The sequence below is a fragment of the Nelumbo nucifera genome, chromosome 2, assembly GCF_055504915.1.
Source record: "Nelumbo nucifera cultivar China Antique chromosome 2, China Antique-T2T, whole genome shotgun sequence".
NCBI lineage: Eukaryota > Viridiplantae > Streptophyta > Magnoliopsida > Proteales > Nelumbonaceae > Nelumbo > Nelumbo nucifera.
The window spans coordinates 101,792,047-101,860,601 of record NC_142650.1 but is presented as its reverse complement, the minus strand read 5'-3'; the positions used below and the strand labels follow the sequence as shown (position 1 = coordinate 101,860,601).

At 35.6% G+C, this 68,555-nt stretch overlaps 3 protein-coding genes across 3 annotated transcripts; 2 read left to right on the top strand and 1 right to left on the bottom strand.

Moving 5' to 3' along the window:
* The first annotated feature begins 23,509 nt into the window (after positions 1-23,509).
* Positions 23,510-41,431, top strand: LOC104611133 (uncharacterized). The gene is made up of 20 exons (XM_010278064.3): positions 23,510-24,863; positions 25,224-25,427; positions 30,328-30,432; positions 30,597-30,662; positions 30,749-30,913; positions 30,999-31,073; positions 31,179-31,333; positions 31,970-32,105; positions 32,194-32,263; positions 32,360-32,487; positions 32,610-32,666; positions 32,832-33,017; positions 33,158-33,250; positions 34,316-34,401; positions 34,487-34,553; positions 34,648-34,714; positions 34,803-34,939; positions 38,937-39,028; positions 39,204-39,270; positions 40,768-41,431. The coding sequence occupies exons 1-20, from the start codon at positions 23,634-23,636 to the stop codon at positions 40,930-40,932; spliced, it is 3,351 nt and encodes a 1,116-aa protein (XP_010276366.2). The 5' UTR covers positions 23,510-23,633; the 3' UTR covers positions 40,933-41,431.
* A 3,027-nt stretch (positions 41,432-44,458) lies between these two features.
* On the top strand, positions 44,459-48,041 carry MSD1 (manganese superoxide dismutase 1). Its single transcript, NM_001302847.1, is given in 6 exon segments — positions 44,459-44,752; positions 45,525-45,571; positions 45,676-45,801; positions 45,944-46,000; positions 46,925-47,002; positions 47,726-48,041. Coding segments are annotated over 6 exon segments (702 nt in total). The 5' UTR covers positions 44,459-44,466; the 3' UTR covers positions 47,834-48,041.
* Positions 48,042-50,631: 2,590 nt separating this feature from the next.
* Positions 50,632-56,833, bottom strand: LOC104611135 (tubulin alpha-5 chain-like). The gene is made up of 5 exons (XM_010278066.3): positions 56,584-56,833; positions 53,123-53,337; positions 52,835-53,034; positions 52,169-52,677; positions 50,632-51,172 (listed from the first exon to the last, which is right to left on the bottom strand). The coding sequence occupies exons 1-5, from the start codon at positions 56,694-56,696 to the stop codon at positions 50,857-50,859; spliced, it is 1,353 nt and encodes a 450-aa protein (XP_010276368.1). The 5' UTR covers positions 56,697-56,833; the 3' UTR covers positions 50,632-50,856.
* Between the last annotated feature and the right edge of the window lie 11,722 nt (positions 56,834-68,555).

Genomic DNA, 68,555 nt, shown 5'->3' with positions numbered 1-68,555 from the left:
CCTATTACTACTTTATCGGATGTTTTTAGTTAAGTTGAGGCTTAGTTTCAAGGAGTAGAAATACAAAGACAAGCATAGAGTGTTAACAGTCGAAAAATTGACAATCAATCACAACAAATAAATAATAATCTAGGGCTGCAAGTGTGATGGTCTGAATCTGATCCAAACAAACTGCAAACCTGCAAGAATTTTTGCAAAATCTTCATTCTCCTTCTCGGTGCGCTCCAACAAGTCTTCCAATGTAAAAAAAAAAAAAACTAATTTTCTATTAATTACATCATAATAAATCCTAATACATTTTTTTCTAAAAAGAAAATTAATATTTACAGACCAATAATCAAATAAATAATTTCCTGGGTGCGCATATCTTGGCGTTAATAAAGAATTTGATCTCCATCACACAACAGCCCAAGAACCAAAGAAAATACAATAGAACAATTCTAAAATTATATTAGAATATAATAAAATTAATTTCAAATCAAATTGCCCAAAACCTAAGAATCGATTTCTCAAAGAACTGCAAACTGCACAAATCAACCATAACAGTTCAGCCGATTTCAGTCTTGTTTTAGATCTGATTTATTTCGGTTCAAGATTAAACCTTTGGCTTTGATACCACTGAAGGAAGGTGAAATCCATCATATGGATGTCCAAACCATGCCAGATGGTCGGGCGAAATTTCAAAAATTTCTTGCAGCCTTTCGAGAATTGTATTCCTAGTTTTAGAAAAAAAAATGGCATTTTTCAATGATCGTTCTTGCACCAAAACCGGACCAGATCTGAAACCAAAAGGAAGTGAGAAGTATACCTGATACAAATTCCACAAATGTAGCTCCCAAAGTGGTAGTTCACGCCCAAACTGAATCCCAAAACCAGCTTCCACTGAATATGGCACAGCTTGAATTGGAGCCAGTTCAGAAACGCACTTTTCAGCAAAATTGCAATCCAACACCTTGGATCGTACAAGGGAGGTGAGCATGAATTTTCTTTGTATTTTTCTTGCAAAAATCAGAGGTGGAACTGATCAAGATCAATCCAACAAGGGGAGATCGAATTAGGGTTTATGGGGCGGCAATAACAGAGAGAATGGTAAATTTGAGCAAATTCAATATCCTCTTTTCTTAGCCTTAATGATCACCACTCCTAACCAAATTGGAGGTTCATAATCCAAATCTTTATTTGGATTTTGACTCTCTAAGTGGATAAGACTTATCCTCTCATCCTAATGGTTGTTCTAGACCCATATCCAAACCATATTTGCCCAAATCACATGACTCCTTAAGTTGTCATGTGACACCCTAATTAATTCAATTAATCTTGGGCTTTATGCCCAATAAGCAAGTGACTCACGTCCCTAGGTAGTTACTGGCCCATTTAGGTTCATTTTGTATGGCGTGGGACCCCAATAATGACATCACATAAGCCCACATGGGTTCGGCTCCAGCCTATGTGAAAAGGCTTGGCCGAATTCATTATCAAGCACAATGAACCCCTGAGTACATTAATATGGGCTCTTAATGGGTCCAACATTTACAGTAAATGATCATTGAGTCCAGCCATCATATAAAAGCCCAAGGAGAATAGACTTAAGTGAGATATAGCCCATCAGGTAAAACAACCCTTAATGGTCTCTTACACTTAACCTCTCAACCTATATGACCAAACATTGCCCGACAGGGAATGACCTCTCCCCTAGCTGCAAGGTGCAATGTTGCACTCTTTACTCAAATAGGTCCCGGGAATTAAAACCTTTTCGCAAACACTTTTCTTAAAATATCATATACATACACATACACACACACACACACACACACACACACACACACACACACACACATATATATATATAATCATATAGATATGTTTTGCAAATTAAATCTCAAACACGGTTGAAATCGATTGCTAGCAGTTTTGGTTTTCAGTTGTTATTGGTGACATAAGTTTCCTTACTCTTCTTCCTTTTATTCCTCATTTCCTATGTTTGTGCTTGTATCACATGGTGTGAAGTCCTTGAATTTGTCCAATTCATTTCTTCATCATCACCCTTGTAGTGTTTTGTTCATTATTCTTCTTCACCATCATGCTCGTACTTTTTCGCTCATTTATGATAATGTTGTAGTAGTTGAAGTAGTGCTTATTCTTTCTTATAAATAACTAAGTAATATAAAAAATATAAAGTTTGCAAAAAAAAAACATTTAGGCACATGTATAATATCATATATTTATCATATTAAACAACATGTAATTGTAACATATTAGAATTACTTCTAGACACAAAAATACAAAAGAAAATATAAAAAAAAAATTGAACAAACACATCTATAATTCTATACATATACTACTATTAAAAATATGGTTTATATTGTGGAACTTTCTTTTCACTAAAATACACATTTTGAATTTAGTCCCTACCTAATTGTAAGGTTTAAATTGTAAATTGAATTACTACTTTTCACTTCATTCAATTCCCTCTATTTAAATCTTCCATTTTTTAATAAATGAAGAAAAGAAAAAACGATACACCAAAAAATAAAAATCCCTACAAAAAGAAGTTTGCCAAGCAGGAAGGCCTGCCAATGATACTTAAAACTTTATAGCTCAACCCAATTATCACATATTTGCATGAAGTGTTTTTTGTAATCAAATTTAGATTTTGCAATTTGCATCTGATTAATAATAAAAACAAAAAAATAAAAAATACATAAAGTTTATAAAAAAGTTTAGATGTATTATTATCATCATCTAGAACTACCACGTACAAAGCAATTGTGAAAATAAGTTTATTTCCTATATTTATTATGATAGGTTTTTGGGACAATGGTGAAAGTAAGGAAACTATAGGGGAGTTTATTTATTTATTTTTAAAATAAAACCTTAGGGGAGGTTTTATGATAAATAGAACTGTAAACCCAATCAATGAAATAGGAGGACACAGAGAAAGATTGAACAAATTGAACTTTAGTTGCAAAGTGGCAAGGAAAAAACATTAACAAGATATGAGTCAAAAAGCGTTTGAAAAATTAGAAATATAGTGAGATGGTTTCGAGAGTTAGACAACTATTATAATAAAAACTCTATTTGGGTTATCAAAAAACAAAAGTAAAAAACTTTAATCAGAAGAGAAAATGACCATGATATTATCTAGGCATCACGAAATATACCTCATCTCTCTAATAAATAAAATAAAGAAAAGTGAAAAGATGGAGAAAACAAAAAATTTTCACCATAAATGGATTTGTTTATTAAAAGCAAGACAGATGAAGATCAATTCTACTTGCAGATGCCTATTGGTTTTCTTAGATTGGAACTAGATGCACTTAACAATGGAATTGGAGAAGATGGTGAAGTAGAGAATAAAGAATAAAATAGTACCAACATCGCAACATCTACCACCACAACATCGTTAGAAACGAATGAAAAAACTACGAGCATGACGATGATGAAGAAGAATAAGCAATAAAACCGGATGCATTTATTAATGGAATTGGAAAAGATGGTGAGATAGAGAGGAAAAAATAAAATAGTATTAGCATTGTGACCTCTACCACCACAACGTTGTTAGAAAGGAATGAAAAACTACGAGCATGATGATGAGGAGGAAGAAGAAGCAACAAAATGCTACAAGGATGATGATGATTATGAACTAGACAGATTTAGGGACTTCACAGTATGAGGACATAAGCACGAATATACGAAAGGAGGAATGAAAAGAAGGAGAGTAATGAAACTTATGTCGCAAATAGCAATGAGAAGGAAGACCTCCACAATTTAAATGCTTTGATCATAAGAATTAGGTTTATTAGAACATTAGGATATTACTTATTTATAGTGGAAAACCCTTGGTCTAAATTCATTATACATTGTTTTTTATTTTCTGAGTTCCTTATTAAGGTTTTATAGGTTTGCAATGCAAATCTGAACTGGATACACATATTTTGCACCTGGTCCAATTTTGCACCAGTGTGTTTGTGATCATGATTTTCACTTTTATCTAATATAAAACCCATAATTTTTCTCATTTTTATATTTTTTAACATTGCAAAATTTGTTCCATGCTCAATTTGAAAGGAGTAAAAATACAAATATGTAGAGCATAAAACCTTATATTTTGTATGTATTTGTATTTGTACCGTTTTCAAATTGGAAGAGTTCAAATGCAAATACTTGCACCATAACCCACCTACCTCAAATCTCTCTCATATAAAGTAGGAAATCACATTATCTCCTACCTTACATTCTCTTACATATAGAGTGTCGACAAAGGTAATGTTTGGAATTGATGTTGTTTCTCCAATGCTAAGCTATTTTATGAGAAAACAATGTTGCATTGGTATGTTGTTTTTCAAAAAATGGCATTTTTTCTTTGTTTGGGATTGTTGTTGGGTCATAGATGTTTTTCAATGTCACGTCAACAACCTACTATTGTTAGCACTCGTAAAAAACGAGAAAGGGCATTTTCTCACACCACACCTTTCTTCATTTATAAGGTAGGCATAGTCTAAAAATAATGTTTTATTGTTTTTTGAAAAACACACAATCAAATAGTGCACATTTCTTCAAAAAATAGATTTAATACGTGGTACTTTTATTCAAAACAATACCAATTTGTCTTAATTTTGTTTTCACTTCTCATAACCAAATAAAACAAAATCAAATTTAAATCAATATACTATAAATTACAGTATGCCTACTTATACTCCCATAAATTTACACTAATGCAAAAAAAATTTGCATTGCACTACAACCAAGTTGAGGCTAAGGTGAAATTATCATGCATGGGCCTTTCCTTGCCCACCCATAAAAGTAAAAGTAGTCACGCCCTACCTTGTTACCTATAGATTATTTGAACATAGGAGGTTTCAATTTTCAAACATGCTTGCTTTATTAGTAATGTAGTAATGTTTGATCCTGATATATCCTTTTGTTATAGGTTTTGTTAGATCCAAGGTCCCAACCCATGAACAATAGTTACAACCGGCTCCTAAATCAATTAATTAATGAAAAAATGAAATCTCTTTTAAATCTAGTCATTTTTTTTTAAATTCACGCTAGGTTCTATTTATTTATAATGCAGTGCGAAGCTTTTTTGGACTAAAATCACCTTTTATTTCTTTGATTGAGAAAGGATATAAAAGTTATTTTATTAGCTTTAAATTTAACACTAGCTTTTATTGCTACTAAAATGCCCTTATTTGTGTATTTAATAAATACCTAATTGTAAGGGTTGAAAATTCAACTTCAATTATTACTTTCCACCTCATTTAATCCCCCTAATTAAATCATATAGTTAAGGTATTAAATCCCATTTTCTCTTATTAAATCATGTATTTTTAAGTTATTTTCACTAATAAATGCTACTAATTATATCTATTTCAATATTTTTAAAAATATAACCCCATGTATTTTAAAATTGGCTCAAAAAACAAACCATTCTTTATTCCAGTGGTGACTAATCAATTCAACCATCCAAAACAAATTAATCAACCTATGAACATGGTTTAAAGTATCAATACGATACGCCCCGTATCGGGTGTATCGTATCATATCTTTTGAAAAAGATACGATCCGAAATGCCTGTTTCTAGGTGTTTCGGACCCCAACTTTTTTTAATAATAAAAAACATGTTTTAAGTTTCCCAAAAAACCAAAATTGAAAAAAAAATATGTGTTTTGGCCGTTTCTAAGTACCGATACGATACGATCGTATCGTATCGATACTTTGAACCTTGCCTATGAAGTCATAGTTAGGTAATAAAAATGTGTTATAAGCAATAATTATTTTTATTGATAGTGAAAATGAAATACATAATTTAAAACTGGCTAAAATTAAAAATCAATAATAAATAGTTCAACTTTTTGGATAAATGTTTTAACCTTTAATATCATAAATAAATAATAAAAATGGGCAAATTTCTTAAACTACCCTTAAGGTTTAGGAAATTGACTAACTATACCATCTGTTTCAATATTGCCTTAAAGTACCCCTACTATTTTTGACAATTGACTAAATCTTTCCTACTGTCAGTGTCTAGTAATGGAAGAATTAAAAAGACTATTTTGCCCATCATTATTCTTTAAATTTTCAAAATGAAACTTTTGACACTTTTCTTAGATTGTTGAGGATTATCTTCCCCATTGTCAGTGTTTTAAAGTACACCTTTACTTCTTCTTCGTCTTGGTTTGTCTTTGCCGCCCAAGTCCAAATTTGGGTTCCTTAATCTGAGATGAGGTGGGTAGCTATGGAGGAGCTTTGAACAGATACATATGCAAATGTGTGTGGATGGCTACCCTGTATCTATACTAGCTTCAACTTTCAAAGCCAACACAACACTGGTCTCTCTCTCTCCCTCTTGCCCCTATTTCATCACCACTAGTGTTGCAAGTGGCAGACCCCTCCACATCCGGTCTCTCTCTCTCTCTCTCCCCCCCCCCCTTCATTACCTCTCCCTCTCGTCCCTGTTTCATCACCACCATTGCAATTTCCAACAACGGTGGACCCCTCTACATCCTCCATCTCTCTCTCTCTCTCTCTCCCCCCTTCATTACCTCTCCCTCTCGTCCCTGTTTCATCACCACCATTGCAATTTTCAACAACGGTGGACCCCTCTACATCCTCCATCTCTCTCTCTCTCTCTCTCCCCCCCATTCATTACCTCGCCCTCTCGTCCCTATTTCATAATCACCATTGCAATTTCCAACAACGGTGGACCCCTCTACATCCTCCATCTCTCTCTCTCTCCCCCCCGTCCCCTTGACTCTCTCTCCCTACCACCCCTATTTCATCACCACAACTACAACTCAGCTCCATGTTCATCGAAAAATTATGGTGCTTTGAGATATTAGACAGACTTTGCGTGATCTTCTTCAATTGGAAAACTATGACGCGTTCCACCATACATGAAACACCCATTAAAGGAGTTCCCATATTGATCTTCCCCCATGTCGCGTTCCACCAGATCCATTTCCCCTCTTCAGGCTAACGTTCTTCTCAAAGTAGAAGCACAACCACCGCCATGTGTGAAAGGTGGAGCTCTACAAAAGCAAAATTGCAACTGCCATCTCAAACTTTGAAATTATTCAAGCCCAAACTACTTGTACTGGTTATTGGTATTTTAATGGGTAACTTTCTCTACCTTACAAAATCCAGAAAAAATAATGAATTAAAAAAAACAACCGTGAGGATTCTCTTGCTTCCAGGAAAATCTTGTTTTTTAGTTTATCATATTTATTTTGGTTTTGGGTTTTCATTTCCTTTTAAAGTTCTAATAAATTTGCAACCTAAAAGATCCTAATCAATGATGGAAAATTGGATTTGAGCTGCAAAATTCAGTCAAGTATGTGGCACAACAAGAAGTATCATTGCTTACCAGTGTGAGTTCTCAGTAGGTGCTGCAGATTTCAAAAGCCCTTGGCAATAGCTTGGCTGCATTAAGGGACATGGAGTAGGTGTTACGAATTTCTCACTTTCTCCTACATGAAACTCGTCCCATATTCCTAGATGGATTTAGTGCAGTCTGCCATTAAGGTATAAAGAAAAGGGTAATGTTGGGTTTTGAAAAAAACTTATAGGTCACGTGGAGTCACATGTGCACAAATTGTTACAGAGCATTAACAGATGCTAATGGTAGGGGTAGAGCTAGTCAATTGTCAAAAATAGTAGGGGTACTTTAAGACAATACTAAAACAATAGGGGTATAGTTAGTCAATTTCCTAAACCTTAGGGGTAGTTTAAGAAATTGTAAGAAAAAAATGAAACAATACATAAAATTTGCAAAAAAGACATTCACGTGCACATATAATATCATATACTTATCATATTAAACAAGAAATATGTGTAACATATCATAATTATTTTTACATACAAAAATAACAAAAAAACATAGAAAATTTTGAACACATCTATAATTTTATATTTACACTACTATTAAAAATATGAATAAGATTGTAAAACTTTCTTTTGACTAAAATACACATTTTTGAACTACTACTTTTCACCTCATTCAATTCCCTTTGTTTAAATCTTACATTTTTTGATAAATGAACAAACGAAGAGTTGAACCAAGTTTGTAGGGCTATCAACGATACTTGAAACTTCACATTTGGATCTAATTATCACATATTTGGATGAGATGTTTATGTAATTAGATTTAGATTTTTCCATATGCATTCAATTAATAATAAAAATATAAATAAAAATGCATAAAATTTATAGAAAATTTTGGATGTATTATTACTATCATTATCATCATATAGAATTGTCACATGCAAATAATGTGCACCATTACCAGTGATCTAAAAGAAGCAATGTACTAATTTTTTACTTTAAATTAATATTAGTTATGTTTTGATGATAACAAAGCACTTTTTTAATCATTTTGTTAAGTCTTCCGATTGAACAACATCGGTAAGTTGCAATTGCATCACACGTACCATCATCATCGACCTTATCCCATTCGAGTTATTAGCAGGATTCCTGTTCGTCCACTACCGTGCTCAATCTAGAACTGATCATCTGTCGAAACCCAATGAAGGGAGAGCTAGTGAGGAGCTTGGGTGAGGACATAAGCAACATGAAACGAAGGCTTCAAAATTCTCCTATGATAGGAGGTCGTCTCAAGTGAGAGAAATTCTTCTCCCGTGAGAAGAGGGGTGTTTTTTTCTCACTATCTTCATCATCAAACACGTATTTGAATCTACCATCGTTAGGAGATTTTTGCTTAGCTCACAATGGAGGAAGGAGTAAATGCGTCGCTGGGTGAGTCATTGAATAAGTTGCTAATTAAAAATGGTAAGAAAGCTTGGGGGCTGTATGCAAAGGTTCTCTTTGATAAGCCCCTTAGTGTTTTGGGGGTCAAAGCTCATATTCAAGGTATGTGGTGGTGGATTAAAGGAGAGATGCAAATCTTGATGGTGAGTGAAGAAATTGTTTGGATCTCCCTCTCAAGAGAAAAAAGATACATTGAAAATCCTTAGCGGTGAACCAAGGGCAGTTATGTAGTATCCTTTGATATTGGTAAAGTGTCCAAACTTAGTGATGGTTAAAGACATGGGACTAAACACCATAGATATGTGGATTTGCATTCTAAATGTCCCAATGACATATAGAACAAGAGAGATGTTGGTTAGAGAAACGAGTAAAGTCATGGATTGGAATATGGAGGAAGAGAAAAAAAAAAGAGGAAAAACAGGAATGAGATAAAGGAATTAGAGTTAGAGTTAGAGTGGACATAAGAAAACCCTTGCAAAGGACTCGAGTGGTGTGCTTAAGGATGGAAGGGATGGCTGGATCCCCTTTCGATATGAGAATATGCCAATATTCAGGTATAGATATGGTTATTTGGGTCACACCGAGAAATTTTACAAGAGGGAAATGCACCTGAAGGATAGAGGTGTCGAGGGGTTAGTTAACAAACTACATAACTATACAATGGCAGACCACGAAGAAGAAGTGGACTATGGATTGTGGATGTGGGTAGAAATTGGAGATACAAGGGATAAATTCATTAATGTAAAGCACAACTTGAAAGAGACTAAGAGAGGAGGCCATGTGAACCAATCAGAGACTGAACCTGTTATAGAAACCAGTGAAGTAGATGATTCGGTGAACAACATTGTAGTGTTGAAAAACCAGAATGAGGTGAAACAATATGTTGTAGTGAAGGTATCATGAGATGAGAATTATTTCCTATGGATGCAAAGAGTGAAGATCATAGTGGGGGACAAGGAAGTTTTCCCGGAAACATCAAGGTTATTCTATCGCCCGTAAACTTTTTTCTGACATAGGGCAACAACAATGGTTGAAGAATGCTAGCTTTAGGGAAGCATTAATGACGAGGGGTATATTTCATTTTTTTGGCATGAAATGTTAGAGGAGGACGGTCCGATTTTCCTTTTTTCCACCAAAAAATGGAGCAAGTCGATACTTGTTATTGAAGACATGCCAGAAGTAGATAGTGAAGCTGACAGACCTCTGTATCTAAAAGACAAAGATATATATACCTTGGAGAATGTATCTAATGAAGATGCAAAGTCTTCGATTGGCAAGGACAAGGGTAACAAATTGAAGGGTTTTCCTCTTGATATGGCCCATAACTTGAACCCAGATAAATTTAACATTCTACCACAAAACCCAAAAGTGAACCAACCTATTGTGAACCAAAATCCGATTATGAGCTAGAGTATTTTCTTATTGGGAACTAAGTTCTTAATCCTAACTTGTGGAGGGGCAATAGTGGAAGGAAGAGGGAAAGATATGAGTTCACAGGCTCAGTTGAAACTTCGGTATTTGAAGAGGTGTCTCAGAATAAAAAGATAGTTGTGGTTCGAATCGATGAAGAGGGCCTAGAGATTGAACAAGAGGTCTTAAAGCTTTTTAATAATGAGTTGGGATTAAGCGAAATCAATGTACAATCCTATGAAACTCCCTTTCTACTGTCAAAAGGTATTTAGTAACTCTCATTTTTCTTGCATTTATCCTGATCTAAAGGTTATGAATACTGTGAATGTGTTGTTTAATTTCTCAAGTCCATTTAATGATACATTTATTCAAGATTTTGGACACAATACTAGGATGCCTCAATTTCTGGTCAAGGAAAACAATCGAAAAAAATAAAAAAGGGTGGCCAAAGTAAATCCTAGCAGCCCTAGGAAGATGGAAGAAAAGAAAAAGAAGAAAAATTGGGTTTGTGCCTTGGGATCTCTTTAGTCATCATTCAAATTTTGATTATAGACCAATGAATTCCCGAAAAACAACCCTTGGTTCTTGAAGTTGTCCAAAGTCAAAAGTAAAAGAAGATGGGGTAACCCTAGCACTAGGAATCAAGGTTTTGAGCAAGGATTTTTGTTCATAAATGCAAATCAAGGAGCAATGATGGGCATGGTTCCTAAGGCTCTCCATCCTTCCCCTAACAAAAGTTACTTGCAAATGCTACTGTCTTTTGACCGGTGTCCTCCAATGTTCTCCTATTACTCTTTGAGCAGTAGAAAACTTGTATACCTTATACATTCGGGCTTGCGAAAGTTGTCCCTGAACAACTCCCACTATGTCAATGAAGATAATGTGTTGGAACTGCTAGGCGTTGGGATCCCCTTGACAGTTGATTTGTTGTAGGAAAATTTGTCTTCTTCAGTGAAATTTTTTTCCTCAGTGAAACAAAGAGCAACTTTATTAGTTGCAGGAAAATTTTCAAAAATTTAAGGATATGGAATTGTTTGGGAGTGGACTCGATTAGTCTTTAGAGAGGGCTCTATCAATAGAGAAATGAATGCCACCTACATAACTTTGATTCCAAAGGTTAGAAATCCAGAGACCCCATCTCACTTCTTGCCAATTAGTCTTTGCAATACTGTTTACTAAATAATAGCTAAAATTCTAGCCAATTGACTGAAGCCTCTCTTTAATTGGATAATTTCCAATAACCAAAGTGCTTTTATCCTTAGAAGATTCATCTTAGGTAACATTCTTATTGCACATGAATTGATGCACTTTATGAGACACACAAAAGCCAAGTCTGGTTGCATGGCAGTCAAGCTAGAAATGATAAAGCCTATGACAAGCTTGAATGGAAGTTCATAAAAAAAAAAAAAAAAACTATGCAGAAGATGGGATTTGGGTGTAAGAGGATTGAATGGGTTGTGTCTTGTGTGTCTTCTGTTTCCTATCAAATATTGGTCAATGAATCTCCGACCAGAAAATCTTTCCCACTAGGGGATTACGACAGGGAGACCCCCTCTCCTCACACCTATTCCTTCTCTGTTTGGATGTTTTCTCTACTATTATGAATCACAAAGTCGAAAAGGAATGAATTTTCTGATAATAAAATTTGTAGACAATCTCAAATAATCTCTCACCTGTTTTTTTTTGCAAATGATAGCTTTATTTTATCTAAAGCTGACCTTAGAGAGGCCGGTTCGCTTCGGGAAGCCATCCCTCTCTATGAAAATGCCTCATGCCAATAGGTGAATTATGATAAATTTGAAGTTTTCTTTAGTTATAATTTACACCCAAGGCTGGAAAAGCTGGTCTCTACTTGTCTGCACATTAGAATAGTAGAAAAACCTTATATCTATCTAGGAGTCCATCCTCTTATCGGAATATGGAAAGATCAGGTTTTTTACTATTTGGATGAAAGGATGGAGAGCAAGGCAAATGGGTGGAGCGGTTCTCTCTTATCTCAAACTAGGAAAGAAGTATTAATTAAATTTGTCCTCATAGCTTTACCGGCCTATGAAACTTGTGATTCTATGACAAAATTTCAAAAAAGCTTTTGGTGGGGGTGAGAGTGTGGAAAATAAAAAATTAAGAAGGGTTAATTGGAATTAGTAGAGGGTTTCAAGCCTATGGGCCCCCATTTTGCAAATCATGTAAACTTGGTAGTGGTTGATCTAATTGATCGGGACCGTAGGTGCTGGGATAGTAGGAAGATTAGTTCCATTTCCACCCTCCCCTTTTGGCTCAAAAAATTTTGGAAACTGACCTACCTATTAACAAATGGGATGATAAAATCATTTGGACAAGTAGCATGAATGGAAGGTTTTCAGTTTGGTCAACTTATTTCTATGCCAAAAAGCTCAACGAGGAGAATCAAAATAGCTCTCAGGAGAAGACGGGAACTTGGAAAATAATTAGGAAGCTCCCGGTGGAACCCATAATTAAGCATTTCATATGGAGATGCTGTGTGTGTGTAGGGGGGGTAGTTGTAATGAAATCTTTATGTGGGAGGCATGGTTTAAAGTATCGTATTGTATCTTTTGAAGAAGATATGGTCTGAAATGCCTGTTTCCAGGTGTTTCGGACCCCCAACTTTTTTTAATAATAAAAAACATGTTTTAAGATTCCCAAAAAAAAACTAAAAAAAAAGGTGTTTCAGCCGTTTCTAAGTACCGATACGCTAATATGCGTATCGTATCAATACTTTGAACCTTGGTGGGAGGGGTATCAATGATTCATATATTTTTGATAGATGTAACAATAACCCGAGTTAGTTCTTCACACTCTTCTGTTGTGTAGTAAATCCATATGTATTTGGCTTGGGTCGGGTACAAGAATTAGTCCTAGCTCATAGCTTCATTTCAGTCCTTTCAAGATTGGTTTACTAAATCCATTATAGTCAATGGCAAGGAAAACTTTGATTTAATTGCTAATATTTGTATAGTGTTTGGGACTTTGGAAATATAGGAATGCATTCAGTTTTGAGAATACTAATCAAAGCCCCTTTATTGTTTTGAGTCACATTCGCAGGTCAATAGTGGAGAAATATCTTCTCTTGCAATAGAGATTGGTAGATTCTTCAAAGGTTAAAAAAGTCAGCCCTTAATCTTTCTGGATCCTCTCGAGTATGACTCGTGTGAAATAAATGTATATGCAAGCTTTGTGTTGCAGAATAGGGTGCCTTTTGGCTTCATTTTGAGAGACTATAAAGGTTTGGTTTGGGGAGCAAGCTTTGGTCAATCCTGCTCCTCTCCTCTTATTGTAGAAGCAAAAGCCTTATTGAAAGTTGTGATTTTTGTTGTTTCTTACCATCTGAACAATGTTTGTTTTGAATCTGACTCTGAAGTGTTGATAAAATATTTAACTGAAGATTTAGTAGATGACCATCCTGAAATCGTGTTTTTGTGCAAGGATATCAAAGCCATGTCATCTGGCAGTTCCTTTAAATTTTTCCTCTTATCCAAGGGAAGCTAACAGAGTAGCTCATGCTGAGGAAAAGTGTGGCTGGAATTAGACCTATTCATGTATCAAGCTCGGGCTTGGCTTTTTCCAAAATTTCAATGAGCCTAACCTGAAGCCCAGCCCGTGAACCGGTATAGATGGAATAAGTCTTTTAAATACTTGAATGAAATCCCAATATGTATTACTAGCGCATCAGCCAAAGACTTCCTCCTTTGTAGTTAGTGGTTTTAGGTGTTCAATTTTATTTTTTCATGTGTGTCATTTGTGTTTGTGTTTTTTTTTTTGTTCCTTCTTTTGTCCTCCATTGTTCTCTTGTTTTTGTAATGGAAATACCTTTTTACCAGAAAAATGCATAGCATGTAAAGGTAAGAGTAGCTCATTGTTGAAACTTAAGCCTTAAAGTATAATTCACACATGGCATATTCTACTTCACTAAAGGCTAAAGATGAGATGATTGAATAAGGATTAATTCAAATAATTTGGTAGTATAAGCTTTAGTTCCAGGATATTTGTGTAAATAGTTCATTCACATTTACTTAGGTACAATTTAGCAAAAATATTTGAAAAAAATAATTAATCATAATTAAAAGTGTTTTAAAATAGTTAAAGTTTTGTCATTTATATCTATTGCAAATTAAAAATACTTTTAAAATTTATCTGGGATAATTGCAATATTAGAAAATGTGGAAAATGGTATTATGTCCTATTAGGGGGCATCACTAGAGATATCCCCAAATATTAAATTAAGATGGAGTAGTTTGAAGATATCCCCTCAGTGACCTTTGTTTTTTATTGGTCTTATTTTAACCACTTTTAAATAGTCTGGAAGGAGTTTATTCTAGATTCTTTAACCTTATAATAATGGTTTTATTTAGAATTTTGAAACATGAAAAACTTTGAGGGGAAGAAAAAGAAAGAAGACATTTGAAAAAAAAAGTGTTAAAACATTTTTTTGTTTGAAGCTTTTCAAGAAAATAAAAGAAATAATTGTGAAAGGAAAGCATGCCATTTTAAGTTGACTCACTAGTGGGTTTTTTCTACCATACTCCCATCCACAATTTGTGGGCATGGAATGTCATTTTTCTACTACTACCCAATTCTCATAATCTAAAGAGATGATTAAACTTTCATTATAGCCTTTCAATAGTTGTAGTTAATTCTATTGAAAAAAAAAACGAGGTATGGAGATAAGCTAGCCTTCGAAGTAAGGAGTTGAAACTTAAGAGTTATCATTGTCTTTGTCTCAGATTTATTGAGCTAATGTTTGAAGAATTTGCTTTGATACCACTTGTTGTTTGATTTATTTAACTCAAGAGGGGAGTGAATTGGGTTAAACATTTGCTGTTTTTTTTTTCCTCAAGCTTTAGCCCACAATGTTACAAGTCATTTCTTTTGAGCTACCTAGTCCCTAGGGTGATGTCCCTTGTAACCATACATTAATTAATGAAGTGGATGCCCCCCTTGTTACATCCATACACTATAATTTTGAATGTAGATTTAATGATACAAGTATTTATCCAACATATCAATATATTAATACAATAGTTTTTGTACAAACGTAATGGACAAGTTAATGAATCCACAACACACTAAAATTATTTAAGTGATTATGCACTTCAATAAATAATAACAACTCTCAATATTCAATTTGTGTTGAACTAGCTAATTATAAAATTAATCTAAGTGTCAAGTGTGTTTCCAACGAGTATATTCAAGTAAAAATACGATAAATAAAGATAGAAAGAATAGAGCACACAATACATCATCATTTATAGTAGTTTGGCTACATCCGCTCTACAAGCAAAAGCTTATAAATTTTAATCTAATAACCCAACTAAATTAAGGGCCCGATTGGTGCATCTTTTCGTGTGGTCGTTCGATTGTTTATAAGCTGGGAAGACCGATTTTCAGTCTATTCCCATTTGACTCGCGGAAGATCTAGCTGCCAAAAGACGGAGCACCGAAAAGACGCAAAAAGCCCATTTTGGGCTGATTTCGGGAAACTTCAAATGAAGCTTTCCACATCTCTTGCATTTTATTCTCGTGCGGAAAGACGTGCATCTACCAAACGTGCTTCGGGCTGCTCAAACCTTCATGCAAAAGCTCAATGCGTCTTTTGCATGTCAGAGCTACCAAAATATCTTCCCAAAAAGATGCACCAAACGGGCCCTAAATGTTCCAATCCAACCCTTATAATGATTAGTTGTTATAGTGCTAGTTACACTCATCTAGTTGAAGCAATGCCAACCACACTCTCACGAATTGATACAATGTCAGTCACATCTAACAAGTTGATATGGTGTTAACCACACCCCATTTGGTTAATACGGTGCTAGACACACCCCTAGTTGGTTGATATAGTGCTAATCACATATAGGCTAGTTGATGTTGTGCCAAGCCATCGAGTGAGCTAACAACTCAAGGGTTAGAGGATTAGTTCCAAATATGAACGCTTACAACAAATTTGTTAATACAAACACAAACCAAAACAATTTTTTTTCACAAGAACAAGGCTTCGACAAAATTAACCAATATGGTTTCATTATTGTCATGGTTTAAAGTATTGATACTTTGACCCTTGCTTAAAACATGTTTTTTATTATTAAAAAAAGTTGGGGGTCCGAAACACCTGGAAACAGGCATCTCAGACCGTATATTTTTCAAAAGATACGATACGCCCGATATGAGACATATCACATCGATACTTTAAACCATGATTTTAAGATTCCCAAAAAACCAAAATTTGAAAAAAACAACTAAAAAAAAGGTGTTACGACCATTTCTAAGTACCGATACGATACAACCGATATGCGTATCATATCGATACTTTGAACCTTGATTATTGTATTATGATTTGTTTCAAACTTTGAGGGAACATATTATAATTAAATTGCAATTTTAAGAACAATACTTCAAGGTTCACTTAGGTCTTTTTAAAATAAATTACCAATATGATGCATGAAATATTTTTAAATTGAGATTTTTTTCACTATTCTCCAATGAAAAGTTCAAAAGTAATTTTTGTAAAATATTTCAACAAAGTTCAATAAACTTTTCAAGGATTTTACCAATAAAGCTCAACAATGATTATTTTTTTTTTACAAAGCTCATTTGAAAAATGTTACAAAGATTATGCAAATCTAAGCTCTGCAATTTTTCTCAAGACTTAAAAGCTTTCTTAGGCAACAAATAAATAAATAAAAAATAGGACCAAATAGATACAACCTAGAAAAAAGTTCTAAATTTATTAAAAATAAAATTGCATTTAATTATACATTGAAACCCATTCAAAATGTATTTATAATGAAGAGATAAGTAAATAATTTATAAAAAATATAATATTTAGGACCTCTCAAAAAAAAGTAAAGCTTGAGTTGGACTTGGACTAGCAAGAATGTTAAAAGGGTTCTTTCTACTACATTTTGTTTAACAAATCTCATGCAATGAATATGCCCCAACCAATTCAAACAACAAAAAAGCAAAATTTTAAAAACAAGAATAAATCAAAATTTGCACTTGATTTATTTACACTCTTAGTCTCCCGCACGTTTAATACTTTTATATAAGCATTAAGGTTTAATAATTTTAGTCATTTACTTCTATTTTATTTTTCTCATAGTTTATAGAAAGAGAAACTATAATTTCTTTTACTTTAATTAAAAATATATATATTGGTTTCATTCATGGATAATTTTGGGGTTTTCGAAACATGTTGCAAAAATTAAATAAAAAGAAAATATGTCACAAATGACTGGCAGGATGCTAACTGTTGGCCTTGAATATATATATATATATATATATGAGCATCAGGGAAAATTACACATAGGTACCTGAACTTTTGAGTGCTAATACTTAACTACCTGAAATTTTAGGACGACATTGTAGCACTTGAACTGTACAACAATGTCGTCCTAAAATTTCAGGTTTAGCACTCAAAAGTTCAGGTACCTATGTGTAATTTTCCCTGATGCTCATTTTGAAAGGAGTACAAATACAAATATGTACAATGTGCACACAAAATACAAGACTTTACACTCTACGTATTTGTATTTGTACTCCTTAAAACCGAGTCTAAATAAAAATCTATGATAAAAGCATCACCCGTTCACCACATTCTTCGTAAAATTTTCCTACAGCAATAACTCTCACTCCATTGTTGTTCCAACCAAACACCAATGTGTATTTATTCTTGTTCCTCGCTGGCGTAGCAGACCGACTAACCAACACAACTGCAACTAGCGAAGCTATGTTCTTTTCATTTCCTTTTTAATTATTTTCTTCACATGGAAAACTATTATAGAAGATTTTGCAACAAAGCTCAACTATGATTTCTTAAAAGGCTCAGTTTGGAAGCAGTACAAATGCAAATATGTACAACGTAAATACATACAAAATAAAACAAAATATAAGGTTTTGCACTCTACATATTTGCATTTGTACTCCTTCCAAACTCAGCCTAAAATACTTTTTTTTTTTTTACAAGGCTTGTTTGAAAAACTTTTCAAACATTTTGCAAATCTAAGCTCAACAACTTTTCTCGTGACTTGAAAGCCTTGTTAAGCAACAAATAAATAAATAAATATTAGGACCAAATAGATGCAACATATAATTAAAAAAAGTTTTAAATTTACTAAAAAAATTAGAATTGCATTTAATTGTATCTTGAAATCCATTCAAAGTCTATTTAGAATGAATAAGTAAAGAATATATAAAAATATAATATTAAGATGCATTACTATAAAAATCTTATTAGGAACTCTCAAAAAAGAGTAATGCTTGAGTAGTTGGACTTAGACTAGCAAGAATGTTAAAATGCCTCTTTCTGCCAAGGTTTTAAAAATTGGATTGAACACTTAACCGTTTTGGGGGCCGGTCAAATGGACAACCCATTAGGATTAAAAATAAATAATTAAAAAATGATCGAAAACCATTGTCTACGTTGACTGTTTGACCACTCAGGTTAACAATTCGTTGACCAAATCAATGTTTTTTTACCAAATAGCGGTTTTAGGGTGAAACAGAACCAATTTACTTGACTAGTTCATGGGTCAATCGGTCCAACAGTCTAATCCGGTCTGATTTTCAAAACCATGCTTTCTGCTACACTTTTTTAACAAATCTCGTGTGATGGATGGGGCCTAACCACTACAAATAATAAAAAACAAAAACAAATCAGACTTTTCACTTTATTCATTTACTCCCACACGTCTGCACCAAAGCAAATAAAATTGCATTGCAAACAAGTTAAGCTTTTTAAGGTTTAATACTTTTAGTCACTTACTTCTATCTTAATTTTTTCATAAGTTTCCAACAGGCAAAATTTCTTTTACTTTAATTAGAAAATATGTTTGGGTTTCATTCATGGGTGCTTTTAGGGTTTTGAAAATATGTTGTGGATCTACAAATAAAAATGAAATGAAAAGAAAATATGTCACGGGTATTGAGCGCGACAGCCTCGACAAGAGACCCCAACTCGGACTTACTACGAGAAGAGGAAGCAGAGGAAGAAGCGGAAGGAGAAGAAGAATAGGAAGAGTCAGAGGACGAGGAAGACATCTTACCGAACTCCGAAGTTTTTGACCACGGAATTGAAGCAACATCGAGCCGAAGACTACCTCTTGCCAAGCTCTAAGCGCGCTTCCTTCGCAAATGACAAAGTAAGAATGCTCTACACCCCCTTTTATAGGGCTCCCAGTGATCCAAATCAACGACATAGATCAAACGCCGCCTTTTAACAGTTCGGGAATATGAAATGATGCCACTGCCCTTCACACGTGTGTAGCCTTGGGAAGCGAAGCGACGCTTCTACTGACCCGTATCGAAAATGGTACGAGCCTCGAGCCGACCTGTTCGCCCAGTAAACCAGTTCAACCTTGAGTCGATTAGTCCATACAGTGCGCTCAACTAGACTTGATATTCAAGTTCCTCAGCCGAGAACCAAAGAGCTCTTCCACGCCACATCGCAACCAAGCACTACACTCCTCAACTTTGCAAAAGGGGGAGTGGTGTTCAGGTTATGGTTGAGCTGGCCCCGGGTGCCACGTGTTACCTCTATGGCCATCTCATTTCTTCGGCCACATCGGCACCACATCAGATGGATAAGTGGGATCAAGAGGACAGCTTCGCTAGTGATTAGGTCTTATCCCAAAGACCTTGATGGACAACCTCGGAAGCCTCATCCGAACAGGATACGAATATTCGACTATAAATAGGTAACCTCTGCTCAAGGTAAGGGACTTTGGACTCCCTAGCATTCGTACTGCTACTCTGCTCGGACCAACACTATTCTTTCAACTACTCGACCCGACCACCCATTCTCTTCATTGACTTGATTGTCGGAGTACCTACCAGGGGAATAACTCCTAAGGCCTCTGACTCTGTTCTTGGTTTCAAAACTTTTTGCGCGGCTTTATCCTTCCACCTCGGCTCCGCTCAGTTGGCAAGATTGTCTGACTGTGACCTCGATTCAAGAAACACCTCGGATCAAACAACATCAATCATTATTAAAACGAGTGTTTATTTAATAAGCCAACAACTTGATCATATTTTTAAACACTTATTCAATAAGCACCTATTTTATTTCCAATTATATTACTCCCCCACATCATTTTGAAAGTGCATATACTACCTTTGTTTGAAGTAGGTGATTTTTCACCCAACACTCACGATAAACACATATTTTTAAGCACTTACACAACAAGCATTTGTTTATCAAATAATCACTCCCATACATTGGCTTGGGTGAATTTTGAGTTTTTACCATCCAATCTAAAATGAACACAATTCAAGTAAATCATCATCATCATTTTAATTGTAAAGACAAAATATGATAATATGATGTACTAGAATTACCAGATAAGATTAGCTGAATGTAATGGCTATTTAACATGATGTGGAACTAGTGACAACACCCACACTAGTTGAGCTCAACAAAGGCCATGTTTGGTAGTGCTTATATTAAAAATAAGTACTTATTGAATGAATAAGCACTTATTTGCATTTTGCATCCTACTTTTTTCAAGTACTTAATTTAAAAAATAAACACTTGTTTCATATTGGGTGTTTGTTAGTCTTTTTCTTCAATAAGCACTTAAATAAGCATTTGTGACTATTTTGTCTTTCATTTTCTTTAAAATTTTTCAAAAGCACTCTTATGAAAGCACTTTTAAGATTACTTTTACGAAAGCACTTTAATAAAAGCACTTTTATAAAAGTACTTTTCCGAAAACACTTTAATAAAAGCATTTTTACAAAAATACTTTTATAAAAACACTTTATGGAAGTATTTTTATGAAAGAACTTTTATAAAATTAAACTACAGATAGTTTTATAAGTGGTATCTTAAAATTCAACTAGGGATCATTTTGGAAGGAAAAAAAATTGAATAAGTGTTTATTGCATGTATAAGCACTTAAAAAAAGCTTGAAATTTGAACTTAAAAAATAAGTCATTATTTTTAAAATAAACACTTATTTTGGGCTTATTTCCTAAACACCGATAAGTGCTTAATGGTGTGGTCCCGACCCAAATAAGCACTCCCAAAGATGGCCTAACTTGAAATATAAAATGAGAGAGACACGATATCGATGATAATCAACTATTCTACTTGGAGTAGCGTTGGGCTAAAATCATGAAATCATGGCCTTTGATGCATTATCGTGGCCCAATTTCACCTTACTTAATTTGATTCAGCATGGGGCCATGGATTTTAACCCAATGTACTCCACGGGAGCAGTTGATTTTTAAGCTACTATGGTGGTGTTTGGGACTAGGGGTGGCCACGAGCCGAGCTATTCGCAAGTTGCTCAAGCTTGACTCGGTTTCAACCAAGCTTTGAGCCTAATAGAGCTCAGCTTGTGAGACTTGCGAGTCGAGCTCGAATATATATATAACAAAATTATAGAAAATAATATATATAATAGAAATATTATAATTCTTAATTTTTTAAATATCAAATAATTTTTTTATATATATTTTTATAAAACATTTTTTTCTAAAATCGAGCTCGAGTTGAGCCGAGCTCATGAGTTTTTGACTCGAGCCGAGCTCAAGCTCAATGTTCTGGCTTGAATCGAGATTGAGCCTCATACTATTCGGCTCGACTCTGCTTGAATCTACTCCTATTTGAGACCATTGTCATTTTTTTTGAGAAAACGTGCTAGATGAGAGCCACACCAGATTTTGAGAAATCGACCAAAAAATGCATTGACATATGTTGTTTGGTTAGCAATGTCCCCAAAATAGTAAAAAAACATTTTATCATTTTTTCCCAAAAAAGTAGTCATCTTAGAAAACACCATTTATCTTGGTTGACATTGCTATTTTCTCACAAAACTACAATGGAACCAAACAACACCATGAAAAAAACCTTTTCCTCAAGAATCACAAAAACAACAATGAAAGAAATGAAATGGTCCCAAACACCCCTACATTGATATCCTACACATATACAACTTTTAGTATATATTTGGTATAACTTCCATTTATTCACTAAACTTTTGCACTTGATTTGTTTGCAAAATCGAGAAAATTAATAATGAAACCGTTCATTGACAACTGGGCGCAATTAGGCACCATGTATGCATAATAGTGAATAAACATCAAACTGTTGCGGGAAGCATTAAAATGAAGCTTCCCCCAAAGGTAGGTGTGCACATAAATCAATACCAGTTTTTATGAGTCTCTATGCATATGGATCAGCATGATGGGCTAAATGCTGAAGTGGCGTCTATATGGCAGTGTTTATTAAAAAATGACCCATTGCTCCAAACACCACCTTAGTTTTGTGCATGATTGATCTACAATATCAACCATTGGACGGTGGTCCTGATGATCGATCCCAAAGACCTGAGTGGCAAGTTATGACTTATTGACTGTCATGTTATCATCCATGAATACACCCTGCTTTTTATTTTTGACAGATTGTAAGAGCGAGCCCAGATCTGTTCCTTACATAGCGTGTCTCACACCGATCTCACAGGCACATCCAACCGTGCAGTGAGAACTTCTCCCATGAATAATAACATGGGATGTGCCTGTGAGGGTTGTGTGAGGCGTGCTGTGTGGAGCAGATCCGGCCTCGATTGTGAGGTGAAATCTCAGGCCAGACAGAGAGGTTTGTCTGTCGCTGCTGGAACATTGTATAAATATGCATCCAGCTCAGCCACCAATCAAGCCAGGTGTAAAAAGTGGCTCACTTTACTAAGACCAAAGTACTCTCTCTATCTCTCCCATTATCTCTCTCCTTTCCCTTTTTTTTTTCCTGTTTCAAAACCAATACAGTACATAACTCCTCTGGGCAGACAATCATGGTCCACATGCAAATCAGAAGAGATCACATAATTGCAACATCACGGTCAATCAATCCAACGGACGATAGTACAGCAGCATTTAGCAGAGCCATCACGTAGTAACTCATATTTTCAGAACCTGTGCGACCGTCACGTGCACACGAAAGGACCCTCACGTGTTCCCATCAGGGGGCATATTCCACTGGTGACAGAACTCGCGGGGCGGGGGGTCGTCATTCGTCGTTCGTCCCGTCTCCGTTTCCCTCCAAAATAGAAAAGTGAGTCACACAGGAGCGGAGGGTCATTTTCGGCTTATCCAAACTCTTAACCACCCAACATATGATCTGATACCGCATATCTCGTACATGGCGAGTCCCGGTTTTATGAGTTTCACGGTGTGAGATTATGTTGGGAGGGTATTGGGATGTATTCGATTTGAAGGTGATCCCAATTATTGCTAATTACCTCGGTCTGATGTGTTTTACCATAATTATCCTCCACAGAATTCCATCTTAATCAAATTTCGTTTCAATCTAAAAAGAGAAACCCTTTTTCTCTTATTCGGGGCACAGAGAGAGGGAGAGAGAGAGAAGAGAGAAAGAGCGCCTCCATCAATTGTCTTCAGTCTATCTCTCTTAGTTCTCCAGCAAGAGCAAACCCTAGCTCACTCTCATGGATTCCGAGTCGGCTCAATTCCAACAAGCCCAACTGGCGGCAATCCTCGGCCCTGACCCCGCTCCCTTCGAAATCCTAGTTTCTCATCTAATGTCGTCGGGGAATGAACAGCGATCCCAGGCCGAAACGATTTTCAACCTCTGCAAGCAAAACCATCCCGATGCGTTGTCTTTGAAGCTTGCTCAACTTCTTCAATCTTCGCCTCACGTTGAGGTCCGGGCGATGTCTGCGATTCTCCTCCGAAAGCAGCTTACCCGCGATGACTCTTATATCTGGCCTCGCCTATCTGCGTCGACGCAATCTGCGCTTAAGTCTCATCTTCTCGCCTGCGTGCAACGAGAAGAAGCCAAGTCGATATCGAAGAAACTTTGCGATACTGTATCGGAGCTAGCTTCCGGGATTCTTCCCGATGGTGGATGGCCGGAGCTTCTGCCTTTTATGTTCCAGTGTGTTACTTCCGAATCGCCCCGGTTGCAAGAATCTGCTCTGTTGATTTTTGCTCAGTTGTCGCAATACATCGGGGAAACCCTAATTCCTCACCTCAATAACCTCCACACGTTGTTCTTACGGTGCTTGGCTTCGTCGTCTAACTCCGATGTCCGAATCGCTGCACTTGGGGCTGCAATCAATTTTATCCAGTGTCTTTCTAGTCCTTCGGACCGGGATCGGTTCCAAGACCTTTTACCGGCAATGATGCAGACTTTGACCGAGGCACTGAACTGTGGCCAAGAGGCGACTGCTCAAGAAGCGCTTGAACTGCTGATTGAGTTGGCTGGGACGGAGCCCAAATTTTTGAGGCGACAGTTGGTGGATGTCGTTGGTGCAATGCTTCAGATTGCTGAGGCTGATTCACTAGAGGAGGGTACACGCCATCTTGCTATAGAGTTTGTCATAACACTTGCCGAGGCAAGGGAGAGAGCGCCTGGGATGATGAGAAAATTGCCTCAGTTCATACATAGATTGTTTGGAATCCTGATGAAGATGCTTCTGGACATTGAAGACGATCCTGCATGGCACAATGCAGAGAGTGAAGACGAGGATGCTGGAGAGACTAGTAACTATAGCGTGGGCCAAGAATGCTTGGATCGACTATCAATTTCTCTGGGGGGGAATACCATTGTTCCTGTTGCGTCGGAACTGTTGCCTGTATTCCTGGCTGCTCCAGAGTGGCAGAAGCATCATGCAGCTCTCATCGCCCTTGCTCAGATTGCAGAGGGATGCTCAAAGGTATTAACGTTATGCTTTCTCATTTTGTTTGATATACTTGATCTTTAACCGGTTTTCTGTGAGACCTTCAATTACTTGTTTTCTGCCTTTGAGTTTTCTTTAGTATAATTTCTACCTGTTATATTATGGATATTATCATTTGTGCGTGTGTGCGTGGTGGGGTTGGTTGCGTGGTTTGAACTTAGTTTTGAAACTTGAAAGTCACCCATAACTAATCACTGGTCTGATTGTTCTTGCTTGTTATTGTGATGCTACAATCTGTCTGTTTATTGTTGTATTGTTGCCATTACAAGTTTTTGTGTGCCTTTTTGGTTGATAAAGTTGCTATTTTCTTTATTCTTGTTCATTGTCTTGTTGCAGGTAATGATAAATAATCTGGAACAAATCGTGTCAATGGTTTTGAACTCATTCCAAGATCCACATCGTCGTGTTCGCTGGGCAGCTATTAATGCAATTGGGCAATTGTCAACAGATTTGGGTCCGGAGTTGCAGGTTCAATACCATCAACGGGTTTTACCTGCTCTAGCTGCCGCCATGGATGATTTCCAGAATCCCCGGGTGCAGGTTAGTGGATTTGTGGGGCTTATATGCAATGAATTTTGGTTAGCAATTTACTTTCAGCTATTATCGTTTTCCATTAAAATATGATGGGATGCTAAACCTTTATAACCAACCATAGTGTGATTTCTCATGAAACTATACTGGTTTTTTCTTTTATTGAGCTATATTACTTGTGGATAAAATTTGGCATTTGCTTTACATGTAATTTCAGGTCTTGATGATTTCAAGAGATAAAACCATAAAAATATCTCTATCATTTTAAATCTAATTCAATCATAAAATGAGCTTGTAATGTATTCAGCTTGAAAAATATGAAATAAATAGTCTTAGCAGGATATTCAAGACGTTGTTCGATAACTTTATAGCATTTCCTTGTTCACAATATGCCATGAATAATAGTATCAATATTTTCTTACCTCTTGTGCTTAGTTGAATCTATTATTTGTTTGGGTAAAAATATTTCAGGAGGGGAGGGCCTGAGATGTGCTATAGTGATTATAAACTATACAAGGTGAATTCATCTAGTTGGGATGCTATTATGACTCTGCATCTGATGATGATAAAATCAGTATGGTTTTGGTTGTCGTTGTTCAGAGTAAACATTTTTAGTGCCTCTTAATTGAATGATTAGGTATTGATTCAACCTCATGGTTGGTGCCGTTAGGTATTGATTCAACCTCATGGATAACAGGATAAGTTAACGTAGACTGCCAATATGCAATACAAGAATGATATAGATCATTTAGTTGAAAATCTTTGTTTAGAGAATATAGAAAAGGAAGGATGGATGGGCTAGGATAGGGAATTACAGTGTTTGTTTTTTGAGAGAAAAGAGTGCAACCTTGACTATTTAGTATGTCTGTTTGTCTTTGGCAATTCCATACCAGCACACAACCAATTAAAAAAAATCTTAGGCCCAGTTTGGAAGGAGTACAAATGCAAATATGTAGAGTGCAAAACCTTGTATTTTGTAATTCTTTGTATGTATTCATACTGTACACTCTTTCCAAACAGAGCCTTAGGGACCGTTTGATAATATCTGAAGATGCTGTACTGAAGATTTATTGCTTTGTCTTTTAGTAAACAAAATAATTAAATAATAAATTAGTCAAGGGTATAATAATCTACTTAATTTCCACCACAGCCATTAAGGAGCCCACAACTTTCTTAAAAACTTATTCACTAAATAGGCTTTTCGGTTCAGCCACTTCAACTGTGAATGGAAAACCCCACTGTTTTCTTTTATTATACAACGTATTTCTATTTGTATTCTATCAACAAACAATCTACCATCTTAGGCACTAAAGAGGGAGAAAGTGTAATTTAAAAACTAACAAAGATGAGAGAAAGGAAAGGTAGAGATTTAAACCATGCCAGGTGCATTAAAGAGGAAGATCAAAGAGTCTTGGTAAAAGATGATGAAGTTGGGGTAAAATGAAAAACTATTTAGTGAACAACATGTAGAGGGTGCTAATGGAGGTGAATTAGCAACTCTAATAATGTTAAAAATAGCATGTACCCTCATTAAATTAGAATCACTGAAGAGTGAAGGAGGTGCTAAATAAGATGAAGAAGGGAAAGGCATGGGGACCTGATGGTATGCCAATAGAAGTGTCGAAAGGTATGGGAGAAGTAGGCTTATTATTTTATGACCAACTAAACTATTTAATTAGATAATAAGAAGATGCCTGAAGAATGGAGAAAGAGCAGTATGGTAAAGTTGTAATAAGCATCGCGTGTATGTGTGTGTATTTGAGACAATTGATAGGAAAGTTTAGATAGAAGAAGAGAGATCGTCATATGTTGTTCATTGATCTAGAGTAAGCATATGATAGTCTTAGAGAGATAATATAGTGGGTCTTGGAAAAGAAAAGGGTTCTAAATGGGTATATAGAAAAGACTGTATACCATTGTCATTTTGATCAATAATTTTTTTTGATCAATATATTTTAGATTCATACATCTTCACTGCTTCAGAGAGATCATCATTTGTTGATGCAACCAAAGCTTGCTGATGCAAAACCTGGTTCTCAGATTCCAAGTTGGACAAGTTCGTTTGTGATTGTCAAAATGTCAATTGACTAGAGACTTAGTAGTATTTAGTTTTTTTACATTTCAATTGTCTCTTGCAACCGGGATACTATTGATTGTGATTCTTCTGCCTCTTTAAGCCTTGATTCACTTTCTCTTTGGACCTCAGGATATCTTCTTTCAAATTCGTCAACTCTCTTCTTTAACTCACTTAACTCATCCTGGTCAGTCATAAACTCATAATTCACGCTTGGTCATCACTCTCATCCAAGTCTTTTCCCAACTATGTAGTATTTTTTTTTTGGTTTTGTTTTGATCAGCAAAGGTCCCAACTATGTATAGGATTTGCTAAGTGAATCCTGTTTTCCATTCCATTCTGTTGATGCGATTTCCATTGTTAAACTTTGAGCCCCTAAAACATCTCTTGCATGTATACATCCTTGTCACAGCTCCTCTACTCTTTGACTCCAAATTTTGTTATCTTTTTGAATTTATGATAGTAGAAGACATTAAGCATGGGGCCATTTAAACTCTCTATAACTGATTAAATTTTCTTTTTATTAGGAAACTTAATCTAATTACTCTTCAGAATATGGAGCATCTTTAACAGTAAAGGGTCTCTTCTGGTATTTAGTGATACACCTATTACCTATAAAAGGTATTCATTGACAAGAATGATGTATGCATCATATGAGCTGTTGAAGTATATGTCTATATGATGCGTGTGGGCTTGATGGAAATGGAGAGAAATCAGGGCATATTTATTTTCACCATCCCTTCTTTACAATTACATATGAATTTGATAATCCTAATTGATTTGCTCGATTGGTAATCAAGGTGCAGGCAGTGATTTAAAAGGTGCACCTAGGCGCATAGGCGAGGTGCATTTTAGGGTATGTGCCTGGCCTAGGCACTAGGTGCAGCCCTTTCATGCTTCATATGTTTGATTTTACATGCTTGGAAATGCTTTATATGTTTGGTTTTGTTTTTAAAGTTTCATTTGAATATGTTTTACATGTTATGTTTAAGTATTCTAATTTTAGATGATAGTTTTTTTTTAAACATTTATTTTAAAATTTAAGTTTATATTTTTTATTAATGTTATGTTTAATTTTTTTTTGATTTTTTTACCTTTTTTGAAGTTTGTGACATTTTTTTGATTTTTTAAGCATTTTTTACTTTTGCGCCTTGCTTCAAAAAGGCACACACCCGCCTTGCGCCTTGGGCGCAAATTGCCTCTTACGCTTTTAAAACACTGGGTGCAGGGTGCAATAGGAAATGGGTTGTCTGGAGTGGATATGTGATGTCAATTACATGACACATTTGGTATTTGACTTGCTGTCTCTACTAGCTAACTATACCCACCAAACTCTATTTTCTCATTGTTTGGTTAATTAATTAACCATGCGATGTTTTGTTATACTATAGATTCTTATGGGCTTTTAGTTTTCTTTGATTGCAATAACTGCTCCTGGTGGTAATTAACAAAATGCTGGTGGTGTATTATTTAATTCAAAATCTCATTTTGTGGAGGTACAATGGCCTATGTAGTGCTTGCCCTAGTTGTTACTATTATTTATCCAAACACCGGCTTTGGTCCTTTTAGTCAATAAGTGGTTGTTTTAGTCAACTCACTTGTGTTCAGTCAAGTCAAAGTATTGCATTATCAATGATTTTGGGCAGTTTTGCTTAAAAACCACATTGTCTAAGGCAAAATACCCTAGGAAACAATGGAAGAAAGGCACAGACCCAGGATGTCTAGGCAATGACAGCCACCATGAGCTACCATTGCAATAACACCGTCTGTTCTTGCAATGTTTTACCCTTATCTTTTGTGAACCATGTACTGCTTTGGCTTGTATGTGAAGGGAAGATGCCTGAGAGGGTCTAGATTTAGCATAAGAATAAACCAGCACAACACTATGGTGCTAAAAGGAGATTGGTACTGAGCTTGGCAAATTACATCAACGGAAGCCTTGGCCCAGGGGCATGTATAATTCCTTAATTTATAATGTCTTATATGTATGTTTATCCATAATATGTGCATATACGTCTGCTTGTTTGTTTGTCTATATAGCATGATTAAGTGTTTTGCATCTTTTATTATATGTTTCATTTGTTTTTCCCTGTTTTTGCCTAGATGACATTCTGTGTTGTTGCTTAATGTATTGGGTTCTTTTGTGTTTTTAATGCTTAGGCCTGAGAAAGCAGTCCCATCAAAGTTCTCAGACTTGGAATGAAATGTAAACTGTTTTGGTCACTAGGTCATGGGTTGAATGGTTCGATCATCTGACTTGATAAAAAAAAGCATAGATGGAAAATAAAAGAAATATAGAAAATGGATTCAGATCAACTTTTAAAGCTATTTTACAGTTTTTACTTGAGAATAATACTAAAGCAATAAATTTTATTGATAAAAAAGTAAACGTTTAAGTTACAATTTACAAAACCTATTTTCCAAGAATTGGATGATCTGAAAACTATTTTGTCTGCTGGTTACCAGTTAGAATGGCCTGGCTGTTTGGTCTGCTTCAAGCCTGGCAACACTAGTTCACGTGCCATTGGTATTGTCTATTTACTTTGACTCTGGACTGAATTGTATAATTGCTTCAAGTTATACATATTATTTGCAGAAGTATTTTAGTCTCTGCTATATGTTCACATTTTATTTTTAAATTTTGGGCTGTAAATCACTTTTTACCCAGATATGTTTCTCACTTTGTTGTTTAACGTGTTCTTGTTTTCACCTGAACTTGAGGTGTGACTTAACATTCTTTGGTGTAATTATTTTTTCCAATATATCATTTAATTGCTAGTTCTTTTGGGAACCTGTGGCAATTACTCAGTCTTTTGTTGGGTGTCTCTTTTATAGGCACATGCTGCTTCAGCAGTCCTCAACTTCAGTGAGAATTGCACTCCTGAGATTCTGACGCCTTACCTAGATGGGATAGTTAGCAAACTGCTTGTACTTCTACAGGTATATGATTACCAGAACCAATCATTTTCATGTGACTACTTCTTATATATTTTATATACATGTGTGTGTATCTGTTTCCTTATTTTCATTTATATATGAAAGAAGGTTATGTTCTTTGGTTTTGTAGATGTTTGATTGTTTGATGAATGTTTTGTGTCATCCAGAATGGGAAGCAAATGGTGCAAGAGGGGGCTTTGACAGCTTTGGCATCTGTTGCAGATTCGTCACAGGTACTACTTTTTTGATCCTTAAATGTGCTTAGTTTTTAATTTTTTTTTGACTTGGTTTTGATCCGACAAGTGATTTTTATCTGTAGGAGCGCTTCCAAAAATATTATGATGCTGTTATGCCATACCTGAAAGCTATCTTGATTAATGCAACTGACAAGTCTAATCGAATGCTTCGTGCAAAATCCATGGAGTGCATTAGTTTGGTTGGTATGGCTGTTGGAAAAGAGAAGTTTAGGGATGATGCTAAGCAGGTGATGGTTAAATTTGATGATCATAACCAGATAATTTCACTATTATTTATCGTCTGGGGCCTCATCCTTTATTGTTTTGTAAAAGGTTATGGAAGTTCTTATGACATTGCAAGGATCCCAGATGGAAACAGATGATCCAACCACAAGTTACATGCTTCAGGTGCTTTTTATTATACCAGTTATATCTTATCTGTATTTATCATGGACCATGAATACATGGCATTTATTGTTATGGATATCGATAAATGGTTAATTTATGTTGCAGGCATGGGCTAGACTCTGCAAGTGCCTAGGGCAGGATTTCCTCCCCTACATGAGTGTTGTTATGCCCCCATTGCTTCAATCTGCACAACTTAAACCTGATGTAACCATTACATCTGCAGATTCAGATGATGATATAGATGAATCCGATGATGACAGGTTTGTCTTTAGTCTTCTGGTTGATTAGATTGTTAAAATTTTCCAAGGGAATGGTCCATTTCCTTGTGCATTATTGTTTCACCATTTAAAGCAATGATAGACTGGCTTCCAGTAGGTATTTCCTGTTCCTTTATTTTCCTGTAATGGCTGTTTCCTTGGTTGTGGCGTTTAATTAACCATATTCTGTATTGCTTCTTAGAAATTTGCTTAGTCTAAAATCTAAAATTTACAACAGTAGAGGGGTATTTGATGAACAATAATTGATGGAGGTTAAGGTTTTACCTGGTGCTCAAGTGTTTTGTCCATTTACACATGAATATCCTTCCAAAAGTTAAGTGTAGTTTTTGGGGGGTGGGTGGGTGAGTGAGTTTAAAGCAATTAATCAAAGATGCAGTTAAGTGTAGTTTCACCATTAATCTAGAAATACTTTGTTTGCTTAGGATACTAATTAAATCTTATAATCAACTTTGATTTGGGAAAAACAACCACTTTATTTGGTCCATGTATTGGCAACATTATGGTCTTGTTCTCTCTCTCTCCCTCTCTCCCTCCCTCCCTTACTAATTTTAGGTATTATTAGAAGTTTCTTTTTTTTGATTGTACTGCTGCTTTTTAATTCCTATATATCTGTTTCAGCATTGAAACTATTACTCTTGGTGATAAAAGGATTGGGATCAAGACTAGTGTCCTGGAGGAGAAGGCGACAGCTTGTAACATGCTATGTTGCTATGCTGATGAACTGAAAGAGGGGTTCTTTCCATGGATTGATCAGGTTTGTTGTATTTACTGGGTATGGATTCTCCACATTAGGTCATCAACAAGATAGTGCCACTAATTGATGTCATACATATGAAGCGCAGGTTGCGCCTACTCTGGTTCCGCTTCTCAAATTTTATTTTCATGAAGAAGTTAGGAAAGCTGCTGTTTCAGGTGTTAGCTTGACTCTAATTTGAAATCACTTCATCCATTTTCTATTTGAGTTCCCATAAAGATTCTTGATGTTGGGAATGTAATATGTGCTTTCAGCTATGCCGGAGCTACTGCGTTCAGCCAAATTAGCTATTGAGAAGGGGCAAGCTCAGGGTCGTAATGAGTCTTACATCAAGCAATTGTCTGACTACATAATACCTGCTTTGGTGGAAGCTTTGCATAAGGTCATCCTTCTGTGTGATTAGATGTTTTTAGTTAGTACTCAGTCTTACAACATATTTAATGTTGGTAGATGGTTTTGACTATTTGGGTATTGAAGTATTCTTTAAATTGCATTGCCTTTCAGGAGCCTGAGACAGAAATTTGTGCAAGCATGTTGGATGCTTTGAATGAATGCATACAGGTTTGTCCTGCCCTTTGGTGTGTCTTTTATTTGGGGAGGGAGAGATGTGTAGGGTATGTCCATTTTGATTAGTATTGGAAGCAGTTTATAGTTGGCTACTTTTCTACGTCTTTGTGAGGGAGCCTGTGATGTTACCTTACAAGCATTTTTTTATTTCTATTTTAGATTTCTGGGCCACTTCTGGATAAAGGTCAGGTGAGGTCCATTGTGGATGAGATAAAACAAGTAATTACAGCAAGTTCAACCAGAAAAAGAGAAAGAGCAGAGAGGGCCAAAGCAGAGGATTTTGATGCAGAGGAAGGCGAGTTGCTTAGAGAAGAAAACGAGCAGGAAGAAGAAATTTTTGACCAAGTGTGTCTTCAAAATCCTTTCTTCTTGGATGTTAATGTTAATTGTTATTTCATATTGGTATTCTACTATTATTTTTGATATTCTAGGCAATATGTACTGCTTTTACATCTCTAGCCTTATGATTCTTTGTCTGCATCTAGGTTGGTGACTGTTTAGGCACTTTGATCAAGACATTCAAGGCGTCTTTCTTACCTTTCTTTGATGAGCTCTCTTCATATATAACACCCATGTGGGTAAGTTCATTATCAAAGAGTGTACCTACCATCTATCATCTTTTTTGGCCTTGCTTCTACATGATGTTACATTTCATGAATGATTTATAGTTCCAAGCAAAAAATGTATGGATAATACTAATGAACACAAACATATGTCTGTAACTTCATTGGCATTTCATACATGCAAATCTTTACGTAAATATCTGTACATATATTTGCATTTACATATGCCTGTATGCACAGACATGGAACATTGTTGGTGCAATATCTCAAGATATATTGCATTTGTGTGGTCTTGGTTGATGCTATAATGGTGATGATGGTATCATAAATGTATATATGTAAACAGAAATAGACTTTGAGTGGTTGTTTCTTTAAAGCAGATAAAGATCATATAATTCTAAATAAGGAGGATACACATTGGAGGGGTTTGGCAGGCTTATAGATAAACTTTATTGTAGTTGGAAAATTTTATCAGGTTTCTTACTAGCCAGTTACTTCTTTCACTATTCATTTGTTATTTGAAATAAGTAATTATTGGGGTGGGTGGAGGGGAGCCTATCTCCTTCACATTTCTCTATTTCCAATGAATTTTTATATGGTTGAGTGACAAAATTTTATTAGTTCCATAAAAAAGGTACAAATAATAGTCTTGCAGCTCAAGGAGGTGGTTGGCCTCACATAATGCTCTTTAGAATACAGAAAGCATAACCTTTTTACATTACTTGGCTGCAAAACATGCTGTCCCCCATTGCCTTTATCCACCAAAACACCCACTAAGTTTTTGCCCTGGTAACTGTTTTGAGATTTCATTCACATGGATTTGTGATTAGTGAGTGCTGTAGGCTAGCTATTTGAAGGTAGTTTTGAGGAATCTGCATTGAATTTGGCTAAAGTTGATAAAACATCTCTCTAGAACTGTGTGGAGTTTGTTTTCATGCCAAAGTACTAATTTAATGATTTTGTTACCTTTTTCTTTTGAACTTGATAAATGTTGAATGTTGATAATACTTGTTAATTTTAAGGGTTGTATTTGAATTATTTAATTATTCTTTTGGTCTTACAAGGCTTTTGTTAATATAGGGTAAGGATAAAACGGCTGAAGAAAGAAGGATTGCTATTTGCATTTTTGATGACATTGCAGAGCAATGCCGGGAGGCTGCTCTCAAGTAAGTGCTAACCCTTAGCTGATGATGTTTAATCATATCATTAAAATTGAGTGCATTGTGTTGAACATTCTAAATGGTGGACCAGATATTATGATACATATCTTCCCTTCCTGTTGGAGGCTTGCAATGATGAGAATCCAGATGTTCGACAGGTTTGAACGACAATATCCTGACTCATGAAGTGGTTTTCTTTGTCTGAACTCATTTTACTTTTCTTTTATTCATTTTGACCCACAATATTTGCAGGCTGCCGTTTATGGAGTTGGTGTTTGTGCCGAATTTGGTAGCTCTCTGTTTAAACCTCTTGTTGGAGGTATGTTGCTTATTCTGCTTGTGTATCTTCAAAGAATTATGGATTTTTTTGTTATGTTTCGAGCTATTTTATTTTCTGCTTCTTGCAGAGGCTCTTTCAAGGTTAAATGTTGTGATAAGGCATCCTAATGCACTTCATACGGATAATGTAATGGCCTACGACAATGCTGTTTCAACTCTTGGAAAGATATGCCAATTCCACCGTGACAGTATTGATGCAACTCAGGTGTTTAGCTCTTCTTCTACAATACTTTAAGATTTACGTTTTTTATGTATTTGCTTTTTATTTTTCTGAATTTTGTAGAGATTTGTGTCTTGCTTTAGAAAGGGGTGTGTGGTGTGCCTCGCCTTGCCCCTTGCTTGTGCTTTTCTTGCACCTTGTCCTTTTTAAACACTGATCCCTAATTACCAATTACTGGCAAACTTCTAACTTGGTTTTTTTCATCCTTCTTGTTAGTTCTATCTTCGAACCTGCTCTCTTTGTTTTCTTCAACAAAATGATTGTACATGCTTCTGCTTCCTTGGTCTTATTGAATTTATTTGTTGAAGTTAGAAATGAAGGGATGGGATATCCATCACATGGACGCCCAAGTCTTGCGGAATGGATAGGGCGAATTTCAAAAATTTCTCCCATCTTTGCAGGGAATCGAATTCCCTATATTTGAAAAACATGTTTTTCAAGGATCAATCTTGAATCAAGAACCAAACCAGATCTGAACCAAAAGGAGTAGGAGGGAGGATGTACTTGATACAGAGAAGCAATATCTCCCAATGGAGGTATTCACACCCAAGGAAGGATCCAAAATCTGCTCCCACTGAAGATGGCACAGTGCAGGATGGAGCAGAATCAACGATGTTCTTTCAAAAGAACTTGACCCTTCACAAGAATTAACTGGACGGCTTGTGAGTACAGCTCCAACCAATCTTTTCCCAAAAGATTGGAATCAAGATCAGATCTTGATTTCTCCCAAGAACTGGAGATCGAACTGAAGGTGATGGCGGCGGTAGGAAGGAGGCGGCAAGAGAGAATTCGCAGGGTGCAGAAATCTCTCTTCTTGTGATCTTTAGCTCTGAAGAGAATTGAACATCAATCACTAACTCTGTATCGCCCCTTTCTTTCATTCATAATCTTAAAGGGATCAACTCCTAATCCCATTAGGAGTTGCTAATCCAAATGATATTTGGATTAGAAGTCCCTTTAAGTGATAAGGGATAACCCTTATCTTATCTGCAGATCAGATCAGCCATCTCCTAATCTAATTAGGATGCTTCCAGATCTAAATCTCATTTAGATCTTGGACTCTCTAAGTGGATAGGGTCTAGGCCCAATCCTATCAGCTGATCCATCTCAGAATTTGCCCCTTTAAGTGACTGATCAAATCAGCCCAGTTCGAAATGGGCTTAAGGCCCATTTAAGGTTATGTACTCACTTAGCCTTCCAAAATGCTGCCCAGTTGGGCTTCCTTGCATGGCGTGTGACCCAAACATTGATCTACACATTAGCCACATGGGTTCAGCCCAGCCTTTGTTACAAGGCCTGGCCGAATACACTGTAATGGATAGTGCACCCCCTGAAACCCATCTTGTGGGCTCTATGGGCCCAACACTTACCTTAAGTGGTCCCTGGGCCAAGCCACCTTGTAACACCCAGGAACTGTGGGCAGATGCAAGATTAGCCCATCAGGTATTATCCTCAATGGTCTTACACTTAACCTCTCAGTCCATAATGATCAAACACTGCCCGACAAGGGAGGACCTCTCCCTCGACTGCAAGGAACAATGTTGCACTCTTTGCTTACATGGATCCCGGGAATTAAAACGTTTTGCAAATCATTTCGAAACCATAACATATATATATCTTTATATATAAATATATTTTGCAAAACAAAATCTCAACAATTGAAATCTGCTGCCGACAGTCTTGGTTTCCATTAGAGAGAGTGCATCCCCGATCATTTCATTTGTTCGACAAAGGGGCTGATCCTGTCACTCTGATCACCCACTTAGATGAATTCTCGGACTGTCCCAATATACCCAGGTTTTGACCCCCGCTAAGGATCTCACTGATTGGTACATCAAAGACGGCCCAATCCAACACCTAGTGCAGTATCATAATCGAGTCTAGGGGTCAGGTGTAACTTTCTAGTTTTGCCCATCTATCTCCAAGGTCTAGGGCAATACTGGAAATCTGGTCCGGTTAGAGGTTCTATTAATCTTACACTGCATGTGCTTTGGGTCTCACCCTGGTAGCTGAGACAAGCCACCCCAACAGTTGGCCGCACATCAGTGTCAGCCTTTGCAGGATAAATCTCCCCAGACTTACCCAATGGCTGTGAACATTCTAAACTAATACAAGTCTCATTAAGTGTCCAATTTAAGGGTATTACACATAAACACACTACAGGAACATGAATCAAATGTGTACTTTATTCATTTACAATAAATTCATAATGTACATAATTCTGATTGAAGCTATGGGCATACAACTGTCTAACAAGATCAACATATTTATGGTTTGTCACAAAAGTTTCTTTTGATGTTTTGGATGGCATGTAACATATTGCCTACTTGGTGTGTTTTATGTTATGCCCACTTATGACATGATTGTTGAGTTACATGATTTTTTTAAACATGTTATGACCTTGATGACATATTTTCCATGGCACTTAGCAAGCAAGGTGATGGGAGCGCATTGTTGCGCTGGGCATCGTTTCTTCATAAAGAATAGTCTTTGGTAATATGGAGATACCACAAAATGCCATGTCTTCATGGATCAGAATGGCAAAACAGAATTCATGTAGCTGACCCCCTATGGTTTATATTACATATATGATGCCATAATGAGTCATTGTCCTTTACATTGAAATAAATAGTAAAACACCGATTGTAGGTTCATATCAAAGCACTATTGCTGCCAGGCAATGATGCTTTCAGTCATTATACTCAATATATTTGCAGAATTTTTATAGAAAAAGAGATTATACTTGAAAAAATAAAGGGATAGAACCATGTTCACTAAGTGACAGAAAGGGAGAAGAAATATTTTTGATTGATGAAGGATAATGAAACATAAGAAAATTAAAATAATAATAACAAAGGCAGGGACCTGGTCCTGTCTTAGATTTTTTTAAAGCTGCAACAGTACATAAATTGGTTGGTTGGGTGTGTCAACACTGATGCTATTAAATTACAACTATGAGGATAATCAAGGCACTGGCAGGAGAAGTAGAGGTTTCTTTCAGATGGATTAGCAGATTGGCAAATGAATCACTTGCTAAACAAGGGGTTTGTAGGGGCCATTTGGGCTACTTTGTAAGACTAAGATGTAAGGGGCTCTGGCTTGTTGGGAGTTGAAAACCTGTGCCTTAAGATACAGTTCTATTAAATTTCATTTGGTTGTACCAAATGAAAGAGCAGAAAAGGAAATTAACAGAAAAGAATGGGAGAATATCAGAGAAACATGTAGTCAGAGATGGGTTCAAAAATTTCCTAAATCATATTGTCAGAGAAACATTATTAGGTACCTCACAATTCTATTAATGTATTGTATATAAATGTCTATTTACTCATTTGACTGTTCTATATTGAATGAGAGTATGAGACACAATTGTTTATGTGATACATAAACTTTGATATTAATTAAAATATGCTCTTTTAAGAATCTTTTCATTTCCTAAAATTAAAATTTCATAGTTGTAGCTGCAGGAGCCTTTTTATCTTGATGAAGTTATCAAGGCCAATAAATCCATAAAATTTCTGACTTAAGTATTTGAAGCATGGATCTTTTGCCCTTGAAAATCTAATGTTCCATTCATTGGAACAGCACCATAACTGTTAGCTTGATGTTGATTGCAAACTGAAGGGGCACACTGCACAAAGTATTGCTGTATAAAAGGTTGCAAAGAATTATTCTTAGTTAAAATTAAAATATAAAGAATGGTTCGACCTTTTGTGGTCAAATGAATGAACATTTAAAGTTAGTTCAACAGCATTCTTGTTATCTGGGGGCAGGTGATTCATTCCGATACATAGGTGAATAATGGGTGCTCAATGTGGTCTCTAGATATTTGGCAGAAGAAGGGGTTATGCAACAACAAGATCATCTTATTGATTTTTCTTGCTTATTAACTTCCTGCAAGTAGGCTGTTTTGTAGTTTTTTCGTTCACAAGAAGTTTGTGACATGCACTGTTCCATTTTGTAACTTGGCTATGTTTTGTGACAGGTTGTTCCAGCCTGGTTAAGCTGCTTGCCCATAAAAGGTGATCTTATTGAAGCCAAAGTAGTGCATGATCAACTGTGTTCTATGGTAGAAAGGCAAGCATTTGATTTCTTATTGCGATGGATGGATGGTCTAAAATAACTTTTAGCCTTTGTTCTTTTACGCTTGTTGCACCACTTATTTTTTCCGTTTAGGTTTGCAGTATATTGATTGTTAAATTTCACCCATTAATTATCTATCAAAAAAGTTTTATCTATTATTTTTTTTCAGGTCTGATAGAGAGCTTTTGGGACCTAACAACCAATATCTTCCTAAAATTGTTGCGGTATTTGCTGAGGTAAGCACATCTTTTTATGGCTGTCTCATGTTTACTTGGGTGGTTCTAACCCTTAGTCCCGGGCTTGGTATATTATAGCTATAATGTTATTGATCTTGCCCATCTAATGTTACTATTTTTAAATGTATTTCTGTACTTTGAGCATTGATCCCCTACTGGGGGTGCAACTTGGGGTAGGTTAGACTGAACCCAACCTGAAATGGTTGGGTTGGGTTGACTATCAGGTTAAGGTTAAGGCTGAGTTTTGCCAACCTGACTTCACTTCAGGTTGGTTAGGGTTGACCCCTTTGAGCAGCCAGACCCAATCCAAACTGGCTCTACTTTTGCTCTAATGCTATTGTGTGTGTGTGTGTGTGTGTGTACACATATTCCTGATCAGCAACTAAAAAGAGATTTCATTAAGAAAAAGGAGTGGAGAGCAATACAATCTAGCCTCAGCTAGCCAACCCACTACATACATGGATGCATGGAATTACAAATGATTAGCGAGCCCGGAAATTTCTCATTTCTTTTAACCCCCTTTTTGGCTAGGTTGTCTGCCAAACATTTGCAGATCTAGGAACCCAGATACATAAGCAATTCAGTTCAGCCATTAGGACTTCTCGGAGTTTGTATCTGAATCTCCACAATCCTGTTTTCTCATCCTTTAATCAATCTTTAACTACCATGGAGTCCCCTTCTATTAGTATAGTGTTGAACTTTGCTGCTTTAGCCATCCTTAATCCTGTAGACTGACATCACCTCGGCTGTGATCGAGTCTGCCTCTCCTTGAGGATCTGAGCCCATTGTTAGCATAGTCCCTTGATTCCCTTCATTTCTGAAAACTCCCCCAACACCTGAGGTGCCGGATTTGAATGTTTCTATTTCAAGTATGAAAAATGTGAATATCAATTACATTGAGGCTCTAAGAGCATAATTAGTATTTTGAACCGTGGAGTGGATGCAATTTTGATGGTTTGTAGACATTAACGATAGCATCTATTTAAATAAAATTGCAAAGAATATTATCTACAAATACACAGCACCTCTAGATGGTGGCATTCTTTTTTTAAATGATTGTAACATAATAGAAAAGGATAATGGCAATGGAGCATTTGATGGAGCACAATGGCAGGATAAGATTCCTGTTGTAGCCAACCTCAAATAATTGGTGTTAAGTTGGCGTATACATTTCTTAATACGCCACTTGGGATATACTTGCTCAGACGAGCACATACCAATGTTCTTTTATTCCAAAGGTAAAGGTGTGAAATGACCAATTTATCCAAAAAAGCGACGTTATTGAAGGGACAATACTCATCACATATTAGCCTAGTAGAGTATTACTTTCCCAGGTAAATGAGTCGCTCAGGAATTGTTCTTTTCTGTGGGATTTGTATGGGGGGCTATTACATGTTGATTACAACAAATGGAAATCAGTGTTTACTAGAATTTTATGATCGGATTGTTTCATTCCTTAATTTCTTGAATTTTAATCTTTTGCCTTATTGGGTGTAGGTTCTATGTGCGGGGAAAGATCTAGCAACAGAGCAAACTGCCAGCCGGATGATTAATTTGTTGAGGCAGCTTCAGCAAACATTACCACCTTCTACCCTGGCATCAACCTGGTCATCGTTGCAGCCTCAACAACAGCTTGCATTGCAATCCATTCTCTCATCTTAGTTCGCTGGCATGAAAGGGGCATATTGTTATACCCCCCTTGGAGAAATTGCTGTCCCGTCGGTTTGTGTCAATCATATATGTTCATTACTCATTCTTTTTCCATAAATGTGTCCCCATCATTCCCTTGGTGTGGATTTTTCTGGCAATCCGGTGTCATTTCGATGGTTGATTGAGGGTGAAAGTTTGTGCAGGTGAAGGAAAAGTTTTGGTTTAGTATGTGTATATTACAAGAAATTCATAGTCCAGGTTTTTTTCCAGAGCAGGAAAAAAAGTAAAGAAAAAAGATGGCAGTTGTGGCTTTAAGAGAGGTCCTTGTTGGTCAGTGCGCGAGGTTGAGAATTGTGGTTTAGGCAATTCTTGTATCAGTTTTGGTGTTTATTTTTCTTCTCATTTTTTTTGTCCCTTCGGAATGTGAGGATCTTGCAAATTATGGAGTTTAAATTATATATTCCTTTCAATATTCATTCATATATTATTTCTTTAGAGAAAGTTTAGTCCATTGTCAACTCTTTCCTTGTGATGTCAAAATTTAAATTCGTGTGTAGCCCCACGGGCATTGTTGTGATTCCATACATAAAGTCATTGCTCTTGCACTCTGGTATCGGTTCTGTTCAGTGGACTGGAGATAGCAGCATTAAGTTTGATTGTAAATTGGTGATTTCTGGGCGGTGGGCTGAGTTGCATTAATACTTGGGAAACCGTAGCCGCTTGGATCTAACAAGCTCAGTCCAGATTCCAGTACAGACCTCCAAATATTGATATTGATTCTACTTTTTAGTGGATGTGATACAGAGGTCTTTGGATCTCATAAGAGATCAAGGTTCAAAGTATAGGAAATGTAAGGTTTAGACCTGGCAATTGGGTTGGTTGGGTAGGTTGGGTTTGGGTTGCGTGAAGGTACTTCGGGTTGATTTTGGGTTGGGTTGAATTTCGGGTTGGGTTATCAAATGCTAGACCCTAACCCTAAATGTTCGGGTTAGGGTTGACTCATGGATCAATTCGGGTCATCCCTTAAGAAAATAAAGAAAAATTACATGGAAAATGTCAAAATTAAAAGAATTAACCTTAAAATTCTAAATATAAAATAAAAAGTTTGAACATTTAACAATTTAATGAGTAAACAATAAAAAGTAAAGACTAAATAGAAAATAAATTAAAAAGTGGAAACGTCTAACAATGCACAAATAATCTCAATTAGACTTGACAATTCGGTTAGCGGGTTGACCCATGACCCAACCAGTTCAACCCATTTTTTTGGGTTGTGTCGGGTTGGGTCATTTTCACATTCAGGTAGCTAAATATGAGACCCTAACCTTGTTTTTTCGGGTTGGGTTGAGTCAACTTTTTGCTAGGTCTAGTAAGGTGTATTGAAAAGATGATTTTAAGAGATGTATTAGAATAGCTTTTAGTTGTGTCCAACATGGACTAAGAGTCCCATATTGGCAACAGCCACATAAACCTCCAATGTCATGGCAGGGGTTTTTATAATTTGAAATGTAGAGCTGGTTGTCAAAGTTTTATTGGTTTCTGAACCAACCTGCAATCTAATTTTAAATGTAAAACCAACTTTGATTATAATTTTTTCTTTAAATTATATATTTCATTTATGTTATATAAAATATTTTTTACTTATCACTTGATTTTTGTTTGTCTATAGTATTATTTGACTCAAACCACTAACCTACCATCTAAAAATAAAAATTGTTTATTTTCTAGGTTAACATTAAATTTTGTATTACATTTTTATCATTGATAAAGTCATTTCTTATGTATAAAATTTTATTTTGTTCAATATAATGAATAGGCAATATTAGAGATGTACCCAATATTTTATTTTTTATAAATATATAACAATAGATATGTGTCCAAAATTTTGTCTATCTTTTTTTTTTATTTTTGTGATTCTTTGTATTTTTTATTATTAAAAGTTTTATTATTTTATTATGACATCATTTCATTTCTAGGTAGATTTATAATTTGGTGTTCCATTTTCATCATTTATAAAAATGCTTTTTACATTTCATAGTTATTTATATTAATGCTTATCATTTAATTATGACATTATTTATTAATCCATTTGACCCCCAAATGGTCGAATTGCTTACCCACCACCGAGAGGGAAGAAAATGGTTTTGTTTTTAAATTAATTTTTCAAAATATTTATTGTTATACACTTATTCTATTAAAATTAATATTGTGAATTTAATTACAAGAATTTAATGATGAGAAAAGTGTATCTTAAATATATGATTTAATAAGAGAGAATAGGAAAATATTTTTATTTCTAACTGGTTTTAAATTTTACATTCCATTTCCATCATTAATAAAAAAGTTTCTTATTTATCATAGCTATTGTTGTTTAATATGTATGTTAAAAATGTTCTCGATTTTTTTAATTTCTATTTTTTTCTTTTAACTTTTTTTTAATTTTATATTTAATCGTGGTAACATGGATTAACCTATTTGACCCAAAATGATTTAATTTTTTACCACCACGTAGATGAAAACACTATTTTTGCTAGGTAGATTTTAAAAGTATAAACTTTTATGTTATTTGAATTATTAATTTATTAAGTATGGATTTAATTAATAGAACTTAATGATGAGAAGAAACAAAAATGACTTAAATATATAATTCAATGAACAAATATGCAAGTTAATAACTTAAATATTGAATTTAATGAGAGAGAATTAAATGCATTGAATATATTTAAATTACCTCTTTTCAACTCATTTAATATGAAGAACCGATTACCCTATTTGCCCTCATTTTTTTATCAATAAATTTAAATATATAGGGGTAAATTGTGTCTTTAGAAAATTCCAGAAATACTCTTAAGATCATTTGTGCTTTTTAAAGTAGTATAGATTTATTATCAGTTTTCTTTCATATTAATCGGCGCTTGAATCTCCTATAGGGTCCTTACTTTTTTGGGTCATTTACTAAAACACCCCTATAATTTCAACGATTTATTAAAATCTACTTTATAGATTGTATTTTACTAATACACTTCTTATAATTTGCAATTAATTTACTTAATTGATATTCCATTAAATGATAATATAAATGAAAATTTTGACCCTAACGAGCCAATTGAAATACAGAAAAATACGGACAGATCCAATGCAAATTTTTAAATTTTACTATAAATCTATAAATATTCAAAATGTCAAAAACGCCGACTCTATACATGCCCGCCCATAAAGTGTTAAAAATTCTGTCCCTGCTGAACCGTTTTTCTCCCTGAATTTAATGTAAAGAAAGTAAAAAAAATGAAATTACACGAGCAGTCTCTAGTAGTCTAGTCTAGTCTAGTTGGTCAATCTTTTTTTTTTTTTTACAATGAAATATTAGAGATGATTTTATAATAATAAAATATGGGGTAATTACACGATAGTAAATTAGTAATGTATAATTTACCGAAAAAAGGTACGCCGATGTATAGAATCACAACCGTCCAACTTGATATAAAAGCCCAAACTTGACGTTTGTCTTCTTTGCGCTGATCAAATTGGAAGGGTTCAGGAGCAGCCATGGCCTTGCGATCTGTCATCAGTCGGAAAACCCTCGGAAGTCTAGGGTTAGGGTTTAGTCATGCTCGGGGGTTGCAGACCTTCACGCTTCCTGATCTTCCTTACGATTACAGTGCTCTTGAACCCGCCATAAGTGTGGAAATTATGCGGCTCCATCACCAGAAGCACCATCAGACTTACATTACCAACTACAATAAGGCTCTTGAGCAGCTCGAGGAAGCCATGGCCAAGGGCGATTCGTCCGCAGTGGTTAAATTGCAGGCCGCCATCAAATTTAACGGGGGAGGTAATTGCTTTTTTTTTTCATTCACTTCGATATATGCTCTCATTTCTGTTCATTTATTGATTACTGTTCTTATAGGGGATTTATTATTAAATCTACTAAATGTGACAGCACACTTTCCTGTGATTCGTCTTTTTTCAGTCTTTCTCTTCCAATCCACTGTATTTTGTTGCTTGATAACGTGGTATGCCGAGGACTATGACCTTTTTCTGCATTTGCAAGTGCCCTTTCCTTTCTTTACACCTTTATCTACTGATCGGTGCTTGAGTAATGCATTTGTGACAAAATTGAGTAGTAAAGCGCCTGGTAAAGGAATTCCAGAAGGGTTTCTTAGCTTCTTGGCGTTTCATCAGTTGTTGAAGATACATGAAATTCTCCTCTGAACAGAGGAGACTGTATACAGTGTCTGATAACATTTGAGATAGAACCAAAGAGATGAGTTTTAGACAACTATTAGCTCTTTGGAGAGAACATTTTTTTAGGGAGAACGCTTCTCCAAAGAACGTTATGCATGCTTTCTTCTTTAACAGGGAAAATGCATCGTATATTGCCTTCTAGCATATTTACTATTTAGGAGGACTTCTGCTTTCTTTGTTAGCCATTTTTTTAAGGCACATGTTGCCATAATTTACAGATGTTTCTTATGTCAATTCCTGCATTATTTAACAGACTTGTCCACTTGGTATTGTCACCAACATCATCATTATCATTTGTTGTTATTGGTCGTATTTACTCTCTATTTAGTCTAATGAATAATAGTAAATTTTTATTGCAGGGCATATCAATCACTCTATTTTCTGGAAAAATCTCATTCCTACTAGTGTAAGTGAATTCTTATACCTCATAAGTTTATCTTTATTGTTTGTTTGTTTGTTTGCTGTTAAAGTTAAGAATTCTAAGCATGTTTTACCAAAACATTCTTGCAGGAAGGAGGTGGAGAGCCCCCCCATGGTGCCCTTGGTTGGGCTATTGACACACATTTTGGTTCATTTGAAGCATTGGTGAAAAAGGTAAATGCAGAAGGTGCTGCTCTGCAAGGTTCTGGTTGGGTGGTAAGTTTGGCTCCATGTTAAAGTTCTGTTGTTTCATTTCATTTTATTTTCTTTTCTTTGAGACTTTGACTAGGTGGTTCAAATTTCAACCTGTTAATTATCTTTCTTGCCTTTTCTTCCTTCTCGTGTTTTAAACTGGCAGTGGCTAGGCGTGGATAAAGAATCACAAAAACTTGTGGTTGAAACAACAGCAAATCAGGTGAAGTTACACAGTTCTGAAATCATACTGGTATTTTGTGTGTTCCGATGCATATCATGTTTTCTGGTAATGATTTGGTATACAGATTAAGTTATTGAATTTTTAGTGCCTCAGAGGACATTGTTTCAGGGTGGATGGATGACCTTTTTTTTCAGCATAAGAGTACTCTGAATCTTAGTTTGTTATCAAGCTTGGAGACCCAAGTAAATGTCACAAACTAATCATCCCATTATCAAAAGAGTTCTGCAAGACCAATATTTCTATGGTTTTAGGCAATTTATTGATAAATGAAGAAGAATAAATATATGTAACTCTCAAATTTATCTAAAAGAAAACATGTGTTACTCCTATAAGACTAATGTTTCTGCTTTCTGTAAGGGATGGCAATTGACACCAATTATTTAGGAAATTTGTAATGCTTGATTTTGCAGGTAAAAGTAGTCTATCTATCACAAAGTTTAGGGAACATCTCCCCTCCCAATTTAATGCATTGGTTTCTGTGCTGTCTTTTAATCAACCACTGTCTGGAGTATTAGCTTCTGCTGAAAGCTTCCATTGCTAGGTTTTGAATAAATTAATGTTCTTAGAACCCTATCTTATGTAAAACTGCAAGCTTACTGGTTACAGGCGTACCAGTTTAATCAGCAGTTAAATTGTTCGGCCTGTAAAAATATCATTAAATACCAGGACCCAGAAAGTTCACTTGATCACTGGTCTTGGTCTCTGATAATACTGGAGAAAATTTTGAAAGCTTTAACTTGGGATTAGTTTAGCATCTTTCCTTGCTTATATATGCATTTTCTTTGTTTATTGTGTGAGAGCTGTCTTGTTCTATGGTTATTCTTTTTCTTGTAGAGGATATAATTATAGTGCATCATCATATCGTATGCGTGTATCATTTTAACTTGATTTAGCTTGTTACAGGATCCATTGGTTACCAAGGGGCCAAATTTAGTTCCTTTGCTTGGGATAGATGTGTGGGAGCATGCATACTACTTGCAGGTGAGTTCTGTCTTTGAGATCATTCATACAAGAGATACTCAAATCTGCCATTATTCATGTTCTTCAGCAATTCACCTGCCAAGCTCCCTTTTCCATTTCTTTTTCTTCACTCTATCATTATCCTTAGGCAGTGGTAAAATCAGGCCTTGTGAAAAATTTCAATTTGGGGGGCATGTATTTCATTTGATCATCGTTTTCCATGTCAAACTGGAAATTATAAGACAGTTTGAAGATGCCTTGTTTATGCAGTCAAAAGGACAAACAGGCGTGCACGTATGCACACGCATTCATGCATACAATAAGTGGGTCCTGTTCATGATAATTGATAAACCAGGAGTTGGCAATGAAGATGTGGCTTGTCCAGGAGGACTAATTTTCTCCTTTATAGTCAGGATTGGTGTGTTCATTTTTCCAAATGGCTGAATAGGAGAAAACATTCAGCAGAATGATCTAATTATTCTAATCTTACTGGATCATTATGCACTTCTGTTACAACATTTGATCGGCTTGTCAGAATTGTGAATATCACAGAACGGGAATTCTTAATGCAAGTGTCTGGATGTGCATTCATTCTAGCATATGCGACGCATTTAACTGAATGATTTTATTTTAATCCTTTATTCTCAGCTGTATATTTTCTTGTTAGTCTAATATGCTTGGCTAAGTTCAACTAGCTGGTGCTTCCTATTCTTTGTTGTTGACTTTTGGTTTGTCATGATGCAGTACAAGAATGTCAGACCTGACTATCTCAATAATATATGGAAGGTTATTAACTGGAAATATGCTGGTGAAGTATATGACAAAGAATGCCCGCACCCCGAATCAAGGTAAAAACTTTGTGGTTCTCCCGCATGGATCAGGAGAGATGCCGGTTTAGAGTTGGGCAGGCAGTCTTCACGAAGGGAACAATAATAATTTGTTGTGTGGATGATTAAGTTTTCTGTTTCTGCCATGGTGTACTTATCTTGGACTAGTGTACTGTTGTTAGAGATGTTTTTCCCTGCTCCAATGAATAACACAACATGTTGCTTGTTTTATATATTGTGACTACCTTATTGTCAAACTGGATAGGTGTATTATGTTGCAATATCGCATGCGGTGTCATATGAGGATTGAGGAGGTAATCAGGTAATGGTGTTGCTTTGGATGCTCAAAATGATTGGAAAAGCTGGGGGACATGTGTTTTAGGTAGCAAGCTTTATGAATGCATTGCAGCATCCGGGTTCCTTCTGCTTTAGAAAGGCATCCGGAAATAATAAGCCCACAGGCCCAATGTTAACCAACAATGGCATAGTTTCTGTCTTGGCAATTAGCCTGGGGACTGATTCCGAATTTGATCTGTTCGGTTCGGTTTCAGTGAGAGTCGCAATGGTTTTATCTTTATGGGTGTGTACATCTCGATTGTGGGGGTGGGTCGGTAAGTGTTTAATTGTAGGAGCTCCACTGTAGGGGTGAATTGAATTCTGAGGGGGCTGCAATTCAGATTTCTGAGGGGGATTGTAGTCCAAAAATCCCTTAATTTAATTTAATTGTAATGTATCAAACTGGGCACAAGGGAATTCTTTGCGACTGTGTGAGAGTGACTGAGTGAGGCCGAGTATGCCTATTGACTGATGAGGAGTTTGACACCACCGTGTATAGGGTTAGATAGATGGGCCAAAGTCGTGAATCATGAGGGCTTCCAGACTTTCAATGCCTATAAATTTTTGTCCTGTGTCTTTCAGAAAAAGGTTTCAATGTTGAAAGCAAGGTTCAAAGTATCAATATACGTATCGTATGGGAAGATTGCCAATATGTTCCTATAAGAGGTCTATGAGGGTTTTGACCAGTTCAGGGGGTGAGTAAATCTTAAACCGGCCCTTTCAACCGAATTTAAAAAAAAAAAAAAACTATCAATACAGCTCGATATGCCTCAACTCTTGTCAATATTTTGAAGATTGAAAGGATTCAATGTCCATGCGTGCTAATGTTTTTACCTTTAATACAAGGTAAAAGTATTGTGAGAATGCCGTTGTGGAGTTCCGATCTGCTCACACAGAGCACGCCTCAAACCATCCTTGCAGTGCATCGCAGCTGTGCATTGGGAACACTTTACATGGATGATGACATGGTAGTGTTTGGCAAGTCTTTTTAGAAAGATCTTTTAGTAGCTCAGATAATCAAAAGATATATTGAGTTTTTGGGGTTGTCTTTAAAACATGGTTTTTAAAACTGACCCGGTCAAGGGTCTGATTATTGGGTCGAACGGTAGACCGTTCGAACCAAACACTCAGCCCGTTCTGACAAAAAAATAAAAAATGGTCAAAACTGTTTGAATGATTAACTGCCAGGTTCAGCGGTTCACTGACCAAAATCAATGGTTTTGAGGGGAAATCCGGTTTTGGGGAAAACAGAACAGGCCATCTGACCAGTTCCCGGTTTTTCCGGTCCGGTCCGGTCCGATTTTGAAAACCATACTTTAAAGACAGATTGTTTGGTAAGAGGCTCAGTGCCTCAGTCTATTGAGCTTTTAAAAACACATTCAGAGGCATCTTTTCATCTTTTCAACTTTTGGTTATCAATGAAAAAAAGATCAATTTTCGGTCTTTCGAGCTTTTTGAAGCCCAGAAGACTATGGAAAGACTTGCCAAATCCTGGCGATCTTGTACAGAAAATGTTTCCAATACATGCCTGCGATGCTCTATGAGGTTGGTGTGAGACGCACTCCATAAAGAGCAGATCCGATTTTGCCATTGCGGGGGGCCAAATCACAGAGGGTCTCATACTCTTATCTGTGACGGGATCTGCTCCTCACAAATGAGTGCCTCACAAGCACATCCACCGTGCATTGAGAACATCTACCGTGAATAATAACTAATAAGTATGGGAGCAATGCATAACAGGATGTGTGAGACGCCAGATGTGAGGAGCAGATCCGGTCTCCTCTTACCAGTACACGGGGCTGACCACCTGCCCCATTTGTCAAGAATCTGGACTGGCCGTTGAATAGATCCCATTTGATGTTTGGAAAAAACAGCCAGCTTGGGCTGTTTTGAAAGCCTCTGCACGACACCATAATTAATTCAGGTATTCATTCGTCTTTTCAATTAAAAGAACGTTGAGTGTAAACAATGTTTTACCCACACTCATGATTAGATGTTATTCAGTCCTTTAGCCACATCCATGTCCACATATTACAAACACCCTTTGAAACCTTGCTTATCAGTAGGGAATGCAATAAATTAGACTAATTTTATTTTTTAAGCCACTAAACTAGACTAATATGGTCTGGTCTGGGCTTAGCTCGGCATTGGACTATTTTTTTTTTTTTTTCTGGTAAGAAATTTCTAACCTTCACTGTCAGATTTGGAATTAGAATTTGAATCAGAATCAAAATCCCACATGATCGAAAGTGGTATCTGTTTGGTTCAGACAAGAATCTGAATCAGAATTGGAATTGGCTGGAATGAGAAGGAAGAAGAGGGAAATAGAAAAATGCCATTGCATCGGGAATGATAATGGGTTTCGATTCTGACCAATCAAACAGTTGAAATTGGAATGATCCATTTCAATTCCGATTCCAAACCTCTGTTCCCGCAAACTAAACGGGCCCTAAATAACATACAACAGCTTAAGTGATAGACGCGGGGGGATCAAGTGTCATATCAAATTTATCAATACAGGAAACAGGAGTGCCAGGCTTATCTGAATCCGACTAAATAAGTTGGGATATTTTATCACCGATACAATGGTATCCTGGGAAATAATACAACCACCAAAGAAAGGCCAGAGTAGCAATGAGAAGAGATGACCGACCAAATTGTAACAAGTCACTGCACCCGCAAACAAACCACTACTACTACGTTGCAAACTACTCAATAATCCTCACCTTCTTCATCTTCATCATCAACACCATCTGCCGCAACTTCCTCATAGTCCTTTTCAAGGGCAGCCAAATCTTCACGGGCTTCCGAGAACTCCCCTTCTTCCATGCCCTCACCCACATACCAGTGAACGAATGCTCGTTTGGCATACATGAGATCGAATTTGTGATCAATGCGTGAGAACACCTCCGCTACTGCTGTGTTGTTGCTGATCATGCATACAGCACGTTGCACCCTCGCCAGATCGCCCCCAGGGACCACAGTTGGAGGTTGATAGTTGATTCCACACTTGAACCCTGTTGGACACCTGTAGTTCACCAACCGAGGTCTATCAGTTGAGACTTGAGAGAAAGCAGCACTAAAACAAGATTGACCATTGCCACTATATTCCACCAAATTAACAAAAGCTCCTCTATACATGCAGTGAATATATGGCAAAGTCAGCAATAGGTGGCAATTTCTGACCCAACCACCTGACCTATCCAATCCATTCACTTATAACTCTGGGTTTGCGCACCCCCATCGGTCAAATAAAAAGGGTTGGGTTATGGGCATCCGTTTCGGTTAGCACACAAAAGAAGTTTTTTTTTTTGGTACCACAAGACAACTCTCCCCAACTTTTGTTTTCTCACCTCTCTCTTCCTCCAATTTTCTCTACTTTCTTTTATCTGTTTATACTCTTTCTTCTCTCCTATCTCTCTCTCCCTCTCTCTCCCCCATCCATTCCTTCTCCCTGCTCTCCCTCTTTTGTCTCTCTCTTCCATTTCTTTCTTTCTTTCTCTCTCCACTCAATACTCTTATCTCCTTGAGATTTTCTCTTCTATTGGTTATGTCTTATGTGGCTTCTCCCTCTCATCTCTCCTTTCTCTCCAACTTTTTTTAATAAAGTCCAATTTTTATTTTTGGGTTGAACAAAAAGGCAAGGACATGTGGCATTATAGAGAAACCCAAAGATATTTTTTTTCTCAATATAATGGTTTACATAGTTTTATATTAGAAATATGTTTTACTGATAGACGTCAGTGGTTGGTGGACGACTTGGCCTTCGACCTGCATCCAACCCACCCAACCCAAACTATCCATTTTCCACCCCCACTCAGCATTTCCTTTCGCCATCCAACACAAAGAAATGAAAAATGGACGGCATGCTGAGAGCCTGAGAGTCATCCATTCACATCCATTTAGGCGCTGGTAATGTTCTCAAATGGATGGTCCATCAGATCGCATGTCCCATCTATAATACTATGCATGTGTGTACACGAGTATGAGTTTGTGATAAGTAATTAGATGCGTGCTTGCTCACCAGTCAACAAATTGAACAGTTCTCTTGGTCTTGATGGTTGCAACTGCGGCATTAACATCCTTGGGAACAACATCTCCACGGTACATCAAGCAGCAGGCCATGTACTTCCCGTGCCTTGGGTCACACTTTGCCATCATGCTTGATGGCTCAAAGACTGCGTTTGTGATTTCAGGAACTGATAGTTGCTCATGATATGCCTTCTCAGATGAGATGACAGGGGAATATGAGGAGAGCATGAAATGGATGCGGGGATATGGTACAAGGTTTGTCTGGAACTCTGTAATGTCAACATTGATGGCTCCATCAAACCTCAAGGAAGTAGTCAAAGAGGAGATGATTTGGGATATCAAGCGGTTTAAGTTTGTGTATGTTGGCCTCTCAATATCTAGGGCTCTCCTGCAAATGTCATATATAGCTTCATTATCTAAGAGCACAGCCACATCTGTATGTTCAAGGAGAGAGTGGGTGGAAAGAACACTGTTATAAGGCTCCACAACTGCAGTAGAAACCTGCAATTTAGGACAATAAGACCCAACCTGAGTTGAATGCTCGTAGCTAAAGCAAATGATACAGGCTACAGGCTACATGTCAAGTGTATGATAGCATTACCTTTTATGTGACTTAAATCTATTACAAGATAACTTTCGGAATATGTGATACAAGTACCTGAGGTGAAGGATAGATGGTAAACCCAAGCTTTGACTTTTTCCCATAATCCACAGACAGGCGTTCTAACAACAGAGAACCCAAACCAGAACCAGTGCCACCACCAACGGCATTAAATACCAGAAACCCTTGCAAACCAGTGCAGTTATCAGCTAATTTCCTCACTCGATCAAGGCATAGATCTACAATTTCCTTCCCCACTGCAAGACAATGTCAAACCAAGTTAATCACTCATAAGAACATGATGAAATGTGCCAAAAATTTAATTCTAAAAGGCATGTTATTCACCAGTGTAATGTCCTCTTGCAAAGTTATTAGCAGCATCTTCCTTTCCAGAAATAAGTTGCTCTGGATGAAAAAGTTGTCGGTATGTCCCAGTTCTGACTTCATCAATGACAGTTGATTCCAAATCAACAAATACAGCTCTAGGTACATGCTTTCCAGTACCAGTCTCACTGAAGAAGGTGTTAAAAGCATCATGTGCAACACCTACTGAAGTGTCACTGCAAATTCAATATAATTTGTTAGACATCAATTGTGAAACTGCCCTTCTCAACCAACCTGAAAGGAACTTAAGGATATCTCTGGGATAGGCGAATACCCTCCAGGATAACTTTGGACATTTTTACAGATGAAATTTCTTCAATCAAGCTGCAACTCAACTTGTTGCTGGATGATAAAGAAAGAAAGAAAATTTGTTGATCTCAGGCATGCCAAAATATATCGCCAAATAAAACAATTTTGTACAGGCACAACGTTGGAAAAAAGGGGAAAATGTAGATATTCTGATGCAGGACCATGTAAACAACAGCTATTTGGGTGGCTGAAATGGGCTCTAAGCAAGCTGGAAACATGCCACAAAGCCCTTGGCTTGTTAGTTTACTTAGTCTTGATTTTCCCAACAAAGAGATTAAGTAATCAATTGAATAAGTAAAAATAGAGTTGATGAGTGGGTGAAGATAAGCTCAAGAAGGGTTTACAGGTTTGTTAAGTAAATAGAAAGAGCTGGTGAGGGTGGCAGCTGTCCTAGAGGATTGCAAAAATTTAGAAATAAAAAATATAAAGGGAAAGAAAAGAAAATGATATAAAAGTAAGAAGAGGAATGAAGAAGTTGGGGAGATATTTGAAAAAATGATATAAGAATAATAAGAAAAGCAAACCCAAAATAATAAGACAGAGATTCAACAGAAGAAAGGATTAAACTACCTGCAATAAATAAGGATAGGTCCTAATGGAGTCAGCACCAATCCATAAAATTGCAAGGGCAATTCAAATTCATTCATCCATTTAAAAGAGTTTTTACAATGAAATATATAGATGAATATCAAATCTTTTTTTATGATTTACAAGATAAGTGTCTTTTTAACAAATGTAACTGAACAAAGAAATGCTTGCTAACAAAAGGAAGACATTGAAATCTGAATCTATGTAAAAGATTTTCTCAATTTTCATTTGATTTGATGTCAAATCAAATCTTTGATTGAGAGAATCTCCATGGCCTCAACTCAACTTGAGTTGGCCAAAAAGCTGGAATGAGCCCAGTGCATGGGTTGTCTTGTTTGTGGGCTCCAAGTATGGCTGTAAGGAACATGGGCTTAGGATTGGGCCTTATTTTGGTTCCTTTCTTGTCTATCATAATCTTAGCAAAGGATTTATAAACAAGATGAATAAGAAAGATAGGGAAAAGAGAAAAAATTTCAATGTCCAAATTCTTTCCACCTTTGATTAGATCATCTGGAATTGGGGGTGGAATATAATTGAATTCCACTCCAGACTGAGTGGAATCATAGATTGAAAATCAGAGTGTAAGAGCATAGATATTTGAACCACCACAGACCTGGTCTAGTCCATCTTGAATCAGAACTTAATTAACCTTTACCAATGACCAACCTGGATCATCAAGCAATAATTAAGAGCGAATTATAATTATAATGGCTGACATCTGGTCACCTTGGATGATGTGGCATGGACAGTTCCATAAACACCTCCACTTAATAAATAGAAAATATAAATAATAGATATTTAGAAATTAAGAGGGAGCTCACTCACTCCATTGGCATTTTTTCCTCCCAAGTCCTTCCTGCACCAACATTCTCTTGGAAACCCTTCCCATTCCTCTCAGCCTCTCTCTCTCTCTCTCTCTCTCCCCCTAACAGGCACAAGTTTCTCTCTCTTCTCTCAGATCACTGACATTCCGCAAGGAACTATGGCAGCCTGATCCCTCTTTGGAGGGTATTAGTGCAGTCACTCCAAGGAGGGGGAGGGTTTGGATGTGGGTAAGGTTGGGGAGGGTTTTGCACTTTATGCGCAGGGAGGGTTTGGGTTCTGAAAATCAAACCCGTACGGGTTTTAGGGAGGGTGCAGGTTGAGAGGCCTAGGGAGGTGTGTGGGTAGGGTCTAGAATTTGCAAAACCCTCCCCGAATCCGCCCCGTTTCCATCCCTACTCCTCAGGCTTTTGGAGTAAACTGCCATTGCCATATCCATGGGCTTATACAGAGAATTATATTTCATACCTTCATGGTTCAAAATGCTAAAACTAGAACAACTAAAAGTAGGAAAATTTTTAAGCACATTTCATTTGGTAGAAAATTCCACTCCTAGAAATAAAAAAGCAAAAAGTCATTACAAAGATATTTCCAAATAGAACAATCAAAACATCTAACCACAATGTATCTCCTCTATTGTCTTGAAATAAGTCCAATACTTGATATGGCATTATAGAAATTTAAAAATGGAAATTATGTGTATGTTTTCTTCCAAAAGGAGTGAGTTGAGAAAAAAAGGAGGGAAATTAACGGTTTTGGTTTACTTGGTGCTTAAAGGAGATTGTGTTTCACCATTTTCAGCATTTGAATGCCATTTCTGACCATGTAGCAGCTCCGGGTTCTGGTGTAGTTGGCTTCTTTCTCGTGAAGGTTCTTGTGGTGAGCGCTTGTGTTGTTGTAATACATCAAAGAGGTAACCCTATATTTTTCTCCATTTCGTTGTAATACCTCAGGTTTTGGGGAGCTTGAGAAACCATCAAAATTGTATTACTTCTATTTGGATTATAGTGCAAATTTTCTAGATTTGCCCTATAGTTTTTTTCCTTCTCACTGATGGGTTTTCCATGTAAACTATGGTGTTTCCCATGCTGCTTGTTTGGTGTTTGCTCATTTGTCTGTGTACTAGTGTTTCCTCTTTTTATCGGTTGGCATGTATCTTCAATTTTGTAACCTTGCTTTGAGAATATTTTCTGCTACCCATAGACATACGGATACGGGAGATGTGGTTCTTTCCCAAGACAACTTAGGCAGCTAACCGTCTAAAACTCGCCTAATGTACTTCGCCCATCAGGTTGGAACGAATTTCCTCTAAATTCGCAAATGGATTCCAAATTTGAGAACATAAACCACACAGATTCATGAAAATAACAGATCGAATGGTGCATAAAGTATAATGTAGATCAAACAACATGCTTTTCAATTAATCCAACAAATCCATAACCAGAAAAGAAATCTAATGAATTCACTTACAGAAATCCAACAAAAATCACAAGAAACGGAGAAACAAACATATACATACTTAGGCATGATTTTGATCCAATTGACTTACATTTTCTAATATAATATTGAAGACCAGAATGTACTCAAACAAGAAAAACCATAAAATGCAACAAAAATTACAATGACGAACCTAATAAATCCAATTCAGGAACAAAACTCATAAAAGAAGAAAGTTTCCAAAATAAATCACATAACGTACAAACCTAGGCATCATCCCATCTGGTTGAATTTCATGCTCGAGGCAATACAATTCCCAGCAAGAATTCCCGACCTGAATCCCTGCTTGTCCTATATGAATGCTTATGATCTCCCTCATCTCTTCCCTCTCTCTCTCGATCGAACTCTCTAATCTCTACTATTTCCGTCGCTCAAGTGAAATTCCCTTCTCTCTCTCTCTCTCTCACCCAAGAAACAGACAAGAGAAAAATCACATAATGAGACTGGTCCCCTCCCTTCCAGCCAATCCCTCCGTCTGCATTTGGCGCCAAAAGATGGTGGGCCCTACACATGTGCATGCAGAATGACAGAACTACCCTTCTCCACTTCTCTGAATCCCCCTCCTCTAGCCACTAGTAAAATTGAAATATTGTATGTTTCTGGGGTGATATGAGTAATCACAAATAACTGCCAGGAGCACCACGTTCATTGGGGTAGGACACGTGTACTTGTAGCGCTGTGTAAATGCTTAGCTTAGCTGTTCGGTCTTCGGTGTTGTTGAAATGCAGCATCTTAGCTCTTAAGTTACAAGAAACCACTTTTATACACCCGTAATTATGAAAAATAGCAGGGGCATTTTATAACAACATTGAGAAATCACGTGAGGGCGGGGATTTATCGAATGGAATGCTCGCACCGATCGTGATGCCACTAGGGCGGCAGTTGGGCGTAATTACCATGTTTTGGGCTTGGCCCAATTATAACTATATACAAAAGCATTGGGAATATGTATGTACGATGGCATTTGAAAGTTTAGACGTGATTTTCTTTTGACAAGTATGCTTTAAATTATTGACAGAGTTTCTCCTTCCTCTCTCCTTTGCTCCCTTTCTTTTTTTCTTTATCAGAGTTCCACCTCTTTTTACTTTTAAATTCGAAAATTATAAGAATTTCACATATACGATAAACCTCCCTCCTTATATAATATTTGAAAATTATAAAAATATCATATATAAGATGAATGCACCTTATTTACTTTTCCATGCAATTGTCTCTATGATATTAAAAAATTATAGGAGTACCATATATAAGTGGGAATGGCAATGGGTAGGGTATCTATGCAAATTGCCCAATCTATTCTTAAACCTACTTATGTATTCCTGATTTCAAACTTGTCTCAGATCTGCTTAACTTTTCCTCTTAATTTCCTAAACCCATTTCGTCCTAAACCTGCTAAACCCGTCCCACCTATTAAACCCTTTGATCAAATGTTTTCTACTTAAAAAAATTTCTTAATGCTTATAGTGTCACTTAAACCCGGATCAAATAATGATAGCGTCAAATCTCTTAACACTACTTTAAGCCACTAAGCCATCTCGCCTTTTGTGTTATTTAATGAAATAAAATAGATTTTATTAACTTTTGTGATCATCAAAACAATCAATCCATATATATGGTTAACAATTCCAACTAAAAATTAAAAAAAATAATATTTAAAATTAGCATTTTATAACTAAATAAAATAAACAATCTATCAAATCCAAATTTACATCAAATGGTGATTTTAATCCCAATAAATATTAATAATAGAATAATTATCTTAGTACTTAAAATTTATAAATTTGTGCATGACATATAATATAATAGGTTCATGTTTATGCATCTCGGGTATCAAGTATCGAATACCTTAAGGTCAAATCCCAAACTTGTCCCAAACCCTATAGGGTTTTGATAAACGGGTCCTATTAGGGTTAGGACGGATCGGATACCTGAAAATTTCCGCGAAATTGCCATCCCTACATATAAGGCAAACCTCATTATGTAATTGACTCTATGGCATTCGAAAATTACATGAGTGCCACATGCAATTATTTACAATTATGCCATCCTATAAATAAAATGCCATCCTTCTTCTTTCTTGATTCTCTCTCATCCTATTCTCTATCTCAATTTTTATTTATTAATTAATTAACTTCATTATTATTATTATTATCTAAACATTTATTTATTTAATAAAATTAAATAAATTATTTATTTTAATAAAATAAATTAGTAAAATAAAGGAGATGTGACATTGAGATAAAGATTTTAATAACCACTTATTTATTTATTTATTTTATTAAATTATTTATTTATTTAGAAATAATTTACTAACAAATTATTCTCTCCCCTTGAGCCCATATGTAGGACTGTCAACGGGTCGAGTCTAGTTTGAGATAGCCTATACTAGTCCCATCCCAATAAATTTTTATTTATTTATTTATTTTATTCAATTTAATAAATTATTATATAAATGCTAATTTATTTAAGAAAAAATAGGGTTGAACCAATGGGTTGGGTCTATCCTGATGGAGCTAAATTGTCTGAACATGTTTATAACGGTTTTGGTTATGTGGTTTTGTCTTGATTAATTATTGGATTGATTCTCGTCTGTTTAGAATTGATTTGAGTCCGAAACCAAATATTTTATGAAATATATAATTTTTTCTTTCTTGTTTGAAATAGTAAATTTGATAATATTAGTTAAAGATGTGTAACTTATTAACATATAAATAAATTAGTATTATTTTAACTATTGTTTTCAATATAATCATGTCTACGATTTGATCCCAATTAAATAATTAGTTCAAGACTGGTTCTACTTAGTCCTGACTTATTGAAAACCCTAAACCAGATTGGAACCCACTATAGTTATTTTATTTAAAAATATAACCTAATTTATTATTGTATCTTCAAATAGCATTTTTCTATTTTTCCCCTAGGGCTTCCTCGCTAGTCCTTATGATAACGACCAAAGTTGTTGTACTGAACTTTTAGGAGGTGTTTGGTTTCATTGAATTTTTTTTTTTTGAAAAAGGGTATTGTGTTTTTTGAGATTTTGAGAAAACGTTTATACATTGGGCGTTGTCGTGTAGGATCTACATTGGTCATCATACCAGAAAAGGTTTTGAGAAAAAAACAAGCGTTAAAAACACTGGTTTTTGAGATGGGCCATTTTTTGTGAAAATGGTAAAATGTTTTTTTTTTTTTTTTTTTCTTTTTGAGAAAATGGCTAACGTAACAACAACGGCTATGTTTGGTTTTGTAGGTCAGGGGCAGAGCCATTCGGTTAGGGGGTGGCGGAGGGGAGCCATGGCTCCCTTATGCCTTCAAAATTCCCATAAAATCCATTTAAATTCCACTTATATTGATTTCCTTACCCATTTTTTCTAGCTTTTGGCCCCCCTATCCATGTTTTTTAGGTTTTGGCCCCTCAACAAAAAATTCTAGCTCTACCCTTGTAGTAGGCGTTGGCATTAGTTTATTGTGCATCAAGGCCACTTAGGCGTTGGTGTTTATTATGCATTAAGCCACTATTTAGTTTCAATGTTTATTAAATAAACATTAAAAAATAGAAATACTTGGATTTATATGCATGATGTATTGAGGGAAACTTCAAATTCTGATTTCTCCCAATGCCCCAATGATTATTGAAATAAAATTCTTACTTGGAACATGGTAAGTTGAGTTGGAGGATAACTTTATGGGGGTGTTACTTAAAATGCCCATGAAAGTCCAACCAAAACAACAAAAGCAATATCTGCGGCTCCAACGTGGCATGGAACAAAAACACATACAACATATGCATGCGTTTTTTTGATTTTTCGTTTCTTAAAATCAGTTGTGACTCCAACGTGGCACCATTTTGTTAGAAAAGGGCAATGAAATCAAATACAAACTCAGTGAATAAGTCGTTAAATTTTACATGTATTGACCTTAGATCTTCAGTCCTCGGGTTGGGTTTGCGCCCAAGATACCAGGATTTTTATTTTTTGGGCTAGGCCCGGGCCCGGGGCTAACTCTTAGATAACCGAAGCCCAAAATACAAACATGCATTCAGTACTTTTGACTCAATAACCCTACCTGACCAGCCCAAGCCCAACCCAAGGGTTTTGATTTTATTTTGGGGCTAGGTCAAGTTTGTGCAGATTGGGCTTAATGTTGGGCTTCCTAAATCTCGGGATTGGGACAGGACTCAGGAATAACCTTCAATCCGGCCTGATCCACATGCTGAATATATTATGTACATCCTAGGCTAGGCCTAAGGCAGCAAATGGGATATCGAGTATAATCAATCCCAATCCATATGAGAGATCTGAATTCGATTTGATATCCAATGGATGTGTATAAAAACATAGATTTTAGTTCAATTTATTTATATATCTGGATATCCAAATTGGATCTGATTCAATTAAAATATTAGTAAATGTATATAAATTTATGCTAAATTTATAAAATTAAACAAAAACATATATCTATACTATTAATAAAAGAGTGAATAGCCCCATTTTCTGGGCTTTTCATTAGACATTTTTACCCCTTATCTAAGTAACATACAATAGGCATAAAAAGAGCATATATGTAATTTACTCTCACTAAAAAAACTGCCACTTGTAACAGTTAAGAAACTGCCCACTTATAACTGTTCAAAAACTGTCCATGAATTGTAAATAGTTTTGTCTTGGAGATACTATCACGTGCAAATGCATGTACATATTTACTAGTACCATAAAATGGAACAATAGGTTTACTTAAAATTCCAAATCCAATGTAATTATAAAGAATTTTGATTATAAAAATAATATTTTGGTAATTATGATATATTTCTTTGGTATCATATGGTCCGACCCAACCCATGTTCATCCTTATGACTACTTGATTAATTGGTTAATCTATATCTATACCACATATAAAAGTGTGGATGTAGAGTGAAAGTTTTTTGGACTAAGATTACCCTCTATTTCTTTGTTTGAGAAAGGGTATAAAAGTTATTTATTACATCTTTAATGGCTCCTAAAATTCTCATATTTATGCATTTAGTCAATCTCTAATTGTAAGGGTTGAAAATGTAGTTTTAATTATTACTTTCCACCTCATTTAATACCCTCTTTTTAAGTCTTATACTTAAGGTATTAACTCCCATTTTCTCTTATTAAATCCTATATTTAAATTATTTTTTCACTAATAAATGCTATTAATTAGATCTATGTCAATATTTTTAACAATATAAACTCCACCCCCATATATATATATATATATCAACTTATGAAGTCATAGTCAGGTTATAAAATTTTTAAAATAGAAATAAATATAAAAAATTAACACATTTATGATATTTCTATTAATTAACTTAAAAAATGTCTAATAAACAAGAATTATTTTTATTGATAATGAAAATGAAATACATAATTTGGAATTGAATTATTTTACTATTTGGCAAAGATCACTAGTTCAACTTTTGGGTTAAATGTGTTAACATTTAATGTTGTAAATAAATAATAAAATTAATAAAATATAAAATACAAAAGTAAATAAATAACTTTTGTAAAAAAACATTCAAACACATGTATAATATCATATAATTATCATATTAAACAAAAAGTAAGAGTGACATATTGGAATTATTTTTATACACAGAAACACAAAAAAAGTTATAGAAAAAGTTGAGCACATCTATAATTCTATATTTACACTACTATTAAAAATATAAATAAAATTGTGGAATTTTCTTTTGACTAAAATACTTCAATTCCCTCTATTTAAACCTTACATTTTTTTATTGATAAATGAACAAAAGATACACCAAAAAGATAAAACATTACAAAAAGAAGAGTCTAACTAAGCAGGTAGGCTTGTCAATGATACTTGAAATTTTACAATTTAATCCAATTATCACATATTTGGATGAAGTGTTCAGAGTTGGATTTTGCAATTTTCATATGATTAATAATAAAAAATAAAAAATACATAAAATTTATAAAAAAATTTGGATATATTATTACTATCATTATCATCGTCTGAAATTGTCATGTGCAAAGCATATGCATAGTTACTAGTAGGTTTAAGTTTCTAATGAATGACATACATTTGAGAGCCTTTGATGTCTTGGCTTTCTCTCCTTTATATGTTAGTTTATGAAATTCAAGCCCATTTGGGAGGTCTGAAACTTTGATGGAACTAATTTGGAGAAATCACTATGGCTTCAGGCTTTGCAAAGTGGGCCCCACACAAAAGCTGTGTTTGTTGCAAAACCCGAAAAGCCACAACATGCATTCATTCAGCTTAGGAACCGTTTTCCAATGAAGCTAATTTTAATAGCTTCTTGAAAGCCACTCAATGAAAACAGCTCAACCAAAGCTGAAGCCCTGCCAAATAGGCTCTAAATGATAATTCGGATTAGCTGAACGCGATGTCTGTTCAGCGGGCCATGGAACCAATGATAAGGTTTGTGCCAGTAATAAATTCATGGGCCCCACTATGAAAGGTGCGGGTCCCATGTATTTTATTACTAGCGTGGAACCTTATAATTGGTTCCATATCCCACTGAACATCTATTGCGTTCAGCTACTCCTTGCTCTCTAAAAAAAGCTTTAGATGAAAGCACTATTTTGGGCTGAGAGACAACTACTTTTGATTTTATGGAGTTTTGACCCAACATAGCTGATGGCCACTTGACTGCTAGCTTAAAACCTCTCAAACAGGCACTTTATATAAAAGCAACAGTGTTTGGAGTAACGTCTAGCATGAGAGAGCCTTGTAGATGGCGGAGGCTATTGAACTGGGAAAGCCAAAGTCTTTTTGGTTTCATGTGCTAATTTATAAGCTAATGCAAATCCCTCAAATAAGAAAGCTTCTCTGTGGAGCATGTAAATTGCCTCCCAAGCAGATAAAGAGTGGCATAGACCAAACTTTTAAAGATATATTTGGTTACAGTTGGAATTAAAATCAAAATCCCTTGGAATTGAAACTGGAATGATCTATTCCCCTAGTCTGTTTGGTTTAGACAAAAATCGGAATTAGAATTGAAATTGGAATAAGATGGAATAGGATCTTGTTCCCAAGGGAGGGGGAGGGAATGACCATTCATTCAAGTGAGAGAATGCAATTCCATCAGAAAGAATGGAAATGAGATTCTGATTCTGTCCAACCAAACAATTGGAATCCGAATGACCCAGATCCCTAATATTGAAAACCAAACAGACCCTACTCTAAAATCAAGTTAATTTCCTCCTTGTAATCATATTGTTAATTCATATCCTTTAATAACAAATCAAATCTTTAACTTGATGTTGTGTTTGGTTTGGAAGAAAAGGTAGTGAAACCTATACTAGGTTTGTACAGGGTTTATTACCTTTCTCTTCCTTTTCCTACTTTTTCTTTCAAACCAAGGGACCAAGCTAGGGGGTGGTAGAGGGGAGCCATGATCCCCCTATGCATTGGAAGTCCCCGCAATACCCATTTAAGTCTCACCTATATTTTGGTCCCTTATCCATGTTTACTATCTTTTGGCCCCCTCATCCATATTTACTAATTTTTGGGCCCCTCAAGAAAAAAAATAATACTAACTCTACCCCTGCTCAAACCAAACACAGCCTTAGATCCCTGAATCAAATGAAAAGCCCAACCAGATTTCTTGGTATGGAGATTCTTGATATGCAAATTTTATTGAAAGGCATTCACATGTGGATACATTGGCATGGATACGTTGACTGTAAAGCCATCTCCAATAGAAAGATGGGATAGTTCAATGCGAGAATCAGAAGCCAAGTGGCTGTTTAACTTCAACATGGAGTCCCTATTCATCCTCAATAATTCCGTCATCTGATCATCATCCTCTGCAAGTGCAACTGAGCCAAGCCACAATGTGTTGTCGAATGCAGTAATTCCTCCAATCTTCACCAACTCTATCAGTACTTCGTACTTCGTGATATTTGATATAGTTTATCTTGTCAGCGTTCACTAGTGCAAAATCGAAACCACCTTCACCCTGCATGTGTTAGAACTTACAACAATGAATGAATAGGGGATCCTAACTTTGATTCAGGTCCTTACTAGTAAACGTGTACGTGTATTTACACGTGATAATATCTTTAACACAGAATTATTTATAATTTATGATCACTCTTTATAATTTATTTATCCAAAAATTAATTAAGGTATTAAATGGGCAGTTTCTGAACAGTTATAATACATGATTCCAACACCCTGGCAGTTTTTGAACGATTATAAGTGGGTAGTTTTTGAAATGAGAGTAAAGGATGTATATGCCCTCTATGCTTAGACAAAATGGTAAAAAACATCCAATAAAAATTACAGAAAAAAGAATATTCACTCTTTTATTGATAGTATAGATATAGATAAATAGGAATTTTGACTTGGGCCCTTTACAATATGTCATGCTATGCAGGTTTGAAGGATTAGGGCCCATTGGGCCATCCAAACCTTTACTCCGCTTGGTTTACGGTGGGAATTGGAAATGAAATTAGAATTGACTGGAATAGATTCTCATTCTTAGGGAAGCGGAAAGGAATGATCATTCCCTCATACTGGGAATGCCATTCCACCAAGAACGGGAATTTGATTTTGATTCTGCCCAATGGTCCGACCAAACAGTTGAAATGAAAATGAATCATTCCAAATGAAATTTCAAACCCCTATTCGCATAAATCAAATGGACCCGAAGTTTTTTGAATTCTACTTTCCAATAAAATAGAAACCTTGGGATTTATAAGATGATATGACAAGAATTTTGGTGGTTTTAAGATTATTACCTAACATGCATGAACATAAATTACAGAAGATTTTTTTGGTGCTTGCGAATGTCTCCAAGTCCCATCCGCCTCATCTTTGCCTTTAACCTTTTAAAACCTTGTTCTCTTCGGCATAGGACATGTGTACTTGTAGGTTTGTAGCATTGTCTTTGATTTTAACGGTGACAACAGTGCCTAACTATTTGATGCTGTTGAAATTCAGAATCTTCCTTCTTAAAATCAACGACTGCTATACAAGATCACCCTTGTAATTTGATAACTAAGAGGTTGAATTTAAGAGCTGAGATCATGTAACCAAGTGGCTGAATTGATCATAAATTGCCCATTTGGCTTGTAGGTAGGGATCAAAACTGTCAAGCTCACCTCCAAAGCAATCATCTGAAAGAAAGAAAATAAAATGAACAAAAAAGAATATATTTACCTGATGCCATATTTCTCATTAGTGATCTCTCTAATTTCTTTCTTTAAGTCATGCTTATTTTTTTAGAACCTACCTTTTCGAGTAATTACATTTATCCATGTTCTTTTTTGTTTAATTTACTTGGGTAAATGTTATCTTATGGGGAACTTTTGATCATTTTATTTTATTTTTTCATTTACCCTCTACTTAGGCTATGTTTGATTTGATAGAAGAAGTAGGAAAAGGAAGGGAAATGTAAGGAAACCTTTACAAATCTTGTATAGGTTTCTCTGCGTTTCCCTCCCTTTCCCTACTTTTTCCTTCAAACCAAATACAGTCTTAGGGAACTCAATTTACCCATGTCTAAGAAGGGTACCACTTATTGGGGTAAGTGACTAAGTGGTACTCGCAAAAATCAAATCTTCCATGGGTCCTATATATATTTGAAATAAGAACATGGATAAATTAATCAACAGGAACCACAATCCCATTAATCAACTTTCCCCCATTCAAAATCCCAAAAAAGAAGTGGCCTGCTTGTGTTCCCTTGGGTAGTTAAACACTTGTTTTTAATACAAAGATACTCGACCAATTTAGTGTAGGGTTAGACAATTTTAGAAACAATTAAAATTGCGACAAAGTTTGCTCATAAGAGGGAGGATATCAGTTGAAGTAGACTCTAGCTAGGTTCATGTTTTATAGTTTACAAGGATATGGAAACCCTATGGAATATAAAGCCCATTATTGAGGAAAGCTACGAGACCTGTAGAAGACATCCACTGACTTACATTCGGGCACGTGCATGAGGAAGCCAACTTGCAGCTGACTGGTTAGCCTAGTTCGGCCACTCAATAGGGATCTTTGATGTTGCTCTTCTATTAAGTGATTTTCTTTATATTTATATTTCTGTGTGCAACATTTAGGGAAAGATCATCCACACTTTGGTTGTAATTTATTTCCAATCTATCAAAAGAACAAAGAAAGATATATTATGAATATGAAAAGAAGCAGTTGGAATATGAAATGAAGCAGTTTGGATCTCCTATTCACAAGTAAGGATCAAAATTTCAGTATTAGGTATCGTATCAGACAATTTGGATACAAATGCATTTGGAAAATGTATGAATACACACAAAAAAAATGAAAGTGCTTGGACATGGTAGAGAAATATATACAAATTCCATAAATATATTATTAACAATAAGTTTAATATCAAAATAACTATAAATAATATATAAATACATAGGTATTGTATATTTTAATGGTTGATATGAAAAAATAAATTACAATTAATATAGACGGATGTATAGATATTACACAATTTTATTGGTAATCCATCAATCAAGAGTCCAAGACAAAATTAAATGGATTTTTATAAATTAATACATGTACACATCCATTATTACTTTATTTTCTATTAAAGTCCAAGGCACAAAACATCTGCAACTATTACATTTGAATTATTATATCAATTTTCTATTTTTCTATTTTTAATTTTTAACATTAACAAAAAAAATCAACTAAAAAATTAATTCTCAAATGTTTGATAAACAATATTTTAATTTTTGTAAACAATAAATATGTTATTATAAAATGTAAATTAAAATGTCAATTAATAATTTATAAAAACAAATAATATTAACTTAAAATATATCAAACCTATTAAAAATTTGAATATGTATATCATATGAAAATTCATAAATTTTAATTACTAAAATAATGATTCAATTATTAATATTTTTATTGCTATAGATTTTATAAGGTAAAAAAATATTTTTCTATATAAATGTAGATTAGTGAATTTGATAGGTTCAATTTATATTATATTCTCAAATATGTAGTACATAATAAATGCAATATTATTTAGTTCAAATTAAAATAATTTTCATATGATATTAGTTATATTTTTATTATAATAATTCAAATTCAAATTATTTCCTTTATTAATATTCATGTGCAAATTTTTATTTTAAGTATTAAAATAATTATTTCATTATTTATATTTTTATTTGTACAAATATTTAAATTAAAAATCATTATATATATTATTTATATTTTTATTTCTACAAAATTTTTGCATTTTCTGGTAATTTTTTCTATATTTTTGCAAATTGTCTGGTATTTTCTATATTTTTTGAAAAAATTTTGCATTTTATACAAATGTTTTGGTATTTTTTTTACATATTTTTTGTGTTTTCGGGTATGCAGGTTGACTCGACCCGTTTTTGCCACATGGTAGGCTTGGTAGAGATTATTCTCTTAAAAATGTTATTTTCGGGTATACGGGTCGGCCGAGTCATATCTGTCACGTGGCGGCCTTGAGAGATGATTCTCTCAAAAATGTTATTTTTGGTTTTATGGGCCGACTTGACCCATTTATAGCACGTGGTAGACTCGAGAGAGTTTATTTTCTTAAAAGTTTTTTTTTTGGTATATGGATTGACTTGACCCATTCCTGTATTTATAGGTGATGGTAGGTGGGTTAGAATGGGTGAGGGTGGGTTATGACCCTTTAAGAAGCACTGATGATGGGTTGGTGGATCAATATGGGTGGGTTGATATTCAACCCTTACCCAACCCAACTCAACCCACCCATTTGTCACCCCAACCCAGGCCTATTTTCTTTTGGTGCCAAGCAACGGTGGGATGTGGTGGGTTCTAGTCCAACATACTTCCAACTCGTTACAACATAATTTGTGTCCACACATCATAAATATGGTGGGGTTGTGGTCTCGTGGTGAGATGTGTGGACACAGGTCAAGTTGGCAGTAAGTTGGGACAGCTTTTGTTGTTCGCAGATCCCATCGCTCGAAATATTGTTTCTTTTTTTGTTCGAAATATTGTTTCTTATGGTGCAATATCACATAAAAAAAAACTGCTAGGGCACTAAGCACCATGCACCATGCACCATTATAGTAGGTGTGCATAGTCCGTATGCAAGCTGATTGGGCGTATAAAGTGATTCAACTTAATATTATAATATATTTATGATGACAACTATGAAAAAAGTAATAAGTTTTTCCAAATT

Bases quoted from the DNA above. Each gene is read 5' to 3' on its own strand.
- LOC104611133 (XM_010278064.3), top strand. From the start codon at position 23,634: ATGGATTCCGAGTCGGCTCAATTCCAACAAGCCCAACTGGCGGCAATC. The intron at 30,663-30,748 runs GTACTACTTTTT...TTTTATCTGTAG, and splicing joins CTGTTGCAGATTCGTCACAG to GAGCGCTTCCAAAAATATTA. The intron at 34,940-38,936 runs GTGTTTAGCTCT...GTTTTGTGACAG, and splicing joins ACAGTATTGATGCAACTCAG to GTTGTTCCAGCCTGGTTAAG.
- LOC104611135 (XM_010278066.3), bottom strand. From the start codon at position 56,696: ATGAGGGAGATCATAAGCATTCATATAGGACAAGCAGGGATTCAGGTC. The intron at 53,035-53,122 runs GTGAATAACATG...ATTGTCTTGCAG, and splicing joins TGCAAGAGGACATTACACTG to TGGGGAAGGAAATTGTAGAT. The intron at 51,173-52,168 runs GTGAGCAAGCAC...GGTGAACTACAG, and splicing joins ACTGTTCAATTTGTTGACTG to GTGTCCAACAGGGTTCAAGT.